This window comes from Pithys albifrons, chromosome 3 (genome assembly GCF_047495875.1).
Source record: "Pithys albifrons albifrons isolate INPA30051 chromosome 3, PitAlb_v1, whole genome shotgun sequence".
In the NCBI taxonomy this organism is placed as follows: Eukaryota; Metazoa; Chordata; class Aves; order Passeriformes; family Thamnophilidae; genus Pithys; species Pithys albifrons.
In genome coordinates, this window is record NC_092460.1 from 56,880,627 (window position 1) to 56,952,715 (window position 72,089).

General features: G+C 37.2%; 2 protein-coding genes across 2 annotated transcripts in view; both read left to right on the forward strand.

The window, feature by feature from the left end:
* Window positions 1-6,969: 6,969 nt before the first annotated feature.
* DCN (decorin) lies at window positions 6,970-51,202 on the forward strand. Its single transcript, XM_071552100.1, has 8 exons — window positions 6,970-7,214; window positions 11,202-11,437; window positions 30,580-30,692; window positions 41,392-41,605; window positions 41,793-41,906; window positions 43,063-43,156; window positions 48,423-48,561; window positions 49,706-51,202. The coding sequence occupies exons 2-8, from the start codon at window positions 11,230-11,232 to the stop codon at window positions 49,898-49,900; spliced, it is 1,077 nt and encodes a 358-aa protein (XP_071408201.1). The 5' UTR covers window positions 6,970-7,214; window positions 11,202-11,229; the 3' UTR covers window positions 49,901-51,202.
* Window positions 51,203-67,484: 16,282 nt separating this feature from the next.
* LUM (lumican) overlaps window positions 67,485-72,089 on the forward strand; it is a 10,881-nt gene continuing 6,276 nt past the window's right edge. Inside the window, exons 1-2 of the mRNA XM_071549938.1 lie at window positions 67,485-67,744; window positions 70,501-71,397. Coding sequence (XP_071406039.1) covers window positions 70,521-71,397 — 877 coding nt within the window. The 5' untranslated portion in view covers window positions 67,485-67,744; window positions 70,501-70,520. The remainder of the gene's footprint in view (window positions 67,745-70,500; window positions 71,398-72,089) is intronic.

The window sequence follows — 72,089 nt, forward strand, 5'->3', positions numbered from 1 at the left end:
AGATGAATTTTCTAATTGTGACTTAAATATAGGTAATTCCTCTTGTGAAGCTGAATCAAACTGTTTGGATGAGACAATGTGGCAGAACACAGAAGATGGGCCTTAACAACATGATGGGAAACAACTGTTCTGGCTTGTCCAAGTCTCGAGAATCGATTTGGAGTGGGTTTGATTTTATAAGTGAAGAACAGTCTCTGAATAGATTTCTCTTGCAGACACATGTGTGTCTTCTTCAGAGGCAAGCTTTCAATTTTGCTGTAAAAAGCCAATATGTTTATTTTGAAATATCCTATTTAATTTTTATATGTAAAGCAGAATAAGTCGATCCTTAAATTTAGTTGGTAGTTTGTAACTGCTATGATACACTGCTCTTCTCAAAAACTGGTAGCTAGTGTGGTTGCCTGTTTTCTGTATCCATTCTCCAGTGCCTTATGGAAGACCTGATTTTCAAAAAATTGTTCTTTGAAAGTCTGTTTGAAAATCAAATCTGTCAAAGATATTTTGGAAAACTGTTAGTCACTTTTGTAAATCTTGACTTAGATCTCTAAGGGCTTGAGTTCATCTTATATTTTGATAGATAAGGACGATTCAAGAAAATCAGTGGCTAAGTTCAGAAATGGCATAAATCACAGGATGCTGCAATTTCAGTAAGATGGTACAATTTATGTCTTCTGGACTTGTATCTCAACATGCTCATAAATTAATCTATCATGTACACAGATCTAAAGAAAAACCAACCAAAAACCAAAAAGTGAGATAAATTAATAACAATAGTTTTATTCAGTTGAAACGCAATGAATATGTGTTATCCTCTAAATTAAAATGTAGCTGATCTTTTTGGAACCCAGTGTTCCAGAAAGTAACTGAGAAACAAATTGTAAAGAAGGAAATAAAACAATGAATCATGTGAAAAATATAGTCTTAATTTTTTTTCTGATTATAAATAAACATTTCACTGTAATTCAGTAGCTGAAGAATTTTCATTAACATTAAAAGTTTTTGCATGTAGAATTAAACTCTACTTTGTTTAGAAAACCTCACTATGTTTTATGCAGATTGACTACAGAAAATTTCTGTTGAGGAACATCAGTGCAATTACTTGGTCAGAACAATCCTTTGAAGAGCTTATTTATAAGAATAAAAGTAGAATATATATACTTTAAATAATAGCCAAAATAACAAAAAAAACCCCATATCTGGTTAATGTCAAGTTAAAGTATATTACTCTTCAATTACTTAATGAAATGCAATGGATATCTTGAAAACTGTTCCCAAAATATCCAAGACTCTTTTTTTTAGCCATTATAGTGTGAAAATCACTTTAAAAGATTCTACTGCCCCTTTCTATAAACTTCCGTTTCACCCATCTCTGCTTTATACTGAGGACACACAGTCCATATAAAATTGGCATTGCTTATATCTTCCAAGTTGTCATTTTGTATGTTTAGCTTGTTAGAAATTTTTATTTCCTCAGCATATTGTCAACATACAAAAAAAAAGGATTTTAGTACAGAGAAAAAGATACAAAACTTTATGTAAATGTTCTCTTTTCCTATTCCACTCCTTTGTTTTCAGGACTTTCCTCAGTAACACAGTCACCAGCTCCACCTGATCTCTGTGACAACTAAACGGGAAATCCAGGATGAGCTGGGTATTCACATGTTTTCATAATCTGGGAATACGCAGTTTCAGAGTTGCACAGGATATGTCTCATTTTGAATGCTGGTTCATAACCCATGACTAAAAGAGGACATGCGAGGAATACAGTTCCAACATGTGCATGAGTTACTGTTATCCTTTTCTGGGGCATTGTGTAATTCAGCTGGGATGACGAGGCTTGTCCAGAGCATGATCTGGCGATGATAAAATGAGAATTAAGGTTTGGATTTTTCATCTGAACCTTGAAAATAGTTGGACTCCAACTCAAGATACTACAAAATGCAGAGAAAGGCCAAAATCTGATGAAACAGCTGCTCACTTGAAAGATTAATCTATGACTTAAACTAATCCTCTATCCTCCCCAGTCATCACTCCCTCTTTCACAGCCCATGCTCCCAGAGTGACACTCTTTCCTGGGAAGGTCTTTTCCATGGGGACTTGTAGCCTCCTTGGAACCTTTGCTGAGCATTATCTACCAGTACACACTTTCCTTCATATAAGAGATTTTCTGGAGGACAGAAGACTGCCGACACTCACACAGAAGCCAGGCAGGAGCAAAATGTAATGCTCCTATCACTGAAGCACAGCAAATGGAGCACCTGAGTACTGATTCAAAAGTATATCCTTATGTGTGATAGCAAGCATTTTTGCATATGTTTTTTTCACCGTTAATAAAAAGTGAGGAGGTAAAGTAAAAGTGAGGTTCTGGGGTCTTTGATCCACAATTGCCTTTACTTTTCCCTCATTCTTTGTTTCTAGGATGGCTAGGAGTTGGAAGGATTAATGCAAAGTTCAGTTTTACCTGTTTGCTGCATGTTTGAGGAATAGAGGTAGCCATGATCTCAAAATGTACATCTACACTACAAAAGCATGAAGAACAGTTAGGAAAGGCTTCCTCCTCAAGGGTGGAAGTTAAGTTCAGAGTATTTGAAATCATAGTGAGTAATAAGGCTCCAGCTGCTAGATACACTTGGAAAAAATTATTTGATTCAGGAGAGAAGAGAAATGCCAGGGGCAAGGAAAGCAGGTGTTGTGTACAGGAACAGATGGGTCTTTCCAAAGAAAAGAGACCAAAGAATATAAACACATCAGATATTTTGGCTGAGAAAAATTTGAATTTGTTTCCTAGAGTGATTCGTAGATGCCACTGACTGCCTAAAGAAGAGAGCAGAGAGATGACCTTGAGAGGTAAATAGTACATGCTTTCGTAAAGTGGGAAAGGCAGAGATGAGAAGACAGTGACAGTGACAGAAGGGACTATTCCTCCAAAGAGAGAGCTCTCTTTCAAAGTTTGTTTGCATTTTGTTCAGACTGTTATGCAAGAAGAACATATCACGACTGCGTAAAAAAAATGCTACTGGTAGCACACATTCAAAATGTGATAACATTAGTCCTTTTGTTCTGTAGAAATTTGAAGAAGTTCAGGATAATAATTTCTGAGGTCACAAAGCACTGAAGGAAACTTTCTCAGAATATCCAGAAATTACATTTCTGTCTCTTTAACTACTTTATTGGGCTGTTCCTGGGTCAATATTTACCTGGATCAATGTTTACTAAGCTGGGGGAAATATTTACTCACATTTTTAGTAAAAGAACTCCATTGCTATGATAAAGAACCATTTAGTACAGGTAATTGGAAGAAATTATTATGCCTAGCATGGAAAGTAGAGACAGGCAATAATACCTAGAGAATGCTAGGGAGCTGGTGAAGCCCAGGTATGACACAGAGAACATCGAGGGGTCCCCTAAGAGGCAGCAAGGAAGGGGATCTCATTTCATCCCTTCCTAACAGGATTGGCACTTACCTAGCTGGTTCATGAAGACTTCAAGGCAGACTTGCCTGCCCTTCTTTACCACTACCACTACAATGCTAAGCAGTCTTTGTACCTTTTTCTCTAGTGAAAGACTAGAATGAGAAAGTACCTGAATCTCTGGGACATCATGTTCCTACAGAACAGATCCTGTCTTCCTGCTTTGGTTTTATTCCAGTAGCTCTCTAAATTGCAATAAATGCTACCCAGTTTTTTCCAGACTCCCTAAAGAAAAGCCACCCCCAGGGACAGATTATATCAGTATTTCTAAGGAGTCTGCAACCTGTTTTGGCAGCACTGGGTGCCTGTAGGATGTGCCTTTCTCCCAGCCCAGTCCCATGCTCCAGAAGCAATTTCCCCAGGGTATGTTTGCTCCTTACAGGACAGGGCAGTGTTCATCCCTTTTCTGCAGAGACTTCCACTGGACCCAGGCAGAGCAGTCACCAGTACGTAGGCTTTCTGCCTTCTTTCCCGCCACTTCCCTTTGAAAGATCCACAAGGTAATTTAAGAGCAAATGAAACAGATGCTATCCATCAAAATTTAATAAAAATATTGTTATGTAAGTAACATTAGCATGCAGTTGCCTGTAACTTTCTGGGAATCAGTATTTGGATCAGTATGCAGCCCTAAATGTTTGTTAAATTGGAGTAATAAGATCACATAGAAACCAAGACTGTTCTGATGATTTTTAATATTGACTAAACAGTAGTCAAAGTAGGTCAGATGGGAAAGGATACCTTATTGATGCTAGGCCTTCTGATGGTCATGGGCCATAAAATTACATAATGACTTAATAGTTGGCTGTTAGGTTTTTTAAGGTTGTTTATCTTCTGAGTGAGACAGCAGGGAGCAAAAAGTGGAGTTAAAGGAACACTTGTATCAGAAAGGATCCCACATTCCCATAAAGGCACACAAATACATGTATCCAGAGAAGGGCAACAAATCTGGCAAAGGGTCTAGAGAGTAAGTCCTGTGAGAAGCAGCTGAGGGAGCTGGGGGTGTTTAACATGGAGAAAAGGAGGCTCAGGGAAGACCCTATCACTCTCTATGACTACTTGAAGGAGTTTGCAGCCAGGTGAGAGTTGGCCTCTTGTCCCAAGCAACTAGTGACAGGAAAGTACACAGCGTCAAGCTGCATGACAGTAGGTTCAGACTGGACATCAGAAAGAATGTTTTCATGGAAAGGTAGTTAAGCATTGAAACAGATTGCCCAGGGAGGTGGTGGAGTCACCATCCCATCGACGAGATGTTAAGAAAAGACTGGACATGGCATTTAGTGCCATGGTCTAATTGATAAGGTGGTAGTCAGAGGTTGGACTCAATGGTCTCAGAGGTCTTCTCCAACCTAAATGATTCTATGATTCTGTGGGTTTTTTTTTACTCAAACAATTAATAGGGCACTAGACCAATATTTAATGTCATAAGTCCTCTCCCACTCAGTTACTCCATCCTCCACATATGCCGCTTTACATTTCAGGAGGGCTTGGACACCTAACACGTACCCCTTCTACTCTGGGTATCAACAGGTAGCGTAACTATTTTCATAATTCCTAAATGGAATAGGGTAACATCTTTTCCCCTCTAAGCTTCTTGGAATGGTCCCCCAGTTCACCCAGCAGGCACCCTGTGCTCCACTTGTTCCCACCTCTATCTTCACATTTTTATTTGACTCTCTCCAAAGACTAAGACATAAAGAAAGAGAGATGACTGTTCATTCCTCCTCTGCCTCGAAAGAAATGACTAAGTTATTTAAATTACAACACCTTTCACCCTGTAACAGATATCAGAACAAATGTATTAAAAGTTTGCTGGGAAAGGATATGAATGGGGTTTGTGAAGCAAACTGACAACAAGTTTACCCTGACCTGTTCCTCATCAAAATCTTGCTTTGAAATGTTTTTAAACACCAGATGCAGCTGGTGACCAAGGTTCAAATAACTGACATTACTAAGATGCAGCCAAGATTTCATCAAGCCTCATGGCAACACTTTTCAACAAAGATAAGGCTTTGTTGTAAGCATGAAAGCTTGAAACACCACTAATCACATGTAGAAAAATGTCACAACAGAAACCATTAACAGTCTTGAATCCAGTGAAGAAGCAGGAAAAAGAAGTTAGCTTAAGGACTAGAGATGAATAAATGATCCTTAACTTGTAGAGTGAGTTATATAAAGAAGCTGTAATGTAAGATATCTGATTACACTTTTGTTCTACACAAACCAAAACTAGCAGTCAATTATTCTACCATGACCTCCTCCACCAAAGGAGAACAATTATAAGACCCCTTACAAGGGCTCTTGAACTTAAGTGAAGAGGACAGGTAAAATTTCAAAAGTCTATTGTGTTTCTAAAAATTCTGACTTCTTTTAAACATCATTTCACATTTCACAGGCTTTAATTTCAGATTTGCACCTGGTCTTAGCCTAGGGGCAGAAATAAAAGAATACAAGTCAAAACACAGACACACAAGCCTTCAGTATTTAGATAGGACAGCTAACAGCACAGGGAAGCTACACATGTTCACAATGTGTTTGGATTACTAAATAAATAGTAATTACTGTATTTGCTCTCCTTTCAGTTTGCAGGAATGTGCAGGAATAAAGAAACTGCATTCGAGCTTCCATTGTCATTTGCATAAACCCAGAAATGTTTAAAATGATATATAAATCTAAACAATGAGTCAGATATATTTTTTCTTTTCATGTTTAAAAAAAAAAAATCCTCTGTCTCTTAAAAACCCCAGATAGCAACAACAAAAATAACCACTTAAAAAAACCCACCTCCCCTCCCCCCCCAAAAAAAACAACAAAAAAACCAAAACAAAAAAACCCCAGCAAACGAACAAAAAACCCCCACCCAAACCCAAACAGTTAAAGCTAATTTCCCCTCTACTTTGAGAAGGCAGTCAAGACAGGGGAAAAAAAAAAAAAAAAAGTTTATATAAAGCAGCTCTGACCACAAATGTTAGAATCATTTTACTAATGAAAACATGATTTTCATATATATCAAAAACATGCTGTAGTTTGAAAAAAATCATACAGACTCTGTTATTAAACAAGATAATAGTGTATTAAACTACATATTGCTTGGTTTGATAGTGATTATAGCATAAGCAGGTTGATATCTGTTTAAGTAGTTTTACTTAAAGTTCTTTTTTTCCTGATAATAATCTCTATTTTGCCTAACTCTAAAGTTAATTTTATATAACTTCCTTGATTTAGAAATACTATAAACAAGAAGACAGCCTAACATTTTTTTCTTTAGTGAGTAATAACCCCCCCCTTCCCCCCTCCATATTTAAAACAAAAAAAACTTTCTTACATATGTGTTGTAGGGACATAAATGAAATAAGTTAGATGAATTACAGCTAAGAATGTGTATTACAGTGTATGAGTAGTTTGGGACTGTAAACAGTTGAAAGAGAAAAAAAAACAAATGAAAAAGAAAAAGGAGGAAAAGAAAGCAAAAGAGCTGATAAAGTTTCTGGCTACAATACAGGAGACATATCATTACCATATGATCTAATGTGGGTGTCAGCCTGGATTGTGTTCATTGAGAGAAACCTTATTTTTTAACCGTGCTATGGAATAGAAGCAGGAGGGTTTTCCACCAAGTGACAGTCACTGAGCTGAATTTACCCCCTCCTCCTTTCCACACCTGCAAAGCCTTTTCCCTGGGTTGAATATTTAGTTTAATTACATCTCAGCTTTGAGAGCTCCTGTTGCAAATCTCTGGATTAAAAGGTATGGTTTTTAGTAATTCTCCTGAACTATGCTGCACTAATAAAACTTTAGGGAAGTCTATGGCAAGAAGTACTTGAATTTTAAGATAAGCAAGTTAAAAATCCTGCTAAATGTTTAGCAATGTTAAGTTTTCTATCCAGCACTTTTACTTCTTAAAAACACGAGAATGCATTCTCAGGGACTGTGCAGATTTCCTACTGTTTATTTGACTATTCTGTCTCATGTTTTCATTTGTGTAAGTACTGCTATAGCCTTTTCTTTTTCTTTGCTGTAAACTTTTGCAGCACTATATTCTCTCTTTGCAATCCAGTGTTTAGAATCGGTGATGTAGAGAGTGTAAAAAATGTGTGTGTGCTTACATTTGTTTTAAACTGCACTCTGTGTTTCATTTGAGTTTCTTCATACGTATTCCAGACGCTGATGAATATAATTTCAATTTCAGACTAAAAAATCTGTAGTAGTTAGTTAAACGGGCTCATTGTATACCTTTGTAATGTTAGAAAGTGCTATGTTACAGGGTACAAAAAAGGGAATCACATTTAAAGAAAGTTCTTATGAATGAAATAGTAGAAAAGAAAATTCCTGTAGTTGAAAGTCCAGAGTTTTGGTCTCTTTAAAACTTCAGCTCCTTGCACATCTAGACTTTATTGCACAAAATGGCTAAAACATAAAATGGAGGGGGTTTTTTTGAAACTGCACGTATCGTTTAATTTGTCTTTTGTTCAGTTTTGAGAGATTTCTGACATAGATGAACCGGTATTTAAACATTAATATTAAGGTAAACGGACAAGAAGACCACCGATACTGACGTGACGTGAACTGATGAGACATATTTCAAGTGACATTTTAAACTGAATTGTGGCCAAGCCTATGGTATAGTTTCCTCTGTTTGTGGAAAAGTCTTCCTCATTGTAAACACATAATTAAAGGAAATGTAAACAGTTATGTCCTGCAGGCATAAATATTGTGTCACAGAACTTTAAGAATTTAGATTTTGTTGCCCTCTTTCTTTTTGCAAGTGAAGTGTAAACATTTCTTGCTAGTACAGTTTTGTATATATCTTTTTCATTGTTTATATTCATTTACACATGCAAACAATAGGAACAGATACATTAGCCTGCAGGATGAATTTGTATTTGAATGAATATATGCAGACCCATATTTATTACTATATCCTGAGGAATATCTAGCTTGTCTCTGATATTTTCTCTGCTGTGTCCTCAGATTATATATTTGAAATCCTTTGTTGTCCTTCAGTTTTATTTTATAGCCAATTCCTTCTGATTTTATAGTTTTTACAAAATGGGGACCAAAGAAAAAGGCCTGTTACAGGGTTTAACTGAGATATATGAAGTCATCAATATTAATGTGTATAAGAAGCAAAGTGTGAACACACTTCCAAAGTGTCTTTGCATTTTCTTGGACTTTTTTGAGAGGTAGCAATTTAACTCCAAGATAAGATCCTGATTGTGGATTCCTAGGATGGATAGTACTTCAGCAGTGACTCTAAGAGTGAATACAAGAAGTTTTAAATATTTAAGAATATTTTAAAATCATATTAATACATAAAAAACCACCGAGTAAGGTCTTTAAAAATTACTGACTGCCACTGGCATTCCAGGACTAGTGTGTAGCATTCCCAATGTTTATTGATGTCAATATATATACTGAAAAATAATTTCTACTGGACTAATAGTTTATTGATTATTTTCACAAGGCAGCTTATTGTGATGAATGATGGTGATTTAGCAAATTTGTCTTCTTGCTCAGACTGCTAATACATTGCATTGTTATTTTATGATCATTTGCACATTAATATATCAAAAATCTCATTTTAGATAAACCCTGGTAACAACTCACCACCATGCATTAGCACCACTTTGCTGTGACATCCTGGCTTGTCCACGTGTGCTCTGCTTGCACTGTAGGGGTGCTTTTGGGGAAATGGCACAGTCCCAGTGTTGGTGGGGGGCCAGAACAGGAGGAAGCAAAGGAGGATGGTCCACATGGGAAGACAGCCTGCCCTGCTACATGTCACGAGTTTACACAGCACTGAACTGGGCTGTCAGGACAACTCTGACTCCATAGGTGATGTTGGGGTCTGTGAAACCCCTCAGTGCATGTAGTAAGACAGATGTCTGTTCTAGGAATAGAAATACTTTAATCTCCAGATAAGAAAAATATGTCTCTTCAAGAGACAACATAAGTAGTGTCTTACTTCATGTGATATCTCTTGGGAGTCTTTGGGCTATCTGAAGATTTAAGATACCTATCTTCCTGTCAGGTAGATTACAGATATGTAGGCTATGATTTTAAACCTACCTTATAGTGTGACTGTCTCATCCGTTCAAGAACAAAGCCTAAAAGTTTCATCAGGACTACACAATATAAACTATATCTAATTCCAGTTCTGCAGCTATTTATTTGTTTGTTTGTTTGTTTGTTTGTTGTTGCTGTTGTTGTTTGGGGTTTTGTTTGGTTTTGGGGTTTGTTTGTTTGTTTATTTACATTAACCACTTCTATTAAGATACCTGGTTATAGTACTTTAGAAAGGCTTCAGTAAAACCTGCTCGCTTAACATCACCTGTTCTTGTTATTTAGCTACCTGGTGGATTCCATATGTCAGTGTAGGAGGGAGGCAGTCCTCCTGCCTCTCCCACATTTTTATTAACTTTCCATTGATGAATATTGAGCTGAAAAGTGCTATACCACACCCCTAACTGCCAGATAATTTCTACTAGAAAAAGAAGTAATCCCAGCTAGTACCCAGAAAAGGTATTTTAAAATAAGTAAATGGACATTTCTGCTTTTATTACAAAGAGTAACATCTGTGTTAAGGACTATGCCATCCATTTTAAGAAAAGGCTCCTATATAAACAACAAATTAGCCTTTCTGTCACTTGGCAACTGGAAGGCAAATTATTTTTTGTGGGTTCTTTGAGACAATGAAGGTGTGTAAAGTATAAGCTTCTTCATATAAAATACACAGGAAAAAGAAAATAATTTTCAGAAAGTGAGGTGATCTCTACAGCCGTCATACAAAACCTGCAAACAATTTTGTAACTTCTCCTTAGTACACAACAACACAGGTAGCACAATGTACAGCGTGTTGAAATGCATTTAGGCCTAAGTCCTGAGAACATTTTTTTAAGCAGTTTTGCTTGCTAACACCTATGGCAATACATACTTGTGTAAAGTTGCCCCTAAGCATGAAAATCTGCAGAATGAAACCCTGGAGTCCCATTCAAAAGTGTGTACACAACACTACAAGTATCCATTTGAATGCAGAACAAAGAAGAGGATTTTCAGGGTGCATGTGAAAAATTTTGAAAGAAAGCCAAGGATATTTGACACAACACAACACTGTATTCCATTTATGGTGCTGTTTAAACTGGAAAAGAAGTATAGAGCATTTAAACAGCTAAAGATCTTCCCCTCTCCCTCCACCCTGTCACTAGATCCTACTCTTTCTCAGTCAGTTTTACTAGGCTATAATTTAAAACACACAGCAAGCTGGCACTTAAAAAAAATGTATTTCTCAAGACATGAAATACTGAATTACAGTGAGTATGGGAACCTCAGGTTTGTCCCCAGGGGACAAACCCATTGCTATGAAATAAATGCTAATGAAATCAAATAGACTGTTATGTTGGCTGAAAACAGACACATGGAAAATGTGGTTTATTGCTTTGACTGTTTTGCATAACAAAGTTGACAGTGCTGCCTGTTCCCAATAAATATTACTCTAAATATGCAAACAGATGTGTTTACAGTTGTCTTCAAACTGCTGTTTAAAAAAAAAAAAAGCCTATTGACAAGCGGTTACCAGAGTACTATCACATAACTGTCCTATTTTCACAATTCAGTTTTCTTTTATTAAAAGGAACAGTTATGCAATTGGTGGATGTGCTGGACTTCCTTCAGCAGGAACTGTGCAGCTATGGGAAACTGCTACTTTTGTTGTTAATCTGCTGCTTTGAATCCTAGGTTCTGCTGGGAGTCGACGAACTAAGTCATGAAGAGGATGACTCTCCTCTTCATCCTACTGCTGCCAGCATGCTTGGCCAAGCCATTCCACCAGCAGGGCCTTTTTGACTTTATGCTGGAAGATGAAGGGTCAGCTGACATGCCTCCAACAGATGATCCTGTCATATCTGGATCTGGACCAGTGTGCCCCTTCCGTTGCCAGTGCCATCTTCGTGTGGTGCAGTGCTCTGACCTAGGTAAGCCCAAGAGTACCTTCACTCATTTTGTACTTACATTCTAGACATGGGGTTTGCAGCTAAGACCATCAAGCTGCTATGCACTGCCATTCTGTAACTTTTGTTTTGGGGTTTTTTTCCAAAAATATGCTACAGCTACTGTTAACTAGAATTTACTGTACAAGGTAGGCCATAAAACCCTGACAAGATGGGCATTTGTTGGGATCATGAAGAATGTTTTGTATATATACATTTAATTTGTTCTGTGAAAGACCACAGATTCTCTTGCAGAGAAAATAACTTTTCCAAACTATTCCTTCAAATGCATGTTAAATAAATTCAGTGAGGTCAGATGTGGGAATGGAAACATTTTAAAAGGTTCTAAATTGCGTGGTCCAAGCTCCAGCACCCTTAATCATTCTGCCTAATACCTCAACATAGAAATCATCCCATTTCCATTGGAATACATGAGCATGGAATAACTAAGTCTGAATCATATATCCCACAACCAGCTCTTGGGAAGTAAGAGCTTGGAAATGCTCCAAAACAATGAACACATTTTGGAGTTCTTTATTAAATGTCCTAGACACTATATGAGCTGAAATCATGAGAACCTTTCTCACATGTACTAAGGCTTGTCTGCACAGTCAGTGCAGCAGGATGTGAAGCCATGTCTGCCATCACTGTATTTGACTTTTCCATGCAGAAGTCTCAAATAATGAAATCGACTTCAGTGAAACTGCTCTTGGTTTAAACCAGTATTATTTAGTTTGAGACAGTGCACAGTGCAAAAAATCAATCAAAGGTGGTCTTGCTTACAAGGAAGTTAGAGAATTTTTTCAGTGGACAGATAAAGAAGTTCTCATGATTTTATAGAAGTTGGATGTTTTTTGAGTCTTCTCTCAGCTCTTTAAATGTATAGCTGTGTGTTTCTATTTCCCCATGTTGTAGCATTCGTTTTGATAATTACTGTAAATCATGGCACAAATCCGCCAATTAGAACCTGTGTTTCATTGTGGGGGGTGTTGTATAATTATAGAAAGGAGGGGGAAGTTTTAGTTACCCCTCTAGAAACTTCTGTGACTTTATTAAAGCAAGCCACATAGTTATGGAACAGATATGTTTGGCAAAGACCCAGTGAACAATGCAAGCCAAGTTGCACAAATGAGTTCAGGCTAACCTAGCCTTACATTCATAAAGCTTTCACAGTAGTGTCCCTGTTGAAAGATATATCTTTTTTTACCATTTGTGTGCCAGAGAGTAGCAAACATGGAGTGGGGAGTGGGGAGGAGATTGCCCCACTTGTCATGAAAGTCTTAGGTTTCATTGTTATACTTGGTAATGCTGATGGAATTTAAGTTATTTTGGGAACTTGTTTGCAGTCTGCTTCAATTCTGCAGAATGTAAAGAGCTTTCACTTGGTAAAAGATGTAGAGATATTCACACAGGGACCCTTTGCTGCTGCACTTGCCCCAATGGTCATTCATTTCTCCTTCATACCCATATGGTTTACAAAGCGTTGCACTATAGTCCACTACATAGATATTTCTGGGTTAATAGACTTCTATACTGACCAGAAAACTCAGAAATACTGCAATTAAGGTCCCAGGTCTGTGTTTCCCAGATAATTTCGAGTGGGGTGAAAAGAAGGAGATATACTTTGAGTTTGATGTAAACCCACATGCTACATAAAATGCAATGAAAAGATTGTGCTTTTGAAGCAGCTGGGATGATAACATCCAGCCTCTGGGCATGAAGAAAAAGAGATCTCTCTGGGCTTAAAATATGCAGCCCTGAAAAACAAATAAGTAATGTTTCCCTGGCAGAGCTCCAGGAAGTAATAATCATTCAATGCCAGACTTGGCATTACGTTTCACCTATCCTTGTAGCATATGGCTATAACAGCCTCTGATGGGTCATGACCCAAGTGCGAGGTTCATGAGGACAGATGTCTGATGGCCACCCTGTAACAGGGGCAGGACAGCTGTGTGTGCCACCAGCTCACAGACAAACCTGCCTTCCACTCTTTTCTGGCCTTGAGTCTCCTTCTGTGTGACTCAAACCCAGACCAAATCATGTTTGCCTCATGACTTGAGGAAAGCCTGTTTCTGGCCCTGAGAGATCAAACTTCGTTGCCTTTTGTGGAAGTGTCCGGGCATGATCCTGAGCTGTGGGGTGGGGTGAAGGGTGCTTGGGGTGTAGCCATCAGGTGCATTTGCACACAGGAGCCATGAAACCAGCAGTGAGAGTTTCACCTTCCTGTTACCCACTGTTCCTGGCCTGACTCTCCCTTCAGCTCAGGGCATTTCCAACCCAACCAAATTAGCTACCACCCTTCCCTAAAATGATCAAGTTTAGTTATCTGATCCCAGGAGTACTAATTGAAGAAAAACTGCAGGCAACAACAAGACTCCTTCCAGGGACATATTAAGACCTTACTAAATAAAGTCCCACAAGGGAAAGTTGAAATCTAAATTAAGATTCCTTCTTCTATTCATTCTCTGGCATGGAAAGGATCTTTGCAGCCACAAGCCCATGGGTCCTGAGGGCATGTCAGAGCAAGGTTTCTGGAGGACCCTAATGTGGGCAATATGGAGAGGTCTCCTCTTCCTCAATCTCTTTTTTTTTGTGCCCAAAGGGGCATTTGCTGTTTGTAAACTCTTGCTTCATAAGGAAAAACCTATCTGACATGAGGTTATGTGAATAAGCCTCAGGAGAACTATTGGATCCAGAGTCCAGAGATCAGGTTTTCCTTTTTTCTCATGAACAAGTTGGAATAATTAAAAATATAAAATCCACGTTCAATAAAAACAGTGAAAAAAATGCCCCGTGGTCCAATTACAGTCTTGTCAGCTAAATTTTTGCATTCCTCTACTTATAAGCTTCAGTCACGTCTTCCTAAGCACACACCTACAAATTAATTATTTTTGTCTCCAAGCCAAGAGCTGAGTTGGCAGGAAGGCAAACTCTGCCATCTCACATCCTGGAGAAGAATTATCTCTGAACCATGGTTACTGATGAGTGGAGACCAGATCCACATTGTGCCTACTTTTAATGAGGTGTATTGCCTTCGTCAACAGGCTCAAGGATCTAATCAAGGAAGGCCATTGTGGTACCCTTATAAAAGTACTGCCTTTTCTGAATCTGCCTCCTGTTGCTAAAAGGGAACCACAGGTTGACTTTTTAATCATAGCTCAGAATGAGGCATTACTATGATGTAGCCAGACTTTCCATAGAAATCACAAACATATTACTTATTAATGCACACTACAGGTGAGGAAAGCTGATAAAGCTGGTCAGAGACCACTCTTCCTGTTTTAAAATAATAAGTACAGGGAAGATGTGCAGTTGACCAGACAAACATGCCTCATAGAAACTCTAGCAGGATTAATAGTTCCATTTAAAGTCTCATCCTCCCAAAGGGAGTCTCAAGTAAAGTTCACTCCAAAGTGCCCTGGTAGGCAGGAGCATGCATGCGTGATTACTCAGCCTTGCAGCGATGCAGAATGCTTCATAAGCACATTCAGAGGTGGTGGTCAGAGCTTTATTTCACCTTCAGATAAGTCTGGCAGCCCCTTACTAAGAGAACAGTGTCTCTGCACAGGATGCAATGAGATCGCCTTCCTTGGAGACTTTACAGGATGTAAGAGGGTCTCTCCATTTCTGTGAGCATCCCACAGAGGTTTTGAGGTCTCTGAAAGGTGTGCAAGAAAGAGATAGATGTCCATAATCAAGGGTCAAGAAGTAATAGGGCTAAAATTGAAATTTTACTCATAGCTAAAGAAATGCAGGGTTTCTCCAACTGTAAAATAAAGAGAGTTCAGCATGAGTATTGGAGTGTGTGTTTGAACAGCACTTTGAGATCAGTGGGTGAAAAGCTTGTGGATATGCAAAGCATTATCTCAGAGATCTGGTAACTTGAGACAGTTTATCTGAACACATACAGTGTCTCAGTATATTAGCTGATGGCTCTTCACACCTGAACCATGGTAACATGACAATTTATTTGTTGACAACAGATTATTTATGTCATTGTGTAAAATCTTCCAGAAATATTTGAAGACCCATTTTCTGATTATAACTCCATGTGAGAAACTCATGTCTCACTGTAAAGGAAATTATCTCCTTTGTGATATACCTTGATTTGAATTACTTTTGTCAACATAAAATCTTTTTAAATAAAAATATTACATGCTTCATTGGGTAGCCCTGAGATTAGCTCAATTGGTTAGAGCAGGGTGCTAGTAATGCCAAGGTGGACTTAAGGGTCCACTTAAGGGTTGGACTTGATGATCCTTGTGGGTCCCTTCCAACTCAGAATATTCCTTGATTCTGTGGTGATCAATCTCAGCTATTTTATGAGTTCAAGAAAACAGATAGACTTACTTTCATTGTGTACTTAGCTTTAGAATCCCTGACACTGTTTGAATGTTTACTAACCTTTCAAAAACATAATCTTAAAAGCCAAATGTTTCGCTCAAAATCTTACAGGTTTCTAAATATGCAATAAGAGAAAGCATGGATATTTAAATGGTCAGACACCAACAAATGTAATTTCTAAATAAAAAAGCTTTAGTTAATTTACATTGTAGTTCATGTGCCTTTAGGACAAGTTATTTCATTATTATTCTCAGGTGAGGTTAGGACTCTGAGTCATCTGGGTTTCTTTCACAGCTGTGGAGTGAGTTAGGCAGCCATAGAAGCAGAAGTTCATCCTGTCTAAGGTGGATGTCAGTGACAGAAAGGGTTCATCACTCAGCAAATCAAACTGCCACAGCAGGCCAAAGACCAGACAAGGCTACACAGCTTATTTTCAGATTAATGAAGTTACGTGTATTAAAATTGAAGCATGGAAAGATAGACTCATGTTGCCATCATTATTTTGTGATAAATTTGCTATGGATTATTAAAATTTTTATATGTATTCTGCTTCAATACAATTTTGGGGATGCCCTGGAAGTTAAGGAATCATGAATTAAAGCCCCGTACTCACAAAATTCTGAAAAATTGTTAACTCAAGAACAAAATAATTAGAAAACACTCTTGAAAAATTGTCAAGAAAAAAAATATTGACCAAGATGTAGTGTGCTTTTTATTAACAAAATTCCATTATCTTTAGTCAGCATAACAGTAAAAGACAGGCCTTATTTCATTGCACCTGAATTACTGATGTTACAGTTCCAGATGATAAACGAGTTTCTAGATGAAAATTAAGCTACTCTAAATATAGCTAGTCTAAATATAGCTAGTCTAAATATACCCCCTTTTTTTTTTTCCAGATTTCCTCACTTCAGAATAGAAAATGTCATTTAAGAAAGCCTAGTGGTAGGAATGAAAATGTGGACTGCTAAGTCCAAGTGATACAAAAAGTGACTGTTTTCTGGCTGATTCTATGACAAGGGTTCATTTTTAACTCTACCAATGAACAAATAAATAGATAGCTAGTAAAATATGAGTCATAGCAGGTGATTACAATGCTTAAAACATGCTAAGTAAGCATTCCTTACACCAACTAGTGTTATAGAAAACTGTTCACAAAGTCTAGTTAACATGTTATTCTGAAAATATTATAGCTTGAAGCAGATTTTCAAAAAAACTGTCTCCAATCCAGATTTGACTGTGTCCCCTCCTTATCACCTTTGGACTCAATGGTCTGTATTTTGCTTTGCACATGTCCTGGATCTGTCATTTGGTTAAAAGGAACTCATCCAAAAGAAGATAATCAGGTTACTGAAAAAAAAGAGTATTTTTCTGAATGTACTTTTATTGTTTCCTAAAGTTAGTTGTTGCAGACCACGCACTAGTGAGATTGCACACACCAATATGATGTTCAAGCAAATCCCAAGTTTATTCAAAAACACAGGTAATATATGACCTCAAATGACCCCGCCCTAGGTGCGGTGGTCTGACTCCAATTGGTTGAGGCTGGAAACACGTCCTTTTAAGGTGAAAATGAAACTTGTAAGGTGGTCATTCAGACCCACCAAAATCAGGGCTGCAACATCTCCCCCTTTTGTTTCAAAGAACAAAGCCAAAATGCAAAAAACATAATACACATAACTCCTTAGCTAACTTATCCAGTGGGGAAATTGTTACCATTAGGATCATGCATATTGCAACTTGAACAGAAAGGCTGAAAATTTTGAAAATTGAGAAATAACATTTTGAAAATCTTAAATTTTGCTAATTCAAGACTTAACAGGGTATTTTGTGGGTTACACATCCCTACCTCCCCCTCTCTTTTCAAAATAGACCTTTGGAAGGAGGTACAGTAACCTTTGTAAACTAACACAAACCAATACACGACTAAGACATGTATGCTTGGAATTTACAAACTTACAACTAGTGCAAAACAAGAAACTTTTCTTTCACGCGTGAAATTGTGGTCTTTTTGTGCAGTCATCACTGCACAAACTACTCTAAACAAAACTACAAATTTTATTAAATTTTGTGCAAAGTGTCCAAGAGTGCAGAGTGACTTCACTTAGCAAAGAAGCAAGTTCAGTCCAGCTGAGCTAAATTTCCTTATGCTATAGTTCAAGGTCCATTCTCAGAACCTCTGTGTGGCCATCACAGAGGTTTGAGAATAGCTTTGAGTCTCAGTCACTTTATACATTCTTGGTAAAGCAGTAAACAAGTGTGAATTCACAAAGAAAATTCACAAAGGCAAAACATAACCACTTAGATTGTGCAGAAAATGTTCAGCAGCTGAGGGGACAGGTGTCTTTACCCCTGCAGCTACTGGGCAACTTGGCAGTGCAATAAGCTGAAAAATGCACTTTAACTGAAAATTAACCAAATTTCAAAATACAGGCTAAACAACATGCTAACTTGAACTGGACTGTTCTTGTTTGATTGGACAGTTAATGACTAGTCCTAGGCTACCACTGCTTGTGGTTGTGGTTGCCATATGGGGAAGGCAGCCTGGCTCCAGTTTCCATGAGGTATTTGATTGGCTGTGCTCCATGGCTTGCAGCCCCTCTGGTTTTCTGAAGGCCTAGCTCCCCACCCCATGTTTGTTAGAGGAGTACCATCCTTTTTATATTTAGAATGACAATCATGGGCCTTGTGACCGAGCCTGTGACAACGGTTACATTCTCCAGTGAAGCTTTGAGTTCTGCTATATTTTGGTTGTGCTGGACAAGATTTTGTTGTTAAACTCCAGGGTCTTTTTCCCCTTTTTTGGGTAGATTGTTTGCTAAGAGCTGTGGCTAGAGCAGAGGCATGTAGCTTTGCTTTTTTCTCCTCTTCTACCCAGGGCAATTTGGCACAGGCTTCAATTAACTGTACCAAAGTAGCTGTGAAAGCTTCTGAAATTGTCTTTTGAGTTACCAGAGGCTTCCCTGTTCTAGGAAGGTTAGAAAAAACAGCTAAAGCAGCATTCTTGGATCTTTCAAATCCCTTTTTTACTACATCATGCTTCCCAGCTCCCCCCAGCATGTCCCAAACAGAGGCTTCTTTTTCTTTCGGTGCCGTGCCTTTAAACAGCTGTGATGTTGCTCTCCATTCTGGGATATAGCTGGTGGGTGTGGCTGTCGGTGATGGAGGCTGCAGGTACCAGGTTGCCGGCACAGGGGAAGTCCCTGCCAGCGCTGGGGGTTCCGGTGCCTGTGTTGGCAGCTGTGGGCAGCGCGTGGCTATCGGGGAGAGGGTCCCCGCTGGCGCTGCAGAGCTTGGGTCCTGCGTGACCGGTGCTGTGGGAACTTGCTCCCGGGACGCCTGCGCTGTGGATGGCACGCAGTGAAGGGAACGCCTGGGGGAGCTCCGCTGGCTCCGCTCCTCTCGGGAGGAGTCTCTCCCCTCTCCATGACGTAGTCTATCCACGCTGAAGGTGGTGGGGGTGGCGCGGGAACTGATCCGCCCCAGGGGCGGGCGAATTCGGAGCTGACCCCGGCCCCTGCGGGCTACGGGGGACCCGTGCCTGGTGCATGCGCTGTGATTGGCATGCAGTAGGGAGGGGGGTTGGGCGGTCCTTGCGCCTCGTGGTAAGGGCGCGCAATTCCTTTGTTTGATTTCGCGGGCTTTGCGATCACGTGGTCTCTTTGTTTTCCTGGCCACGCGGTTTCGAGCCCTGCTGAAATGTCTCCCGCGGCAGTTTCCTGCCGCAACGGAGCGACTCCGGCGCACCCACGGGGTGGCGGGGAGCACAGCGGAGGCACCCCAGCCCCGAGGCACCCGCAGGGCATTGGCAGCGGCAGCAGAGCCGAAGGTGGACGGACAGGGGAAAGCTGCCCTCCCTCATCTCTCTCTCAGCTAAGGGCACTCTCCATCGCACTCTCTCGGATTGAGGATATAAATAAAAGTCACTCATGGTTTGGCATGGCTGGATGCTTTCTCCGGCGTCTCTCGTGGGGTTCCAAGGTTGCTGCTGAGGTCCGGCCGCTCCTACAGCGGCAGCCGGTGGTACAGGCATGTAAAAGGTGGGCTTTGGGCTCATTTGCTGTGCATAGGCTGTTTCTTGGTAGTTGTAAGGCGGTGCAAAGACAACTTCTTGGCTTTTTGCGGCGACGAACGGCGTGGAAAGGCTTTGATTCCATGGTTGCTGTGATTCTGTTGGGTTTTCCAGAGTGGGAGAGGGCAGTGCCGCGTGTGGGTACGGGAATGACACAGCGCTGGCTTCGCGGCAAAGGTCCGGGCTCCGTGCTTGTGGATAGAGCGGTGGCGATGCCGAAGTGAATGGCAGCGGGGGTTCGACGGACGGCACGGGCGGCGCCGAAGGGTACCGCGGCGGGGGTTCCATGAGCAGCACGGGCGACAGCGGTGTGGCAGAGGGGTACCATGGCGGGGGTTCCGCGAGTGGCACAGGCGGCAGCGGTGTGGCAGAGGGGTACCGTGGTGGGGGTCCCGCGGGCGGCGGTGCCCACAGCGATGCAGAAGGATGTTCAGGGGAAAAATCGCCCTGCAGAAGCAGGCTTTTTTCCTTTCTCTCCAGTAGCTCGAGGTTTTTACGGGCTCGTTCTACCTCTAACAGCATTTTCCTTATATGCATATGACGGAATTCTTCGGGTGCAGTTTGCACTAAATTCCACAAATCTGCCCCAATATTGTCACACAATTCTATGGAAAACGTGGAATTGGCATCTGTTAAGTCCCCTCGACTAAAGCACCAGTCCAAAAATTCTTGTAATGCTTGTCTTTCAATGTTTGTTTTTGTAACGTGAGCTAGTGTTTCAAATTTATCAAGCAATAAGTTTGTTTTAGTTGAGTTGGAATTTCCCACGTTTCTTTAACTCACCGGTTTGAAGGTCGTGGTTCTTTCAGTCCACGTTCTTCCAGCAGCTCTCTAGGCCACTACAAAAACTCCCAAGTTTACGGGAGACAGAAGCTCTCAGAGGCTTCTCCACAAAGCACCCAAAAAACCTGGGGCATAGCAGCTCTCAGGGGCCGCCACTTAAGGTTCTCAGCAGGTCTGCAGATGACTTCCATGTCCTCAAATCACATCGAGGGTCACCAATTGTTGCAGACCACGTGCTAGTGAGATTGCACAGACCAATATGATGTTCAAGCAAATCCCAAGTTTATTCAAAAACACAGGTAATATATGACCTCAAGTGACCCTGCCCTAAGTGCGGTGGTCTGACTCCAATTGGTTGAGGCTGGAAACATGTCCTTTTAGGGTGAAAATGAAACTTGTAAGGTGGTCATTCAGACCCACCAAAATCAGGGCTGCAACAGTTAGTCCAAAGAATATATTTTTCAAAATTTGCTGCCATTTTTTTAAAAATTATTCTTCCTGTTTTATATGCCTGAGGAAAAAAATTTGACAAATGCAAAATTCTAGGTCTCTTCAGTTGTATTTTATTGAATATACTCACACAGAACTTTATTTTCCTTACACTATGAAAGCAAAGTAAACAGATAGGGTATCACAGAATCACTAAATATTCTTGAATGTTGGAAGGGACACAAGATCATCAAAGTCCAGCTCCTGGCTCTGCACATGACCAGCCCCAAGAATCACATCATGCACCTATGAATATTGTCAAACACTTCTTGAACTCTGTCAGGCTTGATGCTGTGACCACTTTCCTGAGGAGCCTGTTTCTGTGCTCAACCACCCTCTGGGTGAAGAGCCTTTTTCTAATATCTGACCTAAACGTCTCTTGACACAACTTCAGGATGTTCTCTTGGGTCCTGTCACTGGTCACCACATAGAAGAGATCAGTGTCTGCCCCTCCTCTTTCCCTCACAAGGGAGTTGTAGACTGTGATGAGGTCTCCCCTCAGTCTCCACTTCTGCAGGCTGAACAAAAAAGTAAAAATTGCTTATTGGTTTCTCTGCAAGGAAAGAGGTGGAAACAATGAACAAAGGCACACAGAGAGCTTAAAACCAAGGACCATGCCTGTATGGGATTTTTTTGAGTTTTAGTTTTCTAGTTATGGCACCAATTATTAGACTCAAACAGCCCTGTACCTGATTTTGCTGCAGTTACTTTTGCTATACATGCAACTCTACTGTAAACCTCTTGTGCAGTGAATAGGGAGCAAAAAAGGTGAAAAGCAGGATTTTAGAAAAATACATGCTCTCTGCATGCATACTCGTGAGAGGGCACTCAGGAGAGCATCCCATACCATCTTTGTGTGTTTCCTAGAATATATTTGAAGTGGTTTTAGTTGCTCCAAAAATATGTTAAAGAGAAAATGGTTGCAGTTTTAGTTTTGATAAGAAAAGGAATGCAATAAATATATCTTTAAAAAGTAGTGAAAACAAGAAACTTTTTCTGTCCACCTGATTTCATTGTGATCTGAAACATTTAATGGCAAAAGTTCAAAAAAGACAGATTATTTATATAAATGATAGAGCTTGTAAAACATGTAAAAGTGTAAATGGGGTTACAGTCTGATTTGGTAATACAACGTTAGCACAATAGAAATGTGCAGTAGGGCATCCCAGAACCAGTTTCTGCTTGCAACTTCTCTACCACCTAAAATGTGAAAGCCTAGGACAACTTCAGTTTCTACGCTGGACTAAATATTTTCCCTTCTACCACTCTAGAGTAAGTCTCAGAAACTAAAGAAGCTCTTCATGAATTCTTATTTTAGGATGACACAGAAGAAGAGTGTGTACTCTCATTGCAGAGTATCTATCTTTACCTCAGGAGAAAAGGCAAAGAAAATAATTAAAATCTTACTGTTTTCAGGGTAAAGGGGCAAAATGTACTTTCTCTTCTTTATTTTTTCACTCTGTAGGTGAGAGTTTACATACTCTGAGCTGGAGATGACTGTTACATTTATAACTGACCTGGTGAAGGTCTAGCATTAAATGGCTGGCAAAATAAAAGAAGTTACAAATAAAAAAAATCCAATAGTTAAAAGGACATATACAACTTCATGCAGTAGAAAGAGGGAACTAGCAGATCTGCAGACTTCCTGATTCTGTCAGGAAATTCTCTCCCAAAATTTATTTAAATGTTATTCACTATGCTCAGACATGATCACAGCAGCTCCTTCCATTGTTTGCTTGCATGAGAGTAGGTTGACAACAATCCTACGACTTTTACGAAAAATGGCCAGGTTATGTTTAGAAGTACCTGAAATAACCATAAACATATCTCTGCCCTCAGGTTATAATAAAACAAGAGCTGTGCAATGACCATGTGGTCAGAACAGGAAGGAGTAATTTTGCTTGAAACCAGAGGAGATGTCCCCCAGATGACTCTTTATGACATTATATTAATGCTAATTCTGGTAAATCCCAAAGGAAATATTGAGGGAGCTATGCTCAAATTGTCATCTGTTGCCTGTTGCTTACTTAAATTGCAAAAGAGGTAAACATCAAATTATATTGCTCCAAAGGGTCATTCAAAATATAATTTGTTAGATAATGCTCACTTTTCTGAGTCACTGAGTCTCTCTTATGACTATTGTAAAATACTCAGAAGAAATAAATATTCCACCTTAATGCATAGCTACTCATAGACAGTACATCTGCATTGCATCCACTTTGAGTAAAGCCATTATGCACATGTTGTTGGCAGATTGCATGAATCACACAGGTCAGTTGCTGTTCTCTGAGAGAGTATTTTATGTCTGTAACGATCATAGTAGGAAATGTAAAGCTGATGATTCTAGGAGTTCATAAAACTCATAATATTTTATTTTAATTTTACTTAATATCTTAATCTCTGAAGTCTCAAGAATATTTCAGATTATTTTACTGCCTTTCTAAACTCCATTGTTTCTTGAGGAGGCATATACCTGCCAGATAATTGAAATTAAAAGTCAGTTAGAAAGAACACAGAAAAAAAATTGCTTGAATTTTACCTTTAAGAATGTATCATTACTCTTAGTACTACTGTTGGAGCCAGGAGGCTAAATCTATCTGTACCAAAAATGTGACTAGCACTGGAAAATAATTCGTAACATCTGTTGCTTGCAATATCTGTTATACTTCGAAATATGTGTTCGCTACATGGAATGGGTTGAAACAAAAGAGAGCAGTTAAAGTAATGCATTAATTTTTAAACATTAATTAGTACATTTATAATTATTAATACTTGCATAATGCAGAATTACATATTTGATCATAATGTGTGATTTTTTTGTTTTGTTTTGTTTTTGTTTTTTTGTTCCTCGCTATATTCTGGGAAGTAATGTTGTAAATGTTTGGGGAATCAAACCCGAGTATAGTAACAGGTCAGTAGGTCTACTATTGTGAGAGGCCACCTCAGCTGGGAATGAAGTTTGTTTTCTTGTTCTTTCCCATGGGAAGGATCAGACATATACAAAAATATTAATTTGTTATAAAAATAAGTTGAAAATGGATCTTAATGGAATATGAGTCTTACAGACTGCAGAACATTAAAAAAAAGTGATTGCAAATCAATTTTAAGGGGTATTTTAAGAGTCTTATGCATTCAAAAATGTTTTTTTAAAATCTCTTAGAAAAAATATTACTGCTGATTTCACAGCAAGAGAGGAGAAGGTGGAGAACAAACTTTTAATTTGAAAGTGGGAGAGAGAAGGAAGCTGTAGATATTTCTCTGCAGAAAAAGACAATGGTTTCTTATTTTATAGATGGTAGGCTGCAAATAATGAAGGTATTCCTATTTGCAAATCCTACACTATACAGAACAAATTTCCAGTAAATACTGTAACACAAAGCCTGGGAAAGTGTCGGTAAACTTTTGTAAGTCACAGCATTCAAAATAGTTCCTTGCCATCCTTCCAGAAAGTAGTCCTTGGATCCTGTTATTTTTCCGTGACTAAGTATCCTGACCCTGTAAACTTGCCATCGCCTCATTTGCCCCAGAGTCCACTCAGGGCATTGCTAAGATCATTCACCCCTGGGAGGATTGCTGTCTGTCCGTGGGATGCAGCAGAGCTGGGCTTGGAGCAAGCGAGAGCACACAGCAGTGTGCACAAGACAGCCTAGGCAGCTGCTGGAGAGGCTGCCTCCACTGGGAGTGCAGCCACTTATGATCACAGATGGGAAATACATGTAGGTCAGTCCAAATTCCTCAGCTGGCAGCAGCTGCTTGTGGAAACTGAGAGAGTCTTTAGAAGAGCCCCATTTTATGGCCTCTGTGATAATAATCATACGTGTTGCAATGTAATAACACATGTATCTGGGCTACAGCATTCAAATGTCTCTCTGCCTTTTGGCCCCTGCTCTCCAGCTGGGGAAGTGAAGGTTTACTCAGAGGAATAAGCCCTATCTCCGCTTGTTGTAAAATGGATAGGTGGAGGAAAAATCTCCCCCAATGCCCCAAACACACACAAAAATCAAACCACATGCCTTACTGTGCTGTAAAAATTGTTTATAATTGGCACTGTTCACATATGTTTTATTTTGACATTGTGGTCTTAGTGTGGCAAGGATGCAATTCTCAGGAAACTGTCCTCATCTCTGGACTACAGACTCAGACTTCCATTTGCTTAGTCTCCCTCACTGGCCCCATAAATCTTGCATTCCTTTTCTGCATAGTTGTATAGCTTCAGCAGAGATGTGGCTCCATGCCAAGATACAGACTAACTTGTGGCTCTCACTTCTGAGCAACTAGAGCAGTGGACTGAAACCTCTTCATAGCGAGGAGGACCTAAAATCCATCTTTCTCATTTGTGGGTTAAACAATTCCATGGCCATTTGATCACAGCTGCCATAGCTGAGCAGGTTGTTCCCTCAGCTGCAAAAGTAATAAAGCCTGTTGTGTATACCAAACCCCACAACCTCCTTCAGTTCTCATACTATCCCCAAATCCTTTCTATATCTCCTACACCTGTTTATCTGGCTAAACAGCAGCATGTGCTAGTTGGACTGGTGCAGTGCTGTACAGATGGCTAACCACTGTTTGATTCTCTCTCAAGGACCAGGTGAGGGATGAATTATATCAGTCTTGGCTTTCTCTGCCTAATTTCTGGTCTCATAAAATCTCCAGACCCATCTTCAGGAGGGTAGGCAATCACAGCAAAAGAGCCAGACACTGCAATTTGCTTAAGAAATTATAAAAAAAGGCTAGACGCCACAAGGATGTGATCCCACAGAGACAGCTTTGATTTCTGCAGCTTCTCCATCCTCCCACTAAGGAAGGGTTTCTGATCCATGCAACCTCGCCTCAGAAAAAGTTATTCTGGATGAGCCTTTCATGTGTGGGCCCTTACCTGCATGAAAGAAATCCATTAGTGGTCCAACTACACTGGATTTTATTGAGTACAGTGTGATTGTGTTTGTTATTTCAAATATCTGTGATGTAGTGAGTAACCATAAGAAAAATTAGGAATACTTTTAATCTTATCCTGGCTAACAAAAAGAAATATCCAAGCTTACTTATACACCCTTTTCTTTCCATTTTGTAGTCCTTTGGCCTATTCTCTTCTTTATGGATTTTTGTATGCGTGCATTTTTAGACACATACATGTACAATGGTGGGAATAGTTGATTGCTACAGGTTGATAATTTAAAACAGTGGAAGTTTTCTACGTCTAAAAATCCACATAGGATAATACAGTTCTGACCTGTGCTACAGGAACTGATAGCTGTACAGCTTCCATAAGGAAGTAATGATTTCTCCCAAAGAAATATTTTAGTGCAAACCAAAATGGTATTTGGACTAAGATCAGTGTAAACAAGGATTTTGGAAAGGTGGAGCTATACCATTTCTACTTATTTGTGAATGAATAGAATTTTTAAAAAGTGTATTTACTAAATTAAATTGTAACTGACTTAGTTTTATTCAAACAAAATAAATACAGACATGTATTTTCAATTTAAAATATGTGGGAAAGGCAAAAGGATCTAAATTTTTAAGAAGTTCTAAGTTAATCTTAGGAACCAGGGGCCTGAAATATTTCCAGGGAACTGAATACCAAACTGATTTTTCACATAAAATGATTTTTCACATAAAATCTCAGACTGCTCTGAGAGTTTTTCAAATGGCTTTTTAAGAAGCAAGCTATAGTGTATAAAAAAATTCATAACCAAGAACTGGAATATCAGTGTATAATGTTCTTAAAATGATTGAGAGGTGGCTCAATTGCAATTTTCCAACACCAATTCCCCATTTGTTAATATTACATAAATTTCACTGGAAGGAATTTGTAAGGAGACATGTGGCCATACTGTACAACATGGCTTCAGAAGTTGCATGGGCATCACTTGAGTTTCTCAGAAATGAGTAGTAATAAGGACAGCCCACAGTTACCCACTAATCTTCTGTCTCCCAGGCAGAAAAATAAAAAAATCCTTCTGAGATATAATAGTTCTAATCTAGGGGCCAAAAGCCATTTGAGATTCTGTTGGGATTGCAATTTTCTGCATTTAATTTAAATTCTGTCACTCTGCCATGTCAGTTCAGGCTCCTCCACTGACCTGAACCGGCTGTCTGTTGATCTGTCCTGACCAGAAAAGATAGAAGGTGGTGCAAGGTGGTGTTCAGATTCATACAATTATAAACTCTTCATCTGTTGGAGAGCTCCTGTTGATGTTGCTTTCAGCTGGAGGATGTATTAAACTGGTTAGTGATAAGGCAAGGTCTCTCCAGCAGCCATTGTGCATCCTGTATTTCTCTACATTTGGCTGTTCTAAACTCACATAAGTCAAGAAACAAAAGAATCAAATATAATGGCTATAGCTGGTTTTGTACACATTTCAAAACACAGATTCAGGAAATGCATAGCAGGGTATACCTGAGATAGGTAATAAGTTTCACACTTCAAGTGATGGCAACTATACTCTGCATGCAAAGCTAATTATTGTGTTGCACATCCCTCTAGTTTCTAGTACAAGACAGGAAAATTATAAATAAGTTTCACAAATGGATATTAGATTATTAAATTTGTCTTATCTTTACAATATGAAATATTTAAAGTCTAACTTCATTGGTTTCAGAAATTATCAGTTCCACTGTATTCATGGATAACACTTAAGTTTATAGAAGATGGCATGTGAAGCCGGAAAAGTACAGTTATAAATTTAGGTTGAAGTTTAGTCTCTGGAAAATTATCCCCTCAGTGGCAATACAAGTGTTCTCCAAGAGTTCCTACAAGGTATATTCCAAGGACATCACATAAAGTACAGCTCTTGTACCCTAGTGTCTGCTATAAACACTTATTAGAGCTACTAGTTTACTAATATAAATGTACTGACAAACAGAATATGCTAATATTACTTTGAATACGAATAATTAAACTCTTGTGGGTTTGTATTTATATGAGAAAAATGTTACAGAAGTTGCTAGACTGTAAGAACTTATAACAAAACTATGGACTTGAAAAAGTAGTGGTTTTTGGGTAAGAATATTTAGTTGTTGACATCATTCCTGTTCACTGAAGACAGATACTGTCCAAAGACAACCAACATACAAATTATACAGTATCACATTTTTATATATTTGGAACTCTAGTCCTACAATTCTGAAGGTAATAAGGGTTTTGCAATTGCTGCAGTAAAAATGAAGTCCGTGCCTGAATGAGGAAAGTTTATTTTAGTAATATGAAAAATCTTAATCCGTCTCAAATATTTATGCACTGAATATCAGTAAAATAAACAGGATGAGATGTGAGTTTTGGCTCTTGTTAGTTTATGAAGCTTTTACTAACTCGTCCAAAGCTGGATGATTTTGCTTTTCCAAACTCCTGAATTCTGGTATGATTAAAACTCAGATAGGTTAATTTATTTTGCATTGAATTTAAAAAAAAACCCTGATCCAAATATTTTATTTTTTTAAACTAGTATTAGAGAATTTATGAGTACGAAAATAAATGTCTAGGATTTTTTTTTTTAATTCAAACACCAAACATTTCTAATGATAGGACAACAAAATATGTTCTATACAGATTGATATTATCAATTCAAAAGTAAGATTAAAAGAAGTAAACACTTTTCAAAAGTTTAGGTCTTCTGCTCCCATATATAAATAATTTTAAAAAGTAATGTTGTTTCCAGAATTTACTAAGCAGAAAGCATCAGTAGTGGGATCTCTGAGATGCTCAGCACTTCAGTAGGTTCACACCAGGTGCCAAAAGATGAACTGGAGGCCTCATCTACATGCAGAAATTTTTAAGAAAATGTCCAAATCTATAATGAATTCTTAGGGCATCATTAATTGTAGTAAAAAACTTCAGTAGATATCATTGTGGCATTTCTAGAGTTTACAGTTTTACAGTAGCAACTGTAGAATAATGCTCTTTATGTAGGTTAAAGGATTAAATACAGTTCCAAATATTTCGTTCTTTTCATGGTTTGCCATGTTCCTTCCAAATAAGAGCCTACAATATTTTTACTTTGCATATATACCTATGTATTCTAAAAAAGAATTGAAGGAGAAGGGTTTATGCTTAACATAGGACTTTGACGGAGAAACCTCCATTCTGTGTGTGAAAACATTTTTGATGAATGTCAAGTATCACAAAATCACAAAATTGTTGAGTTTGGACCTCAGCTCCTGAAATCCTCAAGTCCACCTGCTGCTCAGGGGGATTGCTTAGGGCTGTGTCCAGGCAACTTTAAAGTATTCCCAAGGATGGAGTCTGCACAGCCATTGTGGGCAAAGCATAGCTTATCTCTGATAAACTTATCTCACTCTGTTTTCAATTTCATGCTTGAGATTAAAATATATAGGTTTTAAAAGATTATATATAGAGACATATATCTTTCAGCTGAGAAGAATATCATGGAGTCCACCATAACAGACAATGGTAATACTTGCAGAGAGGTCTTTCCCAGAAGATTTCAAGTGAAGCTTCAGGAGTATTAGTTAGGACCTTTACTGGTAGAAAGACTGTTCTAGCCAGAGAAGGCCATTTTTGTTAGATGCCCATACAGAGACTTTATTAAATTTTTCCTACCAACTATTCATTTAGCATCTCACATTCTGTTAAAAAAAAAAAAAGAAAGGCTGGTTAGGAAAGAACATTTTAATTTTGTGGTAAATCAGAATGACTATAAAAGATTTGTTTCATTCCAAGTCACAGTATGAAAAGAAAGCTGGGTAAAGCAAGTGTTATTTAACACTAAATAATTTAATTTCCATGACTTCATCAGACTTACATATCAGCTATTCAGAAAATAGTCCCAAAGAGATTCTTTCATTTAAACTCTCTGATGTTCTTTTGGCATTTGCAGTGAAACCAAGCAGTTTGTTCTCCAGAAAACTGGACATAGTTTCAGCTCAAAGAAAAGGGGGGAGGTGTGTTGTTTTGTTTTGTTTTGCTTTGTTTTTTAAAGTGTACTGTACTGCAATTTACTCACTTACTGCCGAACAGTACTTTTTCTGGAAATTATTACAATTACCTTCTTTCAAAAAGCCTTATACCTCTCAAATAGCAGGAAATGTTCTCTATCCACAAAAGCTTACACACTGCAAAATTAATAAATACCATATCTGTTTCCAAAAGTAATTTTTATTCATACAGTTCAGTGGAGTTAAACAAAGTTAGAAATAATTTTCCCAAACTAAATCCTTTGCTTCAAGCTAAAACTCAGACATATTCCCAGAAAAGGCATAATGGAAAAGTGCATAAATAAATTTTGGTTCTCCTTAGCAAAACAAATCTCTCTTTGACTGGTTGGAGAAAGAAACACTTTGAGATAAGTCTTCATAAACTACTTCGGGAAATGAGTTCTAGAAATGGTGTTTACTGAATAAAAAATGCTACTAAGAAAAGTACTGTCCCTTATTTAAGTTTCTTTCAAACTCAATTTTCTTTTCTTTTCCCTGTCATTAGGTCTGGAAAAAGTGCCAAGAGACCTTCCCTCAGACACAACTCTGCTGGACTTACAGAACAACAAAATCACTGAAATTAAAGAAGGAGATTTCAAGAACCTGAAGAATCTTCATGTAAGTGTATACATGAACTGGCATTTGCCAATAAAAATGGGGAGAAAATCTGGGTTTGGCCTGGTACTGCAGTTTTTAAGGAAACTGGTGAAATACTCTGTGGTTCTCCACCAATGCAGACTATTGATTTCTTTTCCCATTCCTCTCCTGCAAATTCTCTTTTCATATAACAGAAATTTTTCATCCTGTTTTCAGCTCTTCATATGTCTCCTGTGCATTCCATCTCCTGATCTTCATCATAACTTCTCTCACTTATTTATTTATGTTTTCAGTCTTTTTGACAGTCACTTAGTTATTTCTATCTCAGCCCTGCCCCCTCACTCACTTATTACTGTATTCCTTCCCCTCCCAGCTCTGAGCTCACAGAGATTTGTGTGTGCCATGTTTGTCAGCAGATTTTCTGTACTAATTTTAATTCAAAAAAATTTTCCAAATCCCTCTTCTGCCCCCTGAACTACAATAAAATTGTGGTTTTGAAATAACATTTTTATAGCAAAGCTCCATCTTCATCCTTCTTTACTTGCCAGTCTCCCAGCACTGCTGTCTGGTCTGCTCCTTGCTGAAATATTTTCCTTCCTGGTTTCTGTGACTCCTTCATTTTTTCTGGTTCAACTCCTCTTTTCCAAGTTTCCATCAGACAACTACCTTCCTCTGTTTCTAAATTTCTTTTGCTCTGTCTGAGGTCCTCCTCCCTGTCTATAGCTTTTATCAACATCTTGTGTTGAAATATTTTTCTTTACAGATCAGAACGCAGCTATTCTCTGCCTTTGAAAGTAATATCCTAACTCAGGAATATGTCTGAAAATATTATTTTCCCAGATTTTCGACCACTCAATTTGTTCTGTGTATTATTCCATGTGATCCTTTATTATTATATGTTTGGCTTTGTTTTCCTGGCTCTCCATAGTCTTATTCTATTCTATTCTATTCTATTCTATTCTATTCTATTCTATTCTATTCTATTCTATTCTATTCTATTCTCAAACAAGAAGCCAAGTCTCACTTTTTATCCATTACTAGTGCCAATATCAACAAAAAAGCACTGTTTTCAACAAGAATCTGCATTCAGCTACTCATACTTGGAAAAAAATCCTACAAACATTTACCTCCTTAATTTTTTCCAGTGTTACTTTTAATTTTTTTCCTTCAATCCAACATCTAGAAGACAATTTTAAAAAAAATTTCGAGGAATAGGCACAATACCAGTCTGTCCACAGAGAAGGGATCTGCATGAATGAATCATGATGAGGTTCATTTAATATAATTTTAACACAGGTGTATGTACTTGATCTAGTCACATAGATAACCTCTAAAGTGAAGAAAACCCACCTGCATTTACATCGAATTTCATTAGTCGAGGTTTGAGAATGAGATGACTTATTTCCCAGAATTTATTTTCAATTGCTGTCCTTGGCTACCAAACAGATTTGACACCCTAATTCCTGCCCATTTGTTTGGGTTTTCTTCCACCTTGGAAAGAAGTCCTGTGTTTTCAGTGAAGATTATCTACAAGGTGCTAAAAAAGACAAAAATCTTATCAGTGAAATTAACCTTTTAACAATCCTTCCTCATGAAACTGCATTAAATAAGTCAGAGTATGATATTGCAGGTAAAAATCAGTGCTCTCAGTGACTATGATTCCTATCCACTTGGCACTCAGCTCAGGTTTCAGTTACACATCCTGCTGTGAGTTAAGCGATTGTGAACTACTTTATTACATAGACGTCAACTATCAGGGATTTTCTTTCTTTTCTTTACACCCACCTTTCTTTCTTTCTTTCTTTCTTTCTTTCTTTCTTTCTTTCTTTCTTTCTTTCTTTCTTTCTTTCTTTCTTTCTTTCTTTCTTTCTTTCTTTCTTTCTTTCTTTCTTTCTTTCTTTCTTTCTTTCTTTCTTTCTTTCTTTCTTTCTTTCTTTCTTTCCTTCCTTCCTTCCTTCCTTCCTTCCTTCCTTCCTTCCTTCCTTCCTTCCTTCCTTCCTTCCTTCCTTCCTTCCTTCCTTCCTTCCTTCCTTCCTTCCTTCCTTCCTTCCTTCCTTCCTTCCTTCCTTCCTTCCTTCCTTCCTTCCTTCCTTCCTTCCTTCCTTCCTTCCTTCCTTCCTTCCTTCCTTCCTTCCTTCCTTCCTTCCTTCCTTCCTTCCTTCCTTCCTTCCTTCCTTCCTTCCTTCCTTCCTTCCTTCCTTCCTTCCTTCCTTCCTTCCTTCCTTCCTTCCTTCCTTCCTTCCTTCCTTCCTTCCTTCCTTCCTTCCTTCCTTCCTTCCTTCCTTCCTTCCTTCCTTCCTTCCTTCCTTCCTTCCTCCCTCCCTCCCTCCCTCCCTCCCTCCCTCCCTCCCTCCCTCCCTCCCTCTTGTTCTTCTGTCTTCCCTTCCCTTCCCTTCCCTTCCCTTCCCTTCCCTTCCCTTCCCTTCCCTTCCCTTCCCTTCTCTTCCCTTCCCTTCCCTTCCCTTCCTTTCCCTTTTTTTCCTTCATTTCCTTTCCTTCCCTTCCTTTCCTCCCTTTCTTTATTTATTTCATTGCAACAGATACAATTTAATAGTGAATTAAATCGGTAACTCTGCAGGGAAGAGATTTTTGGGCTCACTCCCAAAAGTACTCAGTACGTCCTTAAGGGTGACTGGAAATCACACAAAAAAATGACAACATTAAGAAAAGTTTTAACAAATAACCTTCAAAACCGAAATTTTCCTGGATTTACTCAAGAATAAACAATGGTTTTCTCAAGGTCTCCTTCCAACCAAAACCATTCTATGGTCTCCTCCCCAAAATAATAATTTAGTCATGTGGTACATTTATGTAACTAGGCACCATCTTTGCTCTCAGCAGGAATATGCCTGTGTAATAACTGGGAACCATTCCCTTTCCCCAACTTTCAATTAAATATCCATCTGAGTGATAATGAGAGCAAAATGTTTTTAGAAAATAAAACTCAAAAGCACTCTTGTTGACAGAACTCCATTGTCACTTTTGTTCAGAGATATGTGTGTGATTATCTATCTATCTATCTATCTATCTATCTATCTATCTATCTATCTATCTATCTATCTAATGTATGTGCTTTTGAATCATATGTCCTGATAAACATGGCTTGGCTTAATGTAACACAATGTGCTGTGTGATGTTCAAAAATTCAAAAATTTCTTAGACATTATTAAACCTTCTTACATTCTACTAAAATACAAGACTTAGAAAAATTGCCATTATTATTTTTCCAAAATCTAAAATCAGAAACTGGAGGTAACCTCTTTCAGAAATTGGTCACTTAATGGAACAATTCCTTAAATCCCAATTTTCATAGAGGTTGAAAAAAAATAACAGTATATGCAGATTATTCCTTTTGAATAATCCTTTTAAATACCTTCCTAATACCGATAGACATCACAAACTACCACTGTAATAGTTTTAGAAGAGGTTTTCATTAACAAGTTGGGTTGAACCTAATATTCAACTTGTACTAAAACACAGAATAATTAACAAGGAAAGACAGGAACTACCTATAACTTGCCCATCAGCACAATGTCGCTGCTTATGCCCTATACAGTACACAGCCATAGCATAGAGCTGAAAGAGAAATTAGAACCTACAAAAATATTCTTTGTATTGAAAATTTTCCTAAGTAAGTAAAAGAGTAGCTAAAATTTGCAGCTATGGAAATAAGGCAAGCAACTACAAAATAATGCCTCTAAGGGAATATTTACCTGTAAATAATACATTCCTGCCAGGAAACACAGAGTCAACAGTTATAGTGATCTTGATATTTTTATAGTTTTAAATTATCCAGGAAAAAGTGGTTAAATTATTAATATTGTAAAAAACCCCCTCAGACTTCACTCTATTTAAAATTGGAAAATTAGCTTGGTTTTCCCTTTTTTTTGCAGACAACGTGAGAGAACAGGGAAAAAATAGAAGACAGTCTTTTTTAAGAGTGGAGGACTAAGTTCTGTGATTTCAGAAAATTTGTATTATGAAAAAAACTTGCTTACGGCTTAGACCTGTGGCAAAAATATCAGACAGATGCTTTTGGAAAAGCCAGGAAAAATGTCTTCTATTTCTATGAAACTGTCAGAATTTTCCAGGCACACTGACATTTCTGGATGGAGTTCAGTACTTTGACCCCGTGGACACAGTAAAGAATCCAAAATACTACTTGAGTAAGCCTTCATGTAAAGTAAAGGAGGAGTATACGCAAAGAGCACAGGGAGTTGCCTGCTGTGTGGCAAAGCCAAAGCAAACCAGCATGATGCCTGACACTTGGAAAAGGAGGTAAAAGAAATACTGTGTATTAGATCACTACAAGAAGAGCACAAACAACAGAATAGTGATTGCATGCTTTTCTAACAGGAATTTTTCAATGGCACAGTGTTAGTACAGCAGGAGAAGATGAGTGCACTATTGGCCTGAAATCAAACGGAACATTACTTAAATGAAGCTTGCAGAACTATGCAAAACCATGGTTGTACATACAACAATGTTAAAACCAATCTTACTTAAACTGAGGGAAAAGACTAAAGAGAGAGAAGATTTAAGACTGGAACCTCAGGTTATGACCATGTCCACACTAAAGGATTATCAACACTAAATGTATGGGCAAAGAAACTGAAACATCCTTGGTAGTAATAGCAAGTGCGAAAATAATGTATTGTTTTAGAAAAGTTTCACACCATCTTTCTGAAAAAAAATAAAAAAATCAAGTGAGGAAAAGTTGAAGCATCTTCCAGGGATACACAAAAACTCCTAACAGATAAAACAATATTAATGGAATAGTCCAGTCTTCTGATGACTCATTACAGCTTCAGTTCCCTTTTCCCAGGCATAAAGAGAGGTTAAGTAAACATAATACTTTGTAAATCACAGAATGAAGAATCAGTAATCACTGCTATACTGTAAAAAACACAAAGACAGGTATCTCTGTCCGAGTTCTACTTCTGAACTCAATTCCTGCTGACATCAACGGCAGACATTCTTAAAAGGACTGAGAGATATCTATTTTAAATTGGACTTTTTTTTCTCCTGTTGGTGCAGCCATAGGTTTTTATCAAATATTCTGAGGGGAAAAAGTGTTAATCTTTCTGGAATACAGCACTCCCTTAGAGAGTTTTCCTTTCCTCAGATTCTCCTTTGTATTATGCTTAATACACAATGACATTTTCCACTGAAAAAAGCATTCAACGCACCACATGCACACAAAACATTTTTCCTGTACAGTAGGTAAAGGTCTTTTCATATGAGGAAAACTACAGGACAAAATACTTTGAGAGATCCTTGAAGTTCTGGAGAGAGTCAGCATATTAAGCTAATGAAAAAAAGGAAACTTTTATAGAATACAAAAGTAAAATAATCAAGAGAATTGTGATAAATTTAATTAATGAAAAAAATTGCTTGCCATAGTAGATGAAGACAGACTGAAAGAAAAAGGAAAATGTAGAGCCAGCTACTCCCTCATCATCCATGCAAGTCATGTTGCATGAGAGTTACCAGTGAGAGTTCAAAGGCCAGGCTAACCAGATCTGAGCAGGCTCATTGGTTTTGTGAGATTATTCAACAAAGTACTGTGTATGTGATCAAGCTAATTCCCACAGATTTATTTTGTCTGTACTAATGGGTAGCTGTTTCAGTGCTTTGCCACCTTCTTCCTTCACAGTTCATTCTTCTTTTCCATATTGCTGCTATGTCATCTCTTTTTGTTTGCCTATCGTAGCTATGCCCTCTTGATCCTAGGTTTGGACAATTAGAGAAGAATGTCAAGTTCTGGAATTTGTTTGTTTTTATTTTGTGCTCTTCAGTTGCTTGGCTGTTTTTCCCTAAGTGTACACACACTCCTAAGACTTTGGTAGAAAACTTTGACTATATGTCCTGGTTACGACTATGACTTAACAACTGAAAAGATAAGGCAAAAAAAAAGGGACAATTTTGTTATTGTTTTTATTTAGATGCCTAGCTCCTGGGCTTACAGTTCTTAAGACATAACTGTTCCTAGCAGAACCATAATAAAAACCAGGCAAAAATGTAACACATGAACCAGGAAATTAAAGACATTCCATTGAGTAAGTGGATTGAGCTTTCAGTTTAAACCCTCAAGGATGCATGCATCATTAAAAAATAGATAGGTTAGGTAAGAGTACCATCCTCCACTGGCAAAACAGGTGTTTCACTATGTATTATGGCTGATAACAGTTTGCTGATCATTTTACAGTTCAATTTTGATTTTGTCAAGGCTCTCACTTCAAATAATTCTTAATTAAGATGAATGAGGATCAACCCCCCTCAGAACAATCACCTGATATTCCAACACAATGAAATTGCACACACAAGAAAATGAAATCCCCTTCTCTCCACCCCTAGATGGGACAAAATTTGTAAGTATTAGTAACCCCAAGAAGAAAAACTCTATGCTTTTTCCAACATGACTGCCACACACTCCCTTTGCAGTTTGTTCTGGTGTATTTTGACAAAAGCCTGCCAACAAAGGTTCCAACATTTTCCTGAATTGTGAATCCCCTTTTTTGTTTTGGAATAAATATTTGAGGTAGTAACCAGGTCAGATGGAGCTAACTGGCCAGACTCTCACTGACTTTAACATAGCCAGCATCTATTCCTGTCATACAGTGATTTTTATTTATTTTTTCCTGACTACAGAAGTACTAGAGCTGTTTCAGTACAAAGAAAGTCATCTTCAGAGCAAAGCTTAGATTCTTTTTCCTCTCTGAACACCACCTTAACTGCAGGTCATGATAAGGTGATGCAATATGAAAACAAAGACAATGTTTACTGTGCAATGCTTACATGCTGTATTATGACAAAGAAAAAAAAGGTTTAGCTCAGGAAAATGAGGATAAAAGTTAAGTTTTTTTCTTATCCATAGGGAATTGTTATGAAACTTCTCAGCCTGAAGTGATGTATTAATACTTTATGTATTTATGCCTTTTTATTTTCTCTTTGTTTCTTGCCTCTTTTTTTCACCTATGGCTATATATCTTTGCATCCATATCAGGTCATGTTGAAAGCTGTCCACTTGTATGCTGAGCATTTTGCCTTTTGAATTACTGATGTGCTTCAAATTTTGGGGGTTTTTTTTGAGTGCATTTATTTTAAATGAAATATATTTTTTCCTCCACTAAAACAGCATTGTGGGGGATGGTAGATTTTCATATAAAAGTGTCAATTTTTGTGACTTGCTGTTCTAGGCTGTCAGATTTCTGCCAAATCATTTCATACCAGCAGCACTGCAAGTGATGTCCGACCAATGGGTCCAGCATTTTGAGAACTTTCACATTTACCCTTATTTTTCACTCCAAATACTTCTTGCCCCATACAAAAATGTCCTATGTTCTTTAACACAATGAATAGAATGTCCCATCACACCATCTGGTCTTTATTCAGGATAGCTAGTCCATGTGACCTGCTTTTGCCTAAAATCCATTCCTCAGTAACACCACCTGCAGATGTTTTCCCTAGGTTTTTCTCCTCTTGTTCCTGTTTTCATTGACCTTTAAAATCCCCTGTGTTTTTAATTTTATTTTATTTTGGTTTGGTTTAGCTTTTGTTACATGCAAACCATCCGGGAGGCATTCTGAGGAAAGTAAACAGCATTGCTCCAAGGCTAATAACTTAGTTCTTTAAGTCTTGCATATAATAGAGTTATTGTGAAGTGGGAAAGGAATCCAGGGCTATAGCTTGCCAGGTGCTAACTGGTGTGTTATCCTCATCATTTGTTGTTGCTCTGGGAGATAGTAAAACTTTTCTTGAAAATTCTAGAATGGTTTATTTTTTCTTCTTTACAGCTGCACAAAAATAATGGAAAAATAATGCAGGTTTAAAATACTGGGAGCAGGAACTTGCAGAGAGGGTTCTAAACGCTAAATGATATTCTGCAAAAAAAAAAAAAAGTTGAAAACTTTAAGTTATTAGGCCTTCCCACATGTTTGAAGTGAAATTAGTATTTTTAATCATACTTTGGATAAACACCATCATTTCTGAGTGAAAAACTCTCTGAGTGCATGAATAAAAGAAAAGCTCTATGTATTTCCCCAAGACAACATTAACATATTCAGGAGAAAGCATTTGCAAAAAAGAGCTGATTAATCCTACGTACTTAGGTAACTTCTGAATTTGGTCAAGGCTATCAGTTCAGATCTGGAGAGACGTGACATGCTTTTAGCCTCAAGTACTCAGAGAATGTTTACATTGCAGTGCCTAGCTGAATGTATACCTACCTATTTCCTTTAAGAAATATTTCACACCAGATCATCTGTTGTGATAATCATAGCCAAAGATTTTATCTTAAAAGTTACAAAATTAATAAAAAAAAAAGAAAAATAAAAAGGCAGATTTTTAGCTGACATATATGACTAAACAGGACTAAGCAGGATGCAGGATAAATATTTCAAGTGCTCATGAGTCCAAACTCATGAATGTAGACTTAGAGATCTATGGAAAAGAAATCTATGGTGAAATTAAGAAAAATTAAAAAAAATGTGATAAGCAGTAGCACATTCAATTATTGCAATAAAAACAGTGTAAGACACTAATCTGCATGATTCCAACTGTATCACTTTTAAATAATTGAAATGTTTGCTGTGTCCTAATACTGTACAGGTAGCTGTATTTCACTGTGAGCAGAATCTACATCTGTATCAAAATTCTGGCAATGAAGAATCAGGAAACCACACCCAATGAGTACTCCATATGTTCTCATGTCAGTTCTTACAGCTCAAGCTCAAATAAAAGAAAGTTGGGGCCATGGCTTCCTCTGACCAATATATTTATTTTGGGAGAGTCTTATTGCTAGGGAAATACTCTGCTGAACTGTGAGTGACCTCTTCTATCTCCTCTTGCATATTGTTATTTCTAGCTAGCATACAAAATTAAAACCAGATATGTTCAGTTTTGCGTGTATTCAGAGAAACTGCATACAAAACACACTGCTTGCTTTGCTCAGGATGATCTGCAAGAGGAGTCCATTAGGGGAAAACCACACACCAGGCACCATTTTAAAGTATCTTCTCACTTTCAGTTTCCATGACAGAGAGGTGCTATCACAGATAATGATAGCCTTGTACTGTATTATTACTTAACTGACTGTGGAGAATGCGTTGAATGCTCCATTTTCCTCCAAGAAACAGACTAAATTGTAATTCTGAAAATATTGAAAGTGTATTAAAAGGCTCTGCATGTTAACTGTAGTATATGCAGCAACTTTCTTGTTTCCGAAACTAGCATAAGGGAGGAAGTGAACAAAGATGGTCTCTTCCTAATAATAAATATAAGTAGAGATTATATCTGTATTTATATGGCCTATTCTACCTAATTCATTGTGCAAACATGCAGCACTGTAAGACTGTTAAGTAGACAGCAAACAGATGAAATTATGAGTAATTCAAGTATGTATCATATCTAAAATACTTGCCATTATGTGTGTTATGTTCTGACAGTAATGGGACTTTCTTGTACCTTTTTGTGCCATGATTGATCAATCAGTAGGAGACTCAGCAGTAGTGTAAGATTTCAGAGGCATGCAGAGACCACCTATTACAGGTAACAGAGCTTTCATGGAGGCCTTTGCCCCATGACTGTATAGAGAGCTTATATACTTAGAGTTACCCTGAGTTTAAATATTACAGTTCTGAGAACTATATTAGGCACCTGTGTGGAAGGGCAAGCGAGTATGGTCCATGATCCCTAACTGCAGGACTTGGAGTATGATGCCGCCAATTGCTGCCCTTTCATACAAAGTTACACTTACAAAAAAAAAAAAGCTTATATCTCTGCAAAACCCGAGTTTGTTATCAGACAGAAATCTATTACGTGCGGTCTTATAAGAGTAAGGAAAGAGGTGACATTATGTATATTTTTATTAAGCTAGGCTGTGCCTTTACTGCATTGAGTCATAGAATTTCCTATTCAGGAGAAACTGGTTAGAATGAATGTGTGAAGATGAGTAAGGCATAAAAGTACCCCCTGAATAAACAAAATGAGAAAAAAAACACCCAAGCAAATAATAATGATAATATTAGGTTTTTGTGACTATCTTGTTTTCCACAACTTTCAAATTGGAAGGGTTTTACTTATTCTTGGGCATAAATTATAGATGCTAACAGAAGCTGCATGTATGTGTGTATGGCCAAACTTCATGAACAAAGATTTGGGCAGGGCTCTCCCCACGTGAGTGTGCCCTTCCAGCCTGCGCAGTGGATTTTAGGTGAGGCACAGCGTGCGCAGAACTGGCCCCACCGTTTAAGTCCCAAGGTCCATCTGCCACGGCCGAGTGAGCTTGGACAGTGACAGTGAAGTCCTCAGGACTGTCTACAGCACCCGGTACTAACCGGGGCTGACCCTGCTGAGCATCTGAGATCTGACAGGATCAGATGTCAGGGAGGCATTGAACTGCCCGGTACAGTCTCCACTGAGACTCGAACTCACGACCTTGTGATCAGAGTCCGGAGTGCTCACCTTTACACCACAGGACCGAAGCTGCATGTAGTGTCAGTAATGAAATAATACTTGTATTTGTTCTGTAGGACTATATCTTTCACTGTTTCAGAAGTTTATGATCTGATTATTTTAGTACTGCATTGCATTTTCACCAGCTCCCCAAACTGGCCAGCTGAAGACAACAAAAGACACTAGAAAATAATACTTTTAAAATGTTTGATTCCTAAAGTAATTTGCCTTGTGATCATCTGAGATCTCCATTATTACTCCACAGGCACTGATCCTTGTTAACAACAAAATCAGCAAAATAAGCCCATTAGCTTTTGCTCCTCTGAAGAAACTGGAAAGACTTTACCTGTCCAAGAACAACCTGAAGGAACTCCCAGAAAATATGCCGAAGTCTCTTCAGGAGATACGGGCTCATGAGAATGAGATCTCCAAGTTGCGGAAAGCCGTCTTTAATGGACTGAATCAAGTGATTGTCTTAGGTATGAGCTTGAGAAATTATAACAAAACAACTCAGTGTTTTTACAAGAGGCGGCTTTTAGTTCAATCAGTGATTTTACATAAAAAGCAAAGAAATGTTCCAATAAATTGTACCTGTGAATTAGTTTTGACCAGAAGAATATAGGTACCTACAATGCAGCACAGCTCATGACCATGTTTTGTTGGCAGAACTAGGCACCAATCCAATCAAGAGTTCAGGCATTGAAAATGGAGCTTTTCAGGGGATGAAGAGGCTCTCCTACATTCGTATCGCAGACACCAACATTACTAGCATCCCAAAAGGTGAGAAATTCAATTAATATTTCTGAGATTTGCACAGGTATAATATCATGACTTCTAGTCAGCTAAGAAAAAGAATGTTATGGAAGCTTTTTGAGTCAGTCCTTAGAGTATTCATTACCTGACTACATATTTTTCATCAGTTGACTCTTAGTTTGGAAAATTTTGGATTTCTGTCATGAGAAACTCCACGAAAGGTGAACTGTAAGAAGTAAGCCATGTTATTTGGGTTTTTTTGTCTCATACTTGAAATATAAAGTGGAAAAAATGTTTTCAACCTCCAACCTTGGTTGTTGAGCCTCAGCAGCCTTACACAGATGTGAACTCTTGTTGAATTAATTAAAATTCTACAAGCATAAAATCAGCACTTCACAAGTGTCAGGGTTTGAAGCAAAAATACTGTCCCAATGCAAAACAGAAACGTTTGCTATTTTAAAGGTACTTAATTGGAAATTGCTACAAAATAAGAACAACTTCATAACAAACTAACCAGAATGGTTCCAATCCAAAGCAAATTATATTCAGTTTATTCATACTTCAGGCAATAGATCATTTTGAAATGGTTGAAAACTTTTTGAAAGTTAATACTGGTTGTTATTTTTTTCTTCCCACATTTCCTGTTTTAGATATTCTCTTGAGGGACCTCAGATAGGTAAAATGTGTTTCCCTTTTTTTTCCATGATAAACAGAATCTGCATACTACTATGTGCCCTAACTAAAAAAATCCTTATTTTACCTCATCCTTACAGTTGCATTTTCTACTGCTGTTACTTGTAAAATATTCTAGGTGCCAAATGTTTGTACACTTATGTATGTGGATAGTCTGGCTAAAATGAAATACACTATTATGTATGTGCCACTTACATAATCATGAAGGCTAAAAGTCATATCTGAGAAAAATTTCAAGTGGGATTTTACAAGATTTAACTGTTTTATAATGCCTTTAGGACCTTAGTCTTTTTTCATGTTAAATAGTTATGAGCTGTTTCCATTTTCCCAGATTGTGAAAGTTCTTAGTTTCATTCAGTGAATTGTTCTTGGGCAGGTTTAGTAAAAGGGTTTTTTTAACTGTCAAAGAACCTCAGTTTAATGCATGTCTTTTTTAAAAAATAATAATCCAGTATAATCAAAAGTAATTTGATGATGTTCTCACTTTCAGGCCTTCCCCCATCCCTTACTGAACTTCACCTTGATGGCAACAAAATCAGCAAAGTTGATGCTGAAGGTCTGTCTGGACTCACCAATTTGGCAAAGTAAGAAATATTTTTTTTGTCTTCTTATAAAATATTAGTTGAAATTGTAATCGCCGTACACACACAATTAGAAAATATAAGTCTGAGTTTCATGAGCATTATCACCACTGAAGAAGTACATAACTTAGCAGGAAAAACTTCTAAGAATTTATATACTGATTTCAGAAAACAAACATATCTTTGTTTCTAGCAAAACTTTCCATCTGTTCTCAATTATGAGTGATGTATGTCCAGGACAACTGTTTATTCGATTTATTAAAAAAAAAGAAAAAAAAGATAAAAATGAGATTTTTAAAAACTATGTCATATTTCTTTCATTGCATGTCTATCTTTGGTATATAGAGTTTTCCTGCTCATACAATTTGTTCTAGAAACTGAGGTAAAAAACACACGTGAACCAAAATTGCTTTCAACAGTGGTTTCTTTGTTTCACAAGAAAGACAAGTCTGAAATGAGTCCAGGAACATGACTAAAAAACCAATAAATGGAAAATTGTCACTGTCAGTGATTTTACTCTGTTAATCTGTGAATATGCTATTAAGTTTCTCTAACTGTAGGAAAATGTAAGGAGAATTCCCAAAGAGCAGTTGTACAGAATTATTTTTGAATTTGTTCACATCACAAAGCATGCTAACAGAGTAAAACGGGTCTTTAGTACATTTTAATGATAATACTTTAACATTTTAGTATAAAAATAGTTTATTTGATCCAAAAGCTTGTTAGACAGTCAGATAACTGGATCTAATTCATGGATCTTAATCATTCTGCTTTGTCATTATGAAGACAGAAAACAGAAATCATATAAAGATTGTTGATGAACCGGAGTTAAGTTTACCATTGCTTATAGTAGCTCTGACAGCAATTCAATGCAAAGTATATAGTAACTTAAAATATAATTTGGATCTGTCAACTCCAAGGGTTAAAACTTACAGCACCTTTCTAGAGCTTATAAAGTAAGACATTTCATTTTATGTTTTATGTACATATTTGATCACAGACTTATCCCTGCTCAAAAAAAAAATCTGTTCCATGAGTTAATGACAAAGTAAAAATACCATAATTGTGGGTTAGAGTACTATGAAGCAGATTTTTTTTATACCAGAGGCTTAGAATCAAATGTAACATTCATCAGAGAAATTATCAAGAAAACTTCCAAAAGCAAAACAATAAGATAACTCCTCAGGTAGAGAGTAATTTACTTTATTGGAGGTATGGGTTGTGGGGTGAGTGAGTTGTCCTCCAGATGACACAGTTTTTCTGCTTTTTCACATTCACACCTGGAACACACTACAGGCAGCACCACATGGACAACATTGTTGAAAGTCCATCTCAAGACATAATGCTTTACACAGCAAGTGCCAATATAACCTTGGGCTGCTTCTATTGTGGCTACACTGTATGGAGAAACAAGACATTCTGCTAATCATGATGTGGAAATGTGGAACTGCTCAGAGCAGGCACCATCTTAAACCACTTTCTGCCCTGTGCTTAAGCAGGTAACCTAAGCATAGTCAGAAATCCTCTTTTGCAAAGTTGAGAGGTAAGGCAGAATAGAGATTGGTAAACAAGGAGCATGTTGGACATAACGCAGAAGAAAGATGGATAAAGGAAGGAGCTATGGGAGAGCTCCAGGTGAGCATTTCGGATAAATATAAGGGCAGCATGCCCTTTGTGCCACAGAAACAAGCTACCAATAAAGAGCTTTCATTTATACATCTGTCTTTAGAGATATTAGGACACAGTCAGACAACCTCGACCATGTCAACTCAAGCTCAATAGTCTAAATAACCACCCTAAAACACAGTTAAACTTTGAGAAACAGAACATTTTTCTTAGTGTGTAAAGTTCTTTTAAATGTTCCATGTAGGTCTACTACTTTTGAGTTCTTGAGTTCTAGTAGATGGCCAATAATTGTCCTTTGTGTTTGTTTTCCTTGTAAAATTGCTTTCAAAGGCCTTCATAGAGTGCTTCAGTGGAAAGACAATAATCTCATGAATGTAAACCCAACAAAGGTTTTGCTGAATACATGCAGGAATGAGCTCAAAAGAGGATATACACATTACACAGACAATACTGCTAATGTCTATATCCTATTGAAGCTTACTGAAATTATCTAGCTCCAAACAGTGGAAATTGCATCAAGCAAATGGTGGTTTAGATTTGATATTGGGAAAAGTTTTGTCACTAAAAGGCACTGAACCAGGGAATTGGTGGAACTGCCTTTCCTGGAAGTGTTCAAACAGCATGTAGTTGTGGCACTTGGGGACATGGTTTAGTGGTGAACATGGTGGTACTGCGTTAATGTTCAGACTTGATGATCTTAAGAGATCTTTTTTCAGCTGTAACAATGCTACAATTCTAAGCCTGTAATGACAGTGATGTTGAGCATCATGAAGTTTCCTAAAAAAATTTTTAAAAAAGTGAAAGTGGTCCAGCAGGGATATAGGAGAAAAAAGAAGGTGAAAAAATATTTGAGGGTTTCTTCAATTTTTAGATGTTTTTGATGATGGTCTTAAATGATTTAGAACCCTGCTACTAGATAACTAAACACCAGAAAAATGTTACTTATTCACTAATATAAAAGGAAGTAATGTATGAGTATATGAATCAAGTTATTTTTCAAATTCTTCTCTTTTTTTCACATGGGAAAAAAAAGGTGATGAAGAGAATATTCTTTTCTAATACTCTTACTCACCCTCTAATTTACAAGTTAATATTGACTTATTTCATCTGTAAGCATAGCCCCTAGTGAGTGACAGTATGTTTGTAACACATTTAGATGACATGTAATTACATTTAATTTCACTGTTTGTGGGATTTAGATGCACTTCTCTACAAACTCCTCCAATATTACTTTTTCCCTTAAAGACTTTGTGCGAAATGGTTACTTTTGCTTCAACAGACCAATATGAAAGTCAGACCAGCTGTTTTTTTCATACTGATGTTCCCAGGTGTGACACATCTGCTTGCAGACCTGCATATGTAATGAGCATATATTTAGATATGTGTCAAACAAGAATTTATAGCCCTCTGGCAAAATGTGGGTTTTTTTCCCAGTCCTTTCAAAGACATTTGCAATGAGTACCTATCAGTGGAGTCCTTTGTAGGCATTCTGTAGAACTTCAGACTGAATTGCTCTGTAGGATCAATTCCCCAAGCTTTCCTAGATCTTGGTACACTCTACTGAAATCGAATTTATTCTAATAAGTTTTAAATGAAAATCCTTCATGACCAAATTCTAGCAGGCATATGGGATACTGTAAATAGACTTCTGAGTGAAATAAGTTCCTGTTGATGTCAGTGGGAGATCTCATAAGCTGTCCACCGTCATTTAATAGTGTGAAAACATTGAACTGTTCAAATGAATGTGATAAGAATATTTGCATTATATATAGCGCTAGATAGCCAGACCTCTTTTTTCCCCCTGTTGTTTATTTTTAAAAGGAAAATTATAAAATACGCTTTAATTCTTGGACATAATATTTTCAGGAAACATCTCTGCCCTAAAGACCAAACAAGAATTTAAAGTCCTGCAGTTTTATACTACATTCAGATCCTGACTTCTGAAGCTGGCACAAGTCACAGAGAATTACAGGTTATTGGGTAACTGTGAAGAAGACTTTCCTTAAACGTATTCATCCATAGCAAATTATTCTATCACAAGGTTTCTGATTATCTATAATAAATTCTCTAATGATTAAGCTATTGATAAATCTCAGAGAATTTCCTCCCTCAAAATTTAAAAAAAGAAAAAATAGAGCAAAGTAGATGACCTAGGGTTAGCCTTTATAGAAATATTTTTTTCAAAATAAAACACTGCTGATGATGACAAATCCTGAGGTACTGCCACTGTGAATTCCTTACTGCAACATTGAACATTGTAACTTACGAAAGTCTCTTGAAAAATTTCTGTACTTTGGTAATTACAAACCAAAATAGTATTAACACAGAAATACACAGATAAAAACAGACTTTCCAAACTGAACATAATTTGTTCTAGTAAATCGAGTATGTGGATATATAAAGTAGAAAGGATGATTTTGTGAGGAAAGCTCTGGATTGGTAACGGTGGATGATTTACCACCTAATTTTGGCGAGCGATTCTGCTCTGACGGGCTCAGTTCTCTGTGATTAATCTAGTGATTCAGCCCTCAGCCCTAGCCCCTAAAAGGCAAGGAAGGCTCCCTCCGCACCAGTCCCCCGCCATTCCCCGAAGAGAGGTCCAGAGATCAGGAGATTTGATGGTAACAGAAGAAGCAAACTTTATTGGGGTGCCTCACTTTTATGGACTAAGGCAGGGAAGGTTCTGGAAGAAAGGGCAGAGCTAAGCTTCCTATTGACCAGAAGGTGTGCAAATGAAGGATTGAAAATGGACCAGTGGGGGATAAGTGTGAAACATTACAACAACCAATGGTAGAACAAGGTTAACAACCAATCAGAGAACAGAGATAAGAACCAATGAGGACACAGAACTTTAACCAATGGAAAGAAATGCTGGGAAAGAGACCCTAGGAGATTATGGGAAGAAGAAACTTGGGCAGGGAATGACTAAGCGAAAATGCAAGAGAGAAGACATGTTTGTGATACAGTTTTTATTACACTGCTAAAGTGTCCATGTAAGGGGCATTTGAGTCCATGTCCTTGTAGATTCTGTGCAAAACATCAGCATTAGGAACATTTGGATTTGTAACATCCACAGTCTCATCGACCTAGCATTTGTAATACTCTTGCCATTTAGTAAATCCTAGGTCTCCTCCCACAGATTGGGACCCAGGAGAAATGTGCAAGTCCCACTCTTGTGTCCTGCTAAACAAAACATTAAGTGTGATTGAGCTCACTTCCAGTATGTAGCATGGCTTTAACTATTTAAGTATACTAGAATGACATAGTGTTTCAGCTTTAAAAGAAAGGCTGGTGCCTATAGAGGTAGACAGCACGTATTTTTACTGAGATGAATGATATGCTCATCAAAGTATGCAGTATCATAAGCACAAGTTCAATGATAGGATGATAATTATGATTGCTCACATAAGATGTCAAACTTATTTAAATATATTTATTTAAACTAGTTTTCCATGGTGACTCTAGCTCACTCATAAATTTGAAAATTAGCTTGGTGTTTCTACAACAATAATCAATCAAGGGAGAAGGTTATGAGGGTAACATTTTGTTGTTGTTTTTGGTTTCTTTTTTGTTTTGTTTGAGTTTACTTTGTTTGGTTGAGTTGGTTTTCTTTTTGAGATTTTTTGGTTGTTTTTTTTTCCAGATTGGGTCTCAGTTTCAACACTATTTCTTCAGTTGAGAATGGCTCTCTTAACAATGTACCTCATCTGAGAGAACTCCATTTGAACAACAATGAACTTGTCAGAGTACCTGGTGGGCTGGGTGACCACAAATATATCCAGGTAAAGTTTATCATAGTTCCTCAGAGAGCAATAGTTGAAAGATTCTAAATGATGCTTATGTGTTTATTCAGTCTTGACCACAAATATACACAGCATGTGAGGAAAAGGTAATTTGATGCAAGTTACATAAACTCTTGAATTGTCATGGAAAAAATTCATACAACAGGAAGACTCTTATTCTAATTTTTGTGTGGAAGTGGCCTGGGTGGTATATAAATCTGGAGGTGTACATTTGTTGTCCATGTGTGATTTAGGGGATGCAACAAATATGAGAATATTTGTGTACTTTGATTTCTCGTTACTCAAAAAATGCTTTCAAAGAACATTTTTCTGTTGATTTTTTTTTTTTCAATTCTACTCACTGACATTTTGCAACGTTTCCGAAGAACCTTTACTTTGTTATCTCACAAAGCTGTGCCTTCAGGGGGGCAAAGAGACACAATAGGCATTTCACTTCAGCAGTATTTTTGAGGTCCTTGTGTCTGGATGTGTTTAAATATGGCCTCTTGGAAGCAATTAAAATCTGTCTTCACCTGGATTAAGATGTTACAGGAAAGAAAGCTCCGAAAAAAATGAAGATTCCCAAGTGTAAATCACCCCTTGCAAGCAGATTGAGAAAACTCTGCAGAAATTATGACTCTGGAGCAAATTAATATTCATCAGCTATTTTAAATCATTGTTAGTGATTGCTTTGGCTATGAGTCCTAAACAGTTGCACTCATGAAAGTGAAAGCATTAGTGCTGAAGAGAAACCAATTAGTATCAAATTCATTCTCTATATACAGCATGAGCTTCTGAGCCACAGAGCTGAATTAGTAATTCCAAATATTTGACTCCTGGTTTGATTACAGTATGAATAAATGATGATAATGTCATTAGATTGTTTTGTACAATTTCTGCACTTTCTATAGAAATAATTGAATTGAGTGTTCAAGTGTTCAATGCAGGTGTTTCAAAGGTAATCAGAATTAGGGATTCGTTTAGGAAAAAAAGATGTATTGTTTCTCTGTATAATGTTGCAGAACACATCCCAAGCATTTAATAAACCATATAAAATAATATGATTTGATAAATGATATCAAATCATCTATCTTATATGCCACAGTACCTCTATTTCTCACTTCTGTACTTCTGTGCTTTTCAGGTGGTGTATCTTCATAACAACAAAATTGCTTCCATTGGTATCAACGACTTCTGCCCCCTTGGCTACAACACCAAAAAGGCTAGTTATTCTGGTGTGAGTCTCTTCAGCAACCCTGTGCAGTACTGGGAAATCCAGCCCTCTGCTTTCCGGTGTATCCATGAACGCTCTGCAGTACAGATTGGAAATTACAAATAGATGTCTAAAGATGGGGTTCGGATGTGTTTCAGCTAAAGTATCTGTTGTTATAGGCCTGTTCAAAAAATCATTGCTAACAGTTAATGCCAAATACCAGAAACTTCACTTTAAAGTGGAGATGATCCATTGATCTAGAATAAATCAAACAGTACAGATGTACAAGAGTAAGCATACCATCAAAGAGAATTGCCAACTGTGCTTTAAACTGACTTATTTCAACCTTCTTTTCCAGCATGCTTTCTGTGGCATTTTTCAGTTTGCTGAATGCTACAGGTTTTCAAATTCCACTGTATATGAGATTTGGAGTAAATAATTGTCAAGCTATGATATTAAAAAAAATAGTGATTGAGATTATTTTTATAGCCGTGCACGCATAAAAATAGTATAGGGAAAAAAGACTCTTAAATCATCTTGAGATTTGAGAAGGTGAAAGTTACCTCCTTTAAATTTATTTCAAGCCCTGGAGGTATAAAAATATCCACTATAACTCTAAGATAATTCTGAATATATCTACTTAGCAGAGAAAAATAAAGTTGTTGCTAGTCATTATTTTGGGAACAATAAAATGAATTCTTATTATGCACATAGTTCTTTAAAGGTTGCCATTCCTCTAGAGCAATGCTATTCAGAATTAGCCTAACATCATTCTAATGAACAAAATATTGAGTATTCTGCAGTAAAAAAGTATGTAATCTGTATCTGGAGCTCGATGACTAAATTTCTCTAGTGCAAATCCGTCTCACCTTAGTCACAAGAGCAGTTTTAATGACTACTGCCTTGTAGAATATGGTATAAGGGTTTAGTAATTGATATCAATCCATGTATCTATCTAAACCAAAAAAAAAGCTCACTGTATACTTGTTCTGCATTGTACATTTATCAACACCCTTTACTGTTTTTATTAAAAAACCCCTTTTTATTTGTTAAGTAGAGATATGCAGGTTCCTCTATCTGATGAATTCATTGAATTTAAATTATAAGCAAAATCATAAGTATTGAAAGACATGAAATTTAATAACTGCAAATATGGATATTGTTGGGATATCAATTGTAGAAGTATCTACTTAGATTGATTTGAAGCCCTCTGTAAATTGAGATTCTTCAACCCATTATCAGTGAGTAGCAAGCACATCAAATGTAGGCTACACATTTCTACTGTCAATCTACAAAGCTAAACATATACTCAATAAAAACATCACCTTAAAAGAATCTTCTGCAGTCTCTTAATACTCCACGGTCAATCTCTCTAATTTGTAAAACTTATATGTCATTTATATTAAAGAATAATGTAATACAGGCAAACTCCAAAGTGTTTGTCTTTTTTTTTTTTTTTAAATAGCATAACATAGTGTGTCAGGACCTTCATTAAGTTCTGAAAATTGAACGCGCTTGGCATGGTGATAGGTTGAAGTAAAACCAAGTTGTGTGAAATTCTTTTACCTGAAGAAACGTTTTTGTGTCTATTTCTCATAGGGTGTTTTTGGTTTTTTATTTTTTTTTTAATTTTTTTTTAGAAGACAAATATAGTCTTTTTATAGATGTCATTTATTCAGTATTAAATAATTGGAAATAATTGTGACTCACTAAAACCATTACACTGAAAAAGTGTGTTTGAACTCTTGTTAGCTTTCTTCTGCATATAGTAGACAATGATTTCTCCCTTTTGTCTCTGTTTTTTCTTCTGGGTTTCACATTTTCAGTGTTTAAATAGAACAAACAATAGATGATACCTTTCTGTCACTGGAGGAAACACCGTCCAGAAAATCGGCAGTTAGATTTTTTTCCTTTTGGTTCTTGATTGGATACCTACTATTATACAGACAAAGACTTCATGCAGAAAACTAAGCACGGCCATTTCAAGAGAAAACAAAGGCATTGTACATACAGGATTTGTATGTACATGGTTCAAATTAGCAGATACAGATACAACTTACAGGAAGAGATTCTCACAACAAATAATAACAATTATGTATTACATAAATCTTTATATAAGCACATGCACAAAATTTCCATTTCTCTATCCATGGTTTTAAAATCTCCCATACTAAGGCTTTTCTTTCAAATTAGAGGGAATTTTAAGTTCAGAAGAAAATATTTGAGTCTGGTCCTCTGTAATACCCATGATATATTCCCTTCCCCTTGCGACTTGCTGCTAAAGAACAACTTTTTCCTCATAAAATACATGCCCTGCTAACAACCAAGGACAGCAAAGATAGCAGGGCTATCTTGATTCCCAGCGTAGCTCAATGAAATAGAATAAGCAAATCCTCTAACAAGAGACTTAAGCAAGATCATGACAAATTCAAAAAGTAAACACACTGTTAATTTACTGTAAATTGCGCAACCTCACCAACGTTTGACTGTCGGAACCATATCCACAGACCTCCATCTTCAGAGACTTCAAAGCAGTGGGAAGCCCAGTACTTTTAAAACTGCTTTTCGTATAAATACAGAACAGATGGCTCTCCCGCTTAAAAAGAAAACAAGGGTTGGGAAAAAAAATAAAAAGAAAAAAAGAAGAAACAAAAACAATCTATAAAGAGTTGGGCAGAATGAAATCTGAGAACAAAAGAAGAAAGCCTTTGGTCCCAACAGTGCATCCTCGATTTCTCTGTAATGTATGAAAGTGGTAAATGATCACCACTGTAGGTCTAAAACACATAAGAAATAGCATGCTTTTTCCCTGAGGCAGCTTAAAGCATCTTATCCCTTACTTCAGACAGGGGTGTGACCATCTTTTATGTTGATTTCTCCTATAATGCACCAGGTTATGGACAATTATCATATTCTTGATTGCTCATGTATAAATTACATTAAGTCTAATTTCATTTCCAGGATAGGATCAATTCTTAAATCCATGGCTTCAATGTGTTGTTCTTATTTCGAGGACTGTAGATTTTTTTTCAGTTGCCTCCACAAACTCTTTCTCAAATCCTCTAGGCACAAGGTCTGGCAACAGTGCTTTGAGTAGCACTTGGGTTGTTGGGTTTTTTTGAGCTGCTAGTGAACCACTCTGTTATAATCTATTTCTGCTCATGATTGTTATTTTTTAAAAGCAGATAGCATATTCTTCCTCACAATCAAGTGTAAAAAATAGGAGAAAATAGAGATTTTTTTTTCAAAGCAAACATTAATGCGTCTTTCATATTATATGCAAAATAAATAGGAAAGAATACAGACTTTTTGATTCCACCCCTACTCTGAAGTGCCATCTAGTGTCACTGAGGGACAGTAACAAAGTTACTATTCACTAGTGAAAACCGTGAGGAAAAAAGTTTATGAGGCTTTATGAAAAGAGGGTGCACACTCTGCTGTTTCTGTTTTCTATTTTTATTGTCAGATGTGCATAGCTGTGAGATCAACAGCTTTTTTGTACATTTACAGTCAAATGCTCTTGCTTTGAACGAGGATGGATTTTTGCTCATCCTCTCTAAATGCACACATTTCTCTGCAGTCAGTTTTGCTTCAGAGACTGGCCTACATCTGTCAATTTACTTTTTTTTTTTCAAAAGAGATGGCTTAATTTAGTTGAAAATAGTTCATTCAATAAAAAGAAAAATAAACGAAGGAGCATGTTAGTGACAAGTGGCACAGCACTGAAGGGGCTGTGAGATAGATGCTCCATATTAAGTGCATCATCTTAAAACTGAAATAGTGAAACTAAAAATAGTTGATAAATCTTAGCATGAAACATTGCCTTAAGAATGCTCCAGCTGCTCCACCTACAAAAGAACAAAGTATCTATGCATGTCCTGACAACCAAAAAAACTGTTTAGCTGTTTGAATTGCACTCAACACAAACACTCAAACAGCTAGACTCCTTCAATGTCTACATTTGAAGTGACATAAGCCAGCCTTTGGCCTCCTGCCCTGCTTCCTGCTCTGGAAGTTCAGGACTGTTAGTGTACATAAGTGGCCAAGGATCAGTCTGGATACAGGCATTACAGAAGGCTGTTTACCCTGCCTGTTAAACTCCACGCTTTTCTTTCTGAGATATAAAGCTGTGGTTTCTTCAAAACTGCTTTGTCAGACAGTTCCTTCATTCAGTGTGTACATTAGGCTGCTTGAAAGCTTTGTTCAGAAAGCACCCACCTCTATGTGGGTGTCTTAAGTCAGCAGACCAGAAGAATGTTAATGCTCTGTTACTGCCTGCTTGAACTGGCACTTAATTCTGTGTGAAAAAGAATGGACAAAACTACGAAAAATGGTGTTGTCTTCATAATATGCATATGTTCACACATGTTTTTATATTATATCAGGGAACTAATAGTAAAATTATAACTGTCATGAGAAGCAGTAATGCCATATTTCTATTTCACATGTATGTCTGCAGCAAATAACACTGTGAAGAAGCTTTTGAAAAATAAAAATCATTGTAGGTCTTGCATCTGCAAATTTTGAACCACACAAATACTTCCAATATTTTCAGTCTGAGGAACTGAAAGCTACAGATGGTCACTCCATTTTGAAAAGAAATTAAAGAAAAGGTGCCATCCATTGTCTAAATACATGTCTGTTTTTAAACAAACAAAAAACTGTCTAAATAACCTCCATCAAGAGAAGTTTCATTCAAAGAATTGTCCCAGGTACTGTATTTGAGTCACACCCAGATGAAGAGGAGACAAATACTTGAAAATCATGATTTCTGGTGGTAAATGGCATGATAGTTTGTTTAGATGTACAAATATTAATTGGTAGGTTGTGCTGCTCTTAGCATTTGGCAGAATAGACAGTAGAATACGTACTACTTTATTCTGTATATTCCCTGGATGAAGGGATAGAATTTACTCTCAGCAAGTTTGCTGATGATATGAAACTACAGGGGGTGGCTGATACATCTGAAGGCTGTGCTGGCATTTAGTGGAGCCTTGGTAGGCTGGAGAGTTTGGCAGAGAGAAGCCTAATGAGCTTCAGCAAGCACAAGTGTAGGGTGCTTCACCTGTGGAGGAATAACCCCAATTATCAGTACAGATTGGGGGCTGACCTACAAGACAGCAGCTCTGCAGAGAAGTACCTGGGAGTTTTGGTGGGTGACCAGTTGACTATGAGCCAGCAGTGTGCCTTTTCTGCCAGGAGGGCCAATGGTATCCTGGGGTACACTGGGAAGAGCGTCACCAGGAGGCTGACAGAGGTGATCTTGCCCCTTTACTCAGCCCTGGTGAGGCATATCTGGGGTGTTGTGTTCAGTCCTGGGATCCTCAGTACAAGAAAGACAAGGAGCTAGTGGAGGGGGTCCAGAGGTGGCCACAAAGATGTTTAGGAGTCTGAAGCATCTCTCTTAATGAGGAAGGACGGTGGAAGCTGAGCCTGTTTATTCTAGAAAAGAGAAGACTCAGAGGGGATCTCATTAATGCATATAAGTATCTCAAAGGAAGGCGTCAAGAGGATGGTACCAGACTCATTTCAGTGGTGCCCAGCAACAGGACAAGGAACAACGACCATAAAGCAAAACACAAAAAGTTCCACTACATCATGAGGAAGAACTTTTTTATACTGAGAGCAGCAGAGCACTGATACAGCTGCCCATGGAGGTCATGGAGTCTCCCTGTTTGGAGACATTCAAAACTCACCTGAATGTTTTCCTGTGTAACCTGATCTAGGTTCTTTTGGCAGAGAGATTGGCCTAGATGATCTCGAGAGGCCCATTCAAACCCTAAGAATTCTGTGATTCCGTATAAATGGCTTTAATCTGCAAAACATTCTATATTCATATGTAATGTGAAATCAAGCAAATTTTTTCTAGCTAATTATATTATTGTCTCAACAGAATTGAAGTTTATAATTTGTGATAAATTCTGCTCACACCTTTTATTAATTTTCAACTAAAAGAATAAATTATACCTTTTATTTGAATAAAAAAGCCTTAAGGATTTTGCTAGTATTTTTGCAAGCTTCAGGTTTATACAAGTTACATTATTATTTCCAGATGAAGACTTTAATTGAGATAAATTAGGTTAGTCCTTCTCTACAGAGTAATTTTAAAAAGTGTTCAAATCTCAATATAAAGGCATGGAAAATAGGGCCCATGTGTCTACTACTAAATGCATGTGAGAAATGCCTTTCAATAGAAAAAAACTCAAAAACAATTAAAGCTAATCATGCAGTACTCTGCTGCTGAATTCTTTAATCATTTAATTTTAAGGTATTGAATCTTTGCAGGAATCAAAAGCTTATAAAGAATGAACCAAATTCCAGAGTGCAGAAAAAATAAAAGAAATTTCAAAATGCATAAAATAATCTTGACATGAAAGACAGAATAATTTTAAACACTGCTTGACTGTGCTAGAAATTCTAGACTGAAATGGTTTAAAAGGCTTAATCACTTCTGAGAAAAAATCCTTTAGAGGTTTGTCCATACACATCATTCTAACTTGGAAGGAAAAGGTGAATAAATTGCAATGAAGTCTTGAAAAAAAGCACAGTCTTTGAAGTGTTGGCTAGCAGAGAGTGATTCAGACATCCTAAACCTCAGGTGACTTAATATTTTGTCATGCCATCACCAAAATGAAACAAAAAGATTAACTTTTTTGGGTATTTTTAAAAGATTTTTCTATCCCTTACTGATCATTTTCAGCACCAAGTTCTTTAAAGGCATGTCAATTGTGTTCTTTATATACAGAAGAGCCAATGCATGTGTAGATTACAAGGAGAAAAAGAAGATTGTGTGAATTTGTCTTTAACAGATACAGATAATTGGATTGTTATGGAAAAAGTTAAATAGGTAGGCTCTTTACTGCTGTCAAAGGACTAAATTACAGTGAAGTGGTAATTATTCCCTTTCAACTTCCATGTTAGAATTTGGACACACAGGATTGTTGTATTCCCTACATCCTAGATCGTGGGAGTGTGCTCACATTATGACAAAAAAATGCAACAGCACAATGATTTTAGATTATTTTGCAGATTTGAGAAAGAAATAGCAGGAATAGGAACTGAAGACATTTACAGGAGCTCTGATCTCCAGAGGAGGAAACTGAGGATGCCTCCAGCACACACACCTCCACCACACACACACACAGTTCAAGTGAGAAAGAGGATATAAAAGAGCATTCTAGCCCCTTGGCCACCTCGTGGGCAGTTTGTGGACTGGTATGAGAAAACTGGAGGTAGTACATGAACATATGTGAACCTCATGAAGATCAAGGTAATCCCAAAATCAACACAGACTGCATGATGAATAGATTGAGATCAGTCCTGTAGAGGACTTTGGGATACTGGTGGATGAAAAATTGGATATAAACCAGCAATGTGCACTTGGCAGCCTACAAAATCAAGCATATCCTGTGCTGCATCAAAAGCAGCATGACAGCAGGCCAAGGGAGGTGATTCTGTCCCTCTACTCCACTTTCACGAAACCCCTATCAGCAGTTATACCATGCAGTGCTGGGATCCCCAGCACAAGAAGAAGCTGTTAGAGCAAGTCTAGAGGACAGCCATAAGAATGGTCAGAAGCCTGGGACACCTCTCCTACAAAGAAATGCTAAGAGAATTGGAATTGTTTTGGAGAAAAGAAGGCTACAGAAAGACATTATTGCAGTCTTTCACTCTGTAAAAGAGGCTTATAAGAAAGACAGAGACTTCTTACCATGGCCTGTAGTGACACAACAACGCACAATGGTTTTAAACTGAAAGAGTATGGAATTAGGTTGGATAGAAGGAAGACAGTCTTTAAATTAAGGATGATGAGACACTGGAACAGGTTGTCCAGTGAAGCTGTGGATGTCTCAGTACTGGGCTTTGAGCAACCTGGACTTGTGGAAAGTATCGCTGCTAATTGTAGAGAACTTGGACTAGATGATCCTTGAAGGTCCCTTCAAACCTAAACCATTCTGTGATTCCATATGCAGTATCGGGGTCCTGAGTACACCTGTAGGCCCTTCCTGCCATGGCCATCTCTTCCAGAGCCTCTGACCACCTAGACATCTACAACTTATTGCCCAGGAGCTACATGTACACTTAGTTCCTTTTCCTTTACCTGAACTTATTGTCAGGGTTCAGCAAGAGAGGGCAGCTGTGCAAAGGAAGGCAAGCTCTGAGCCAGCAGTTATACAAGGCAGGGCAGCAACCTCAGAAGAAAGGTGCACAGTCCCACAGCACCTATTGAAGCAGCGTAAAGCTGGTTTGGGGACAGTAACCAGGGCTGGCCAACCAGCCAGCAACAGATGTCACGGAGGAGGCAGGTTTAAGGTCAAACTCAGATATCAAGTGAGAAATATAATGCTAGGTACAAAGCAAGGCACAACTTGCCTACAACAGAGCTAGGACTGGAGGCTCAGCTTGAACACAGCTGCTGGCCAATGGGTGGAGGCAGCATGGATGAAGAACATGGATGAGGTTGGTCAGGGCAGTCAGAGCCTGATGGTATGTTCAGGGCCTGGAGCTTGATGTGCTGTCCCACAGAGAGCTTCCAGAATTCCCTAATCACTCCAATAGCCTTGTTTGCAGGCTTGAAATCTGAGAAATGAATTATTTCTTCCCTGAGGACACTTTTGGCTTCAAGCTTAACAGGCAGTTCAGACACAGACAAGATGACCTTTTCTAGGCTGAGAGGCACATATGCATGGGAGTAAAATGTTCTTCATCACCTAAGTTAATTAGAAGCCCAAACACTGTATTTCAAGACCTTGGAAGACACATTTCAAAAAATGTTTTTATGTGAATGTGTGGCAAGTCATTAGTGGCGGCTTTCAGAAAAAGGATTTTGTGCTAATTGGTAAAGCAAACACCTTTCCTTTACCAACGTATGAATCAAAATGCTGTGGGCTACCACCTACACATCTATTCTCCATTTGCTCAAAAGAATGACCCTCATGAGGGTTCTCTAGAAAAGTCATCAGTCTGAGACAACACAAATCTGATGGGTCTCAGGGTTACTCAATCATTGTTGTGCTAAAAGTTCAGTAATAATTGCAAAGATTTAACTGTTAAACACAGTGTAAACCCCTTCCCTTCCAAAGCATTATTATTACAAGTGTGTGATCCTCAGCTCTGGAAACAAGAAGGTCTCATTCTACTTTTGGGAGATTGAATAGGACCAATGGATTTGATGTACTCCAACTGGCTAGCCACATCATTCGAGTTATCTTTGGGATAAGAAAATGACCTAAATTACAGTGTTGTTCACTGCTACTGCTGTAGCTAAGTTTGCATCACCACTTCTATGTCAAACCAGCTTTTCCATTTGAATATTATTACCGTGCTAAATCTTGAAATATATTTCTGGAATATATTTGTTTCTCTTTTGGAAATAAAAAAACAATCCATGTATCTTCTTCAAAGCTTTTGTGGGAAGTGTAAATCAAGAGTGATATATGCACACACACAGAAACATAAATTTTGATGCAATGGTGAAAAACATGGAATCATGATTTGACAACATTCAAATTGTGGATCAGGGCATGTCAGCAGACCTTAGAACCTGAATGTCTATGTTCTTATTGATGGATCAGATTATATTCCAGAGTCTAAAGATGCACTTGTACTATTATGTGAAATGATGCCATTTCCCTCTGCTGGAACATGACTTAGCCCCATGTCTGTTGTCAGGGTTTCTTACCCAATGAAACAACGTGGCTTCATTTAAACTAACTGTTGAGAGCAGTAAATCTTAAATCCTCCCTAGGAATTGTTCATTTCAGGCTAGAACCCCACAAAAGCCCATTCTAATAAATGAAGACTATAAAGAATAACTTACCAGTGTCAGGGCCATTATGTGGTTTACTGGTGTAGGTAAAGCATAAAGGGGAGATAAGTCATCAATTTGCTTATATATAAAAATTTGTTCTGGTGATAATAATTTCCATTGATCTACCTAAATATTTAAAATGGTGATAACCTGTTTGCTATCTGAATGCTTTCCTTACGTTTTTTTTTTCTCAGTCAATTCTAATGTTTTCTTCAGCCCTTCACAGTAAAGTTTATCTCTGTTTGGTTTGGGGTTTTTTTGTATTTTTGAACAGCTGATCATATGGAGTTCTGATCTGACTGAGAGTTTGAAAGAATTACAGTATTTGATTGTAATGCTTCACTTTCCATGCCCACAATCAAAAAAAAAACAACACCAAAAAACATTACAACAAGTGTCTGAAGAGAGAAGGGAAGGCATTCCCTCTGAGTTAGCTTCCTAACTCTATTGCAAAAAGGTGCAGCATCTTTCAAAATGCTATTCTGTTTTATAGCATAATGTATCTATATAAGCAAAAGTAATTTAAAATATTATGAAAACATTAAAAAGTCTACTGGGAAGCTAAAAGGATAGACTTTCATTCCAGTGTTTGTTCCAAATTAGTTTACCAATGAACAAACAGACATGCCTGTGTATAAATATACAAATTTAGAATTATCCAAACACAATTGCTAGGTGCTTACTGAAGTCCAAAAAAAATACAAAGAGGTAAAAAAAAACAGGCTAAGTAGACAGAGATCTAAAATCTTTGGGATGTGAAGAATTGTAATTAGGAAGTAGTGTATTCTCCTTAGAAGATCCCAGGATAAGGGAAATGATGCAGCTGGTCAATTCTTTGGTTGGATGGATATGAAATTAGGTGCTTAAGTGCTTTTGTGTCCATTAAAATAAGGTTATGAGTGCCAGTGCTACAAAATGTCTTAAAACAGTTTCTGTCCTTCCCAGTGTCTATAACTTATACAATTATACATGAAATCTATCAAAAAGCTTTCCTTGACTGAAGCAAAAGAAAACTGTTCAGTGAGGCCTCAAGGGCTGGTCTTATGGGAATCAGGGAACTGTCTTCTAAATTTTTATTTGACCTTTCAAAAAATTCCATATTTTGGCTTTTTTATGTTTTTTTAGAGGTGGTAGGAAAATGGAAAATACCTGTGGGGGAATAGATCATGACTGTCTCCAGGCTTGTACATCTCATTTTGCTTGGCTCTATTCTGTGACATTTCTTTGCAAACATTCTGCTGAATACTCATTTAAGAGAAGCCTGCAGAGAAAATTGTTGGAGAAAACACTGTTCAGACAGTTTACACAAAATAAGGACATTAGAAGACTGTCTGTCTCCTGGACAAGAGTTCCCACGACGCAATTTAGGTTCCAAAATATAAGTGTCTAATGTAATTTTTGATTGCTTATGTGTGCTTGTCCTACTGCTACTGTCAGGACAGGTCTCCTCAGAATCCTGAGTCACAGTAGCCAGACCCACTTGGATGTGTTATACAGCCCAGGGTACATCAGACAGCAGTTAGATGCCCTTGTATCACCTGACTGAAACTCCTGACAACAGGCAATAATGCAGATGTCTTGTTATTAAGCACTGTGGAGTTCTTTGCCTTGCCAGCAGCTACCATTTGAAAAGAGCACAAGTGTAAAAGTCCATTCTTATCTATAAAGATGTGCTGGATAACTTAGAGCCTCCAAGTGACACTAGATGCCTACCTAGGCAACTGAATACTGTTATGATATCTGTGTTGGAGAACTGAATCACTTCCTAGGCTCTGTAACTGTTTAGTAGATCCCCATTGACCCTGAGAAGTGTTTGAACTCCTAGCACACATGTACACATATGTGTTTGCTGTCTCTCAGGACCAAAATGTGATACAGCACCTGAGACCATATATAATAATAAATGATCTGCATCTCACAGAGAGGTAGAGGCAATCTTAGTGAGATATAAAGTGGAATATCTTAAGAAACAAATAGCTTTTCTAATGGGAAAGCTGATTTTGTGAGATGTCAGCAGTGCCGTGCAGCCTATGCTAAAGCATTGAGTTTCTCAACACTGCACAATTCCTAAGACAAAAACTATTGCATACACTATGAGTTTAATCCACTCTGGACCTCTTTATAAAGAATAAAGAAAATTTAATCACTGGATTGGAATCTGTGGTTACAAAAGCTGGCCATTTAATTTGGCCAAAAGCATATTTCCAGCCAATCCTTTGGAGGAGCTTAATGTCTCAAAATAGGAAAAGGATTAATGAGCAAATTTATCTGGGAGGAAAAAATTATAAGAAAAATAAGAATACTTATACTTTAAAAGAATTTAAGAGATTGTCCTCAAATACCTCTTCCCTTTTGAAATTGCACCCAAAAAGGCCAATTTTAAGCATAACTTTCTTTTTTGCAGTTGAAGAGTGAAATGTGATTAGAAGTGAAAAAAAAACCCAAACATGCAACATGAAAAAAAAAAATTAAGTATATATAATAATGTCTGTACATACTAGTAATAAGGCAAAAATGAAATAGTTGTACTGGAGATATCAGTGACAGATTCACAGATAGCATGGCTGAAGATAGTTGGAAGATTATGATGAGGAAAATAAATTCTAGTAGTGTTATAGAAGCACAACTAAACAGACACGAGACAATGGATAGAAATGAAATGAAAAAATCAGTAAACATTGTTTCTATATATTTGAAGATGACTAGAAGATGTGCTTTCTGCAGACTAATGTACTTTTATCATGTTAGGACTAACAGGTTTGTTCTAAAGGGGAAAAAATAATATTTATAAGTAATAAATATTTTTCAATTGAGTTGTCATAATAATTTGTACTTAAATGTCTTAGGAAGCCAGGTAAGTGTTGTTTGATTCATTTACAGCCCATTGTCATGAGCCTGGAAATACCAGAACAGCAGTGTGTTGTTACTGCTCGCGGATTACAAATAGATAGATGCTACACCTCAAGGATATTAACCTGCCACCAGTTCCAGGGAAAATATCATAAAAAGCTCATATGGCTTTGAGCTGGCAACAAACTAAGTGACAGCTAATATCAGAATAGATACTAATAGATGGTCAATGATATAATAGATATTTTCTAGCAAGCCTTTACTTGTTCATGAGGTTATAAACTTGGTGGATAACAGCGTCTTCTGTGGTCCATTTGTCCAAGTTGCTTCATTTTGGAAATTATAATGAGCAGTGCTTTTAAAAGCTGCACATTAAGTGTCTCCCAAACTCTCTCACCTTCATGGCAAAGACAATTTTATCATCAAGTGCTTCTGCTTCAGTAGAGGGTCACGTCAGCTAAAAGGCCAAATGCTATATTCTAGTTATTAGCATGATACAAATGTAGTAGCATCCCTTCTAGTGTGATCTAAATGCAGAAAGACGTTAAATTAGGGGAAGGTGTTTACCATCTAACAACTTTCAGAGGAGGTCTATGCTGATACAGCATTACTATAAAAAACCAAAAAGCAGTGAACTAGCCAAGTTGCCAAGTCCAACTCTTTCTTTTCCTATAAATTATCTGTCCTGTTTAAAATACAGAGATGCTGCTATAATTTTTACTTGTGAGCATAACTTTCCCACAAATTCAACAACTTCTTGAGATCCTCTCAGATTCTTTATATTAGGAATAATTTTAATTGTTTCATGCTCCAGGGCCACCTGGTTTTCCTTTATACATGGATTAGCAAATTTTAAATGCTATGACAAAACATACAGTATGTATGAAGAAGTCTGTTTTAAAAACAGACTCTTGCCTTCATCTGTGTAGCCCTTATGAAAAAGAAAGCTTTGATCAAGCTTTGACTCAACTCAAGGAATTTTGTCATTGACAATTTGAATCAAATTAAGTGTAGTCCAGTACAAAAACAGTTTGAAAAGCAATGAAATGGAGAGGAGTATGAGTTACTAGAATATAGACACAGTCAAGTTTGAAGCAAAACAGTGAGCAGTTTTTCAGAAGGAAAAAAAAACCCCAAGAATTCATGCTCAACTAAAATATCTGTTGCGGTCTGCTAGTAAGTTGTAACACTACTACCATTTTTGTAAATTTCTAAAGCTGGTATTTCCTTTTTAGGAGAAAGGAAAAGAAGGATTTGGATTGCCCCAAATTTTGTAATGCTTATAGTATGTGGTCTAACACTTTCCATTAACATGCAATTGCAGCGTACAATCTGAAAAAATAAAATTTCAATTAGGAGGAAAGGATGTTTTCAGATGAAAAAATAAACACCTACAGCCCCTAGAATCTGGAACTGAATTGTTTTTAGTGGAACTCATTTGATGTGAGTAAGCCTTCAGTAATATTTTCAAAATGCTGCAGAACTTTACAAAAACATTTAACTAATTGTCACTAGAGGTTTGAGCCAACATCATATTTTTGTTTATTGACTCTATATATTCTAACAGACTGTATATACATTGTTTAGGGACATAGAAAACATGCTGTATAAACAAAATGCTACCTCTTCATAATTAAGTGCCTTACTGCGGGGTGTTCATGAAACAGCCTTTTCCCTGAATGGAGATTTTTTTACCTTCTACTGCAGGTAGCCAATTAAAATGAACTAACCTTCATTTCATCTTGAGAGTACTTTTAATTTGAATTTTGAGTGATCAGCAGAAAAACCTCACCACCCTTTTTATGTGGCAATATGAAAAGTTCCCTGAGGACTTTTTCTGGGGCTATATCCTACTCTTGAAGTTTGTCACCCAGATCTCTTGGTTCTGTGTACCAGACGTGTACACAAGTTTAAGACAAAAACAAAGCAGTTGGTTTAGATAATATCTATTAGGTTTTAGTAACTTGAGTCTCTTGGGGAAAAAAAAAGTATTGAAACCAATAAATTGGAAGGCATTTCCATTTATGCAGAAGTACATATAAAGAAGACAGTAATACAGGAGAGAAAAGACAGAGATGATATCACTGATGATGGAAGAAACAAAATAGTGGCACTGTAACTTGACAGTATTTGAAGTCTAGATCTCAGGCACTGAAAACTGATATGCTTGCAGTGAATTCTCCTTTCAGATTCTTTCATTATAACCTATTAGACTTGGCCATCTTCAGACACAAAAATATGAATTAAAAAAAAAGGAAAAAAAGGAAAAAACCCCTTTGAATCTCATAAAATAAATATTTCTGTTCATGTATCATAAGCCAAAGAAAATTAGATGAGAGTAGGTCTTGATCAAATCTCCCATCAAGGAAAAATGAATAAATAAGAAGTAAGAAGAAAATTAATTTTGAAGAAAACAAACTGGAGCAAAGAATTTGTAAAGGGGAAATATCACTATGTCCTTATATGATCAGGTGTTGAAATATATTCATAACCAGTTTACAACTTGGATGTCATAGGTGAATTTGCGCATTATTTTGTCTATTTCATGGAAATTAGCTAGAATACATTCGCATGCTGTTTAATGGCTTCTGAGCGTTATCAAAATACCCCCAAACTGAAACACAAAATCGGGCCAGAAAAAAAGAAATCACTCACCCACACTCCCACCCATTGTTGTGGAAGAAGCCATACCTCCATTTGCTGGGCTTTAGTACCTACCTGCTCTCCCAGACAGAGGTTTATGAGGTTAGAGCCTCATGAACCAGAACAATAAGATTGGGAAAGCATAAAAATTATGCTGAAGAGACATTATTACATAACAGAGTGGAAAGATGGTAAAAATCTTATTAAAGAAAAGGAACATCTATTGATTTATCTCTTAACCTTGGAAGATATATTATTCTTCATCTTGACTTTGCAATTTCTATAGTTGTCTTGACAGTCAGCAAGACAACAGTTATATGCATGACCAATCTCAGCCAAACTTTCTGTGACCCAAGCTTTTACCATTTTAAGTCTAAAATACCATCATGTTTGCTAAACAAGATTTTTCTACAAGTTTTAAAGATGTTCATGCTTTGTATTTTTGTTAATAGAATGAGAAAAAAAGATGTATACTGGATGTACAGAAACCAGTGTCATAAAAACACTAGTGCATAAATAGAGCTGTGCCAAAAAGATATCAAACCCAGACTATCTTGTACTTGCAACCAATGTACAATTCTATTTGTACTGCAAACGTAAAACTACATCTATTACTGGAAGTTCAGAATATGCATTAATTTGTCTTAATATTGAACTTGTTCCTAAAAACAAATCTATAATCATAGAAAACACAACTGGTGCCCTTCCCATGATTTTTAAAATTCTCATTACAAACAACATTTATGCTTCTTTGCTTGGCTTGATGTAATTTCTTCCACACAGCAAACCTCAGTATTGCCTTAATGGGTATTTCTTCTGTATTAAAACTATTTTCTTTATTCCAGCTTTTCGTCTACTGAGTGCTCCTGCTTGTTGCCACATTTTCAGTCAAGTCTACAGTTCAGTTTTCCCTGAGTCAAGTAAAACTAATGGAGTAGTTTTCAGATAAATATCATTCAGTGCATGAGAAACTCCATCTGGTCTCCATTTGCCCACAAGCAGAACAACAGCTTTGTCCACTTCTACATTTCTAGTTCTGATACCATACACAGATTTTCACTTAGATTAACTCACTATTGTAATTCCACTTCTTCACATTCACTTCTTTCTACCATTCAAATAGTAATGTAGTTATAATCTGTCATCAACATGTTTTCCAATGTGTAAATGGTTCTCTCACACCAGGGAGACAGACGTGATGTCAGAACATCAAAAGCACAACTTTCACTCCTCATGAGCTGCACTGGTACTTGGCACTCTGTCTTGAGCAAATTTGTTTGGTAATTGTGTTTTTGCAGAAGCACAGAGGTCTGTAATCATTTTGTGTCTCTCTGCTTCTTGGTCTAGGGCACTGGCTTTCTTGTGCTCCCAGAAACCTTCACTTGTGTGAAAACTGAGATGTGTCAGCACTATATTTTGGGGGAAGATCATGTTCAGGCTCCTTTTCTTTAGAAAGCTTCTAGGGTTCTCCAGCCCAGCCACATTCTGCACCATGACTTTTCATAAAGATAGCAGGATGATAATGGACAAAATACCTAACTTCTACCCCCAACAATTCCAGTCAAATGCAGTTAAACACACAAGACACTTTAAAATGGCTAGTGTTGTTTTCTGTACATGCATTTGACATTTGTCCCTATGCAACTTTATGAAACAAAGATACCTCCCATAAAAAGGGAAGATATCCACCATTTTGAGGTAAGAGAAAGTTCTTATGGAAGCATTAACCACTTTAAATAGTTTCTGTCTTATTGCATTATTTTTCGATGCTGCATGGTGAAATAACATCTCATCCAAGCCTTAAGATGCATTCTTGAACCACATCCATGAAATAAGAAACAGAATGTAAAGCTGAGTAGTTCCAGATTCCGAAAACCAGGAGAAAGCTGTAAGTGCAAAAATGAACAAATGTATTAAGAAGTTTTACAGTAACTGCTGAAAAACCATTCCTGGCATGTGTTTTTATTAAACAAACACACATTTAACCACCAAAGAATATCTCCAGACCAAATCAGTGTTTTGCAGAAGAATCTTTGAACTCAGTATATAATGTGGAAAAGGTTATGATTTGAAAATAAGGCTGCATCTTTGGGATCTCATCCTAAAACTAAAGCTTTTATTACGGATATTTTTCTGTGGTCATAAGATAGTTAAAGAAAATAGAAAAATGAATGAGTCACTTGGCTGAAGAAGCACAGCAGCATTGAGGTCTGAATGCTATGTGTTAGCTCATGTCTAGCGGTATAAAATAAGCTTGAAAACAAAAGCCTGTTTGCAATTCATTTTACAATCTAAAATGTTTCCCCTCAAAAATAATAATAAAAACAAATCCTTGTAGAAGCCTATGGCTTATAAACTTTCTCAGGTTTTGAAATACCATGCAGTCATCCTACAGGAAAAACAGATGGGTTGTCCTTGTAGAAAATATGGTATTCACCTGCACTTCATTAGAGAGCTGCATTTTTGTACATGCAACACCACAAGATCACCATGATGACATAGCAGCTTCAGAGAACAGCGTGACTAGGGCTTTTTTTCCCCCTCTCGTAACACAGAGGATCTGGCAGACTTTTACCTCCTGACACTGTTTAGAGCATATATTGGTTGATACAGTCTCTTATTGCATCTGCTCTGGGAATTAAGGAAAGCAGCTTCAAGGCAGTAAGGTAAGTGCTGCTGCATGTTTTTACTGTAATGTTCAGCTATTTAAATGTAGCTGCAATGGGAACATGAAAATATGACAGGATAAGTTTGCCAATTTGTAAACTGAGCACAAATCAACAGTTGCTTAGTAGCTTCGCTTTCTCAGTTTCCTAAAAACAGTTTCACGTATCTTGTAGATCAGTGTTGCATTTTTTTACAGTCTGTTTCATTCTACTTCAAAACAAGAGTTGCTATAAAGTACAAAAAATTTGTAAGAGTACTCAGAGTTTATTTTTTAATTTATAATCTGTTTGTAAGAGCTTCTTAAACTCCGTTTGTTAAATCATTTTGTCTCATTCTACAAAAAGACAAGGTATTTTAGACATTTAAATAATTATTCATGTAAACAATGAGAGGAAAATCATAGGTATTTTGAAATTTGTAGTTAATTTTAAAGCACATTTTAACTATACTATTGAAACTTTTTAAAAATATAATCTTTTGCAAACTGTGTAAGATGTTATGCTACAGAATTAAGGTGGATTGACTTCTAATTTTATATTTATTTTGTTTCACAACAACATTACAAAATTAAGGCAGTATAGACAAGGTCAAAAATATTTTAATAGTATGTCTAATGTAGTAAACATTTTTTCCAGAATTATGGATTTACCATTTAATATGTTTTTGTAAGTTGCCTGAAAAACTTCACAAATATTTTCACAGGTATTTTACAATATAACTGCTTAGAACATACACAAGCAATTATTTCAGGCATACTTATGTTGTAAGATAAATGTCTAAGACTGATTCTGACTTTATCTTGCAGATTCATGTAGCTCAATGTAACAAACAAGTGTATGTACATGATCTATTAACCATTTACACTTCTGACAGACACACATTTAGATGCCTGAATGAGAAATGCATTAATAAAACAAATTAATAATAATACATATGTACTTTGTTATTTTATGTCATATGCTTATATGCCTTTGAACAACAGAACTGTCACATGCATTCTAAAATATTGTTGCAAATTAATTCAAAACACTTGCTATTTAACATTTTAATTACTTCTAGGGGTCTTCAGAGCAGTTAAACTTTGTTGACTGTTTAAAGGACTATCAGACTATGATATCAATAATGAAACTTGGCATTATAGATATAATTTGAAACTAGAAAAAAACCCAATAGAACTCGAATTTCTAATGCCTATGTTACTTTAAGGTTATCAAATTACATGGATGTGTAGAAAATGTCACTGTAAGGCCAAAAAATGTAGTCCAAGAGGTTCATTATACTCTCTTTTATACTTTGAATACAGAAGCATTTGGTCTCCCTTCCTTAGTGTTTAGTACCTAAATAGGACCAGCTTATGAGCTGAATTGTGTTACTGCAGCCTTTGCTTTCATACCAGCTGTACTTGTTTACACCAGCAGGGGACCGAAGGTTGAGCTTGCATGTTCTCATGCAGTAATGAAGAACAGACAAAGGAAATTACAGAGATAACTAATATTGCAATGATTATCCTAGGATTTGTGATTAAGTTAATATGATGGGACTAATGCCATGGAAAAAATATGCAATCGTATTCCTTATTCAGGGACTAACTTTGCTGGAAGATTGCCTAGATCTGAAATCAATGGTGGTCCATTTACAGGCTTCACATACTTTCTGAAATTACTTGAGAACAAAAAGGTTTTGAGGATTTTTTTAATCCTCTCACTCTCTGAACAGTAGTTGAGCACATGGAGCCTTACCTTTTACTGGTGAAAAGCAAAGCAAGCTCACCAACTTCGTTGATGCTAGACCTACTTTAGCAACAGAATGTCTATGTAGGTAGTAGAGAAAGATAAGCAAGATACTAATCTTCAAAGATTAATTAGGAAATTGTGGAGCATCTGATGAGAAAAGTATGCCCTTAAGAAGAAAGGTGGCACCACTCATATCTAATCACAGTGAAGCATCTCCAAGGACATTGAATGTCCTTTTGCTGTATCTGAACTGGAACTCTATGTGAAGCCAGTGTTTTATTCAATTGATTTAGAATGGACATACAGTGTAATCAACACGTTTTTTACATAGAAAATGTGCAAGAATGTTTTCACTATCTGAAAGCCAGTCATTTCAGATCCACTGTAAATCCATATTTGATAGAGTATCCTGTGCACACATATGCAATACTGGATGTTTGGCTTATCCAAGAAATTATGCTATATAATTTTATTAGTTTGTTCTTTAGGTGAATATGAAACTTAGTGGACTATGCTTTACTGAACATGATCCACGACTAAACACATCTTAATACTACACAATACAGCAGATCATTACTATCAGTTTGTAACTTCCCTGTATCTTTCAAACTTGAGTCAAATAACCACATTTAGATATGAGGCAAATGAGTACATTAGGAGTGCTTTATAGAATTTAAGAGCTGGAACTGCCTGTGAACATGACCTTCAGCAAAACTGAAAACTTTTCTATGCTTAGTTTATCATTCTTCTTGAGACCTAACGAATGCAGAAATAATGTTTTACTTACAGCAACAGGATGTCCTGCAATTTTACATTACAAAGGTAGATTATAACAAGACAGGGACAATAAATTTCTAGTAGCAACAATGAAATACTAACAAACCAATATCTTTTACTTAATTAGTAGCTTTAAGCAGGAAGCCTAATTAACTTTTAATTATAAACTTTATGTGGTAAAATTTCAAATATTGCTGAAAGAGAAAAAAAACCTTTTAACTTTTTTATTCCCTTTTACCATACAGGGACAAGACACATTAGAAAGATGACTTTAGACTCCCTACCTGTCTTGCTGATATTGATTAGTGGCGTTTTTTGCCAGTATGACTATGGTCCTGCAGATGATTATGGTTATGATCCTTTTGGGCCATCTGCAGCAGTCTGTGCCCCAGAATGTAATTGTCCTTTAAGCTACCCTACTGCCATGTATTGTGACAATCTTAAGCTGAAAACCATTCCAATTGTTCCAAGTGGAATAAAATACCTTTATCTTCGAAACAATATGATTGAGGGAATTGAAGAGAACACATTTGATAATGTAACAGACCTACAGTGGCTGATTCTGGATCACAACCATTTGGAAAATTCAAAAATTAAGGGAAGAGTCTTCTCTAAACTAAAGAATCTGAAGAAACTTCACATTAACTACAACAATTTGACTGAAGCTGTTGGACCACTCCCCAAAACTCTAGATGACCTGCAATTAAGTCACAACAAGATCACAAAAGTCAACCCTGGTGCACTTGAAGGGCTGATGAATCTGACTGTCATTCACCTCCAGAACAACCAACTGAAAGCAGATTCTATTTCTGGGGCTTTTAAAGGCCTGAATTCACTTTTGTATCTTGACTTAAGCTTCAATCAACTTACAAAGCTACCCACAGGACTGCCTCACTCCTTACTCATGCTGTATTTTGATAATAACCAGATTTCCAATGTTCCTGATGAATATTTCCAGGGTTTCAAAGCCCTGCAATATTTACGTTTATCCCACAATAAATTAACAGATTCTGGAATACCAGGTAATGTCTTCAATATCACATCACTGGTTGAGTTGGATCTCTCCTTCAATCAGCTGAAGAGCATTCCAACTGTCAGTGAGAACCTTGAAAACTTCTACCTCCAAGTCAACAAAATTAACAGTAAGTTAAATTTGTACATTGTCATTAATTTTTACCACATACTAGACAGTGATGGTCAATGCAAGTATTTGAAATGGTAGATGAACCAGTCTGAACAAATGGTACTGGTTAGACTGGTTAACGCACTGACATTTATCTGACTGTTGTCCATGATAATGTTAAAAGACAGACATTTATCTAATAGTGACAGAAAACACCTTTAAAAACTATTGCTCAAATTCTCATCTCATGTAAATTGAAGTAATTACATAGGAGCCAATGGAGCTGCCTTGTATAATTGAGGGAAAAACTGTAAAAACTGTGGGCAGTGAAAAAGATATTCAGAATTCTTAAATCAACAAAAAGAGACAGTTATCAGCTGAGCATATGCACAACCTCCCAGAAGGCTAGTGGTGAAAGTACTGGAGGAAGAGAGGGAGAAAACAATAAATTCATAAGATATCAGGCACAACACACAATGAAATAGATACTACAAAGTAACTTCTTTCATTTCTTTCCTCCTTTGTCTCTTGCAGTATCCCTTGAAATCCAAAGACCTGGCCCTGTTCTTTTCATTCCTATTTCACATATCATATATTCATGCAGCAAACACTTTTGCATTCACTCATGATTTGAAAAGTGTTCCTTCTAATGTCAATTAATATCACACTTTGTATGAGATCATGGAGTTGTCTATAAAGACAGGGTTTTTA

What these genes read in the sequence shown, in the direction of transcription:
- DCN (XM_071552100.1), top strand. Translation starts at nt 11,230, where the DNA reads ATGAAGAGGATGACTCTCCTCTTCATCCTACTGCTGCCAGCATGCTTG. An exon ending in GGACTCACCAATTTGGCAAA is followed by an intron (nt 43,157 to 48,422) that starts GTAAGAAATATT and finishes TTTTTTTTCCAG; the next exon opens with ATTGGGTCTCAGTTTCAACA. An exon ending in GTGACCACAAATATATCCAG is followed by an intron (nt 48,562 to 49,705) that starts GTAAAGTTTATC and finishes TGTGCTTTTCAG; the next exon opens with GTGGTGTATCTTCATAACAA.